Source organism: Thunnus thynnus, chromosome 3 (genome assembly GCF_963924715.1).
Source record: "Thunnus thynnus chromosome 3, fThuThy2.1, whole genome shotgun sequence".
Classification (NCBI taxonomy): domain Eukaryota; kingdom Metazoa; phylum Chordata; class Actinopteri; order Scombriformes; family Scombridae; genus Thunnus; species Thunnus thynnus.
Genome location: NC_089519.1, coordinates 7,164,588 through 7,232,051, shown reverse-complemented (window position 1 = coordinate 7,232,051; position 67,464 = coordinate 7,164,588). Strand labels below are relative to the sequence as shown.

The window sequence follows — 67,464 nt, the reverse complement described above, 5'->3', positions numbered from 1 at the left end:
AATAAAATAGAACAGTTAACTGAATATATATGAAAAATTCATATGATTAATAAAATGTGTTTCTTTGCCCACAAGTGTTAAAGGATGTACCGGGGCTCAAAAATGACACTGGAAGTAAATAAATAAATAAAGTAAACAAGTCTGAAGTTTTCCCAAAAATATGATAAATGAATGAAGAATATTACATTGTTTCTGTATTGATTGTTTTCTTTACATATTTACTGGCATTTCTGTGTAACTTTTCCCCTCATTTATTCATATAATTATTTCCTTATTTATTTATTCAACCTATATATTTCCACATTTCTTTATTTCATCATATGTTTACTTCTGGAACTGTTATAACCTGCCTGAATTTGAATGAGTTTGTGTGTGTGTGTGTGTGTGCGTGTGTGTGTGTGTGTGTGTGTTTGTGTGCTGAGGTCTCCTACAGCACATTGTCTAACCTATAACTGTAATTTAAGAGGACATGCTTCAGACAAAAAATACAGTTCAATATATTTATTGTCCATTGCGTTGCCGAGAGGGAACAGTGTGGCCCCATAGACCTCTGACAGTGGACACTGCTGCAATGCTGCAAGCCTCCTCCACCTGCAGCTGCTGATGTGCTGCTTTACACAATGAGTATCATCAGAAAGATGGTGGCGTGTACACCTACAGAGAATTATTGGCAGGAGGCTGCTTTCTTTGCCAGTCGAGCAGGGAGCTCTTTGCTGTGAGCATGCAACGACTTGATGATGGCTTTGTCCACAAATGGATCCTGTAACATGTAATATGACAGATCTCCAGCAGGCGCCTGCTGCAAAATTTCTTCGTCTTGGATCACAGCCTTGTGGACTTTCTTCATGTTCAAAGAGAAGCCTTCAGTTACCATGATACCAAGTCCCCACAATGTGACTGTGTAAACAGATTTATGTTTCCACTGGTACACACACACACACACACACACACACACACACACCTCAAAGAAACTTGTTTTGATGGACAGGGCTCAGTACCTGCTCTCAGTTCACATTCTGCTCTCCTTTATCATCTCTTGGGGTCATGACTTCTCCACCGCTAACAGCGTGCAGAAGTAAGTGATCACTAGACTATATGGCAGAGATATTACAGCTCTTTATTCAGTGAGATGGTTGATGAGGATGCTTTGCTCATGCAAGCAAGTAGACTCTTGACTGCATCAGTCACTGCAGGAGCTAAAAATGCGTTGGCACAGTGTGTCAAGCAAACCATATCCCACTTGCACCAGAATGTGGTGTGTCTGATTACAACATTAGCTGGTTTAGTAACAGCTTGATACCTCACCAGCTCATTTAAGCACATTTATGAACATCATCTACTTGTTAATTTTGTATTACTATCTGCAAACCACACAAACCAGAGCTTTGGTGCAGAATTTTTTTTATTTTAGAGGTAAATGGCATAAGTTTCTGTAAAACAAACGCTTCCTCCTCTTTGGAATCTACTACCTGTTGTTGTTTAAAACATTTGTATTTCTCTTTTCTTCTGGTTTCATGGCACCAGTTTTGACATTTTAGGCTTTATGGCCACTATGCCGATTGCAAAAAATCATCATGCAGGGTGCAGAGTGTCTCTTTTTCCCACCTTCTATGTGCTGTACACATGAGATTTGTCAAGACCCTGTGTACACTCACAATGAATGAAAAGAAAAGTATTTATTGATACAGTGAGAAGGAGAATGGACTCAGATCCGAATACATACTTCATTACAGCCAATAAGATTGATGCATCTGCCAACAACAGTGTTATAAATTTGGGGTGCAACAGGAAGAAAATTCTCCCAGGCCCACACATTACATTTCCTCTCCAAGGAATATATGAACGATCATAACTCACCCTCCCACTGACTGCTGGACAAACAGGGCAGCTGCAGAATGGCCCCCGCCTCTATATACAGGCAGAGTGTGTGTGTGGCCGTTAGTGTGCATCAGAATGAGTTCTCCTCTTATCAGCAGTGTTAAGATAAATATCAGACTTTGTGGTTTATGACCCGGGAGAATACTTCTTGACCTAGCCTCGCACACTGAGTGCTCTCCTGCCACCACATCAAAAACAACTGTCAAGGGCTTGCAGACAAATTGTGTCTATGTGGTGTAATTACCTGTCTTCTATTGTGACAAATTTAACTCAGCGTGTGTGTGTGTGTTCATGGGGGATTGACACTGAATTAGCGTGTCATAGGCGTGGGTGAGAGCATCAGGAAGGATTAGACGGATTGTAAGAAAGCACGGAAAAGATGTGTTTATGTCTATGCGGATGTGTTATATATGTGAATAAATGTCTGTAGTTGTGTAAAAGGACATTGAAGCCTGATGTATGAATGCAATGTGGCTTCAATTAGGTTTACGCTTTGAGTGTACCTGAAGTGATGTGTATCTGTGAAACCTCTCCTTCTTTCTCTGCTTCCCTTTCTCCTCTCTTTCCTCACATTTCCTTTATCTCTCTATTCCAGGTCATGGGTCATGGTGATTTGTTTTTGTAAGCTATGCATCAAAGGATGTGAGGTGTGTATGTTTTCGTTGTTGTGGGAAATGTGAACCTGCAGATTGTTGTTACATTGTCTCACTGGGCATTAAAGCAATAAAGGACAGAGCTATGAAACCATAGTTCTTAGAAATGTGAGGAGAGGGAAGGAAGTCATGCCAGCTGGAAAAAAGAAGCACAGATGCAACATCATTTGCATATATGACCGTGATGTGTCTCATTCATGTCTACTTTGTTTCAGATTCAACTGGTTTACATTCAAGGCAAACAGGATTCATTGGAACTTCATTAAAGATATAACTGGAAACGGCATGGCAACAGCTTGAAATAATGGTTTAAAAGCACCATTTAATTTCCCTGGAGGAGGCCTTGAATGTACACACACACACATTTTTATTCATAAACATGGGCTCACTATACACTATATTACAGTATTGGTACATATTGTTGTATGTCATCAGCATAGAATAGAAATTAAATGGATTGTTTTTCTCATGAATGGTGCCACTTACAGGTAGTACATCGGTGGAGAGCAAAATGAAGGGTTGGGATTTGGGGGGGTGATGGAAATCAAAGCTGCTGACAGAGGAGCAGCATTATGGTGAGGCTGATAATGACCATCTACTCATCAGTGTCTAATGATTTTAATTTTTCGAGAGTAATGAGCCACAAATTCTTTACAGTGTGAAGCCTAATAATGACACTGGATGAGGGCTGACGACAGAGTTTTGGGAGTTTCTGGCAACAGTATCAGAGATACAGTCCACTGTATTTTTCCCTTATGTCATTAGGTGTGGTGCCAAAATATATAAATATATAAAGACCAAATGAAACTGATCATAAACATAAAGATCTTCCTGAACCGCACCTTTAATGAGCAACTACAAATGTCAACAAAATAACTGTAACATCTTACAAAACCATACAATAGAAAGAGACAAAGAGGTGCGTTTTCTCACAGAAAAAACTTAATCCTAAAAGTAGCTCTTAAATAGCCAAAGTTAGGAGAAACTCAAAAAGAAAATAAAAATGACTTCAGTTTTTGATCTACTTCACAAAGTCAAAGAGAGACATCCAGATAACTGCCCTAAATCACTCAGCTGCTACTGGTATGAGCCTCATTGTATCAGTGTTTTGGAAAAAATGAACAATAATGAACTTCTAAAAGCATATTTTGGTGAGTTAGTGGTGACTTACACAACTCTCCACTATTTGAACACTTCAAAATTGCAGTTTTCAGCACTGATGAACTGAATTTCTTAGCCATCAGAATCATTCATCAAACCAGACAGTTCATTAAGTGCAAATTAGATAATCACCACTTTCATGGCTATGGCTGGATTACCCACTAAAATTGGTGCTGTAGAATGAAACCATTTTTTTGGTCAATTTTTATTTTAAACATGTAAAAATGAAAATAAAGAACAAAACAAGAATAACAAAATAAAATAAGTAACAAATCTATACAACAAACCCAATAAACACGTTCTGATAAACAACATATATTGAATATTACGTGTTTGAAAAGGAGTAGGATTAGTAGGAGTAGTATCTTCTTGAACTGATTTATGTTTGTATCACATCCAGACCATTCCACAAATTCCATGAAAGGATGAATTAGTTTGTCTTGCTCCTGTATATCAAACACTTTATTACACATTCACTGATACTCAACCAAGTTAGTGCTGGCATAAAATAAACTTACGAATCCAAAGTGCTGATTCATTTGTGGGTTCGACATGTATCATAACCCACACCTTTCCATCCAAGATCTCACCCAAACTCAAAATTTTTTCTTTCTTTCTCTCTCTCTGTCTGTCTTTCTTTCTTTCTTTCTTTCTTTCTTTTTGCCTATTCAGTTCAAATTGCTCCTCATATTTAGTACAAGTGGCTGGTTGCCGTCCATGCTTGTTTTGGTACAAAAACACGCAATAATTGGTGTTTATGCAAAAAATCCGTGCTATTTGGTGGTCATGGCAGTTAGTTAGTGCGGGGCGCTGGGGTGCCATCTCTGTTTCAATTTTCCAGAGAAAAAAGACTATTAAAACATGTTAAACATGAATTAATTATATTTGATGAAATAACCCTGCACCCCATACACTCTCATTTTTATTAGTAGCATATAGACACACGAGTTTCTGAGCAACGTCATCAGTGAGATTTTATGGGTGTCTGTCCTGTACAACAGTCAAATAGTAGGAATTAAATGCTAACATTACTTAATTGTTTTCATTCCAATGTTACTTGTGTGAGAGGAGCCTCTGGCTGATGGTTTGAGACACATTCAGCTACTTTTCACTACCTGTAAAGCTAACTTTGTGTGGTCTGTTTTAACGTTATCACTGCTACAAGCTGCCGTTTCTTACTAAAATATGTGTCAAATGATAGCTTTTTGTTTAAATATTGCATTGTGTGGGTTTGATGGTGTTCACATTCTAATATTTTTGATAATAAATCCACATAGAATTCAAATTCACTGACTTCTTGTTTTCTTTAATAGTATTGAATTGTCCATTTTTGCTGAGCTAAGAAGTGGTGCTTCAGTGCATCCCACTGGTGATACATGATTATAGCACACCTGTCAAATGTTTTTTTTACTAGTGCATCAGTTGGAAATACTACAAATGATGTGATGGATTAAGCAGTCTTTTGAATTCATATGCAACTGTGTTAGCAAAGATGTCACAAGACCCTCACCAACACTGACTGACGGACCTAACCCTAACCCTGAACTGGACAACAACACAAACCACAGCTTTTAATAGTACTATGAAGTTGAATCAATGCCTCTGATAATCTCAAAATATCAGAACATTATGGATTTCATCAGCTTTGTGTTTACTACCTAGCTATTGTACTGTATAGTAACATGTTTCTGATATTATATCTTTTGATATTATATCTTTTATAAAATGCAACAAATACTGAGTGAAAGATTCAAATCTGCAATTAATTAATACTTTAATACAATTTGTACTAACCTCATGAGTTGTTTTAAATTATAAAATAATGTATTTTACACTGCATCAGTGCCTGAACATCAGGACACCGTAAATACCTGTACAGTTAATTGGAATATTCCCATTTGCTGTTGTTTTCTATCTGTGTGCTGTATTCTGAAGGTGGAAGTTGTTTTGTTACAACTGTTCATGTGTGATGGGTTTTGAATGACACTCAAGTTTAAGAGTTTTTCATTCTTTTTTTTTTATAGACAACTATGAATTTGCATCTGGTGGATGGTTTTGATCAACAGCTGTTCATATTTCAAAATACAGTTATCATGTATAAACTAGCTATTTCCATTTAAAATCAATAGGCTAACAGAATCACAAAATATACATATACATAAAATAGGCTATTAAAATGATCAGCTCTATAACAGAGCATTGAAAGTGCTATATCAGTCTATTATCTACAATTATTTACAATTCTTATCATTTCAGGTATAAAACCATTATCTCACTCCCTCATAAATTCAATCACGCAACATTTACATTACAATATAATAATCATTCATCCTCTCTGTTTACGCGTGACGTATTACAACGTGAGCTGCCTGGTTGCCTTGACAACGGTAAACAATAATGCTGCTGATCAGCTGTTCGGGCTCTGGCTCTAACTGACGTTGTAAACAACTGAAAATAAACGTTATGAACCGTTATAAACTAGAACTGAAAATAAACGATATTAACTGTTATAAACATACTGAAAATAAACGTTACTAACCGTTATAAACAAACTGAAAATAAACGTTATTAGCTGCTAGAGGAAAACAAACAAAACAAAGAAAATACAAACCACAAAACACTATAACATTAAATCTTACACAATCTTACATATCAGTGCAGTCAGGCAAACCCCACATCCTTTCAACCCAAAGACAACCATCATTGTAACTGGCAAGCTAGCGCCAACCCGCTCCACCTAGCTAGCGCATATACACTAATAACCTACAGACACGCTACAATACATAAAGCAGTACAATAACAATAAAAACAACAATAAAACAATAAAAACAGTACATTAAATAGAAAAACCGAGAAACTGAATATACGCTTACATTACATTTACCCACCTGAAAGAACAAATTGACACTTTGTGAGTCGGCTGATCTTCAGTGGCTTTACTCTTAACGTTAACTGCCAACTATATACCCCCAGGTGGTCTCGTGCCTTTTCCATTCCAACTACCATTATGTGAAATTAAATGGGGGGCTAAAGTTTTATACATATAAAAAAATAACATATTTAAATCAGTGGCAATTTCCTATGCGCCACACATGCATAACTATGTGTGCTCCCTCTCACAGCCTACACATTTGTAGGCCTATGTATTATTACAGTACACACACAACCACATTCTCACGATTAGAGACAAAATTTAAAGAGGATTTGATCACAGTCAGTTGGGGAAATTAAAAATCAACACAGATCATATTGCAAGACTGTCTCCATTCTGTAATGTCATTATGAAGATCGGCAAATTCTATCTGCATAATATTTATAGGCCAATTAGCCAGATGTACGTTTACTCACTCAAAACATCACTACCTACTAATGTGTGATCAAGTCTATACACAGCAGGAATAAGGATAACGAGTTTTGCGGTGATTACTTTAATGAGGAAACTAACCTTTTTATAGAAATATTAGATGTAGAAATGTTGCTGTTATTCATGTGAAGTTGTTGCAGAAGTGTAACAAAATAGCTGTTGGGCTGGTAAGTGAATAAATGTTTAACTCACTTGTTATTCTTCATATAAAAGCATTGATTAAGAAAATCGATTCATGTGCAGCTCTGATGTTCCAAAACTTTAGTTTAAAGTAGCCTATATAGAAATGCTCCCTGAAAGTCAAACGCCCAGGCATCAGCCTGCCCTGAATGCTTAGCAACGTTTTTTTCTAACTTGCCAATGAACTAATGCTGGTTTGTTGTGCAGCTAAATCCGACTACATCCTTTCTGTAGTCTTGGTTGCTAAGGTTGTTGATAAGGTTTTTCTGTGTGTTGTTTGCGTCGTCCACTCTCATATTTCGACTCGAACATGTACAATTGTATTTGAGAAGTTGACATTTCGAGTAAAGAATGAGAAAAGGTAGTGAAATCCTACTATTATTGTTTGCTTCCAGAAGCCAGATATTCCAGTAGAGCCCCAGAATGTAAATATAGACCTGTAAATGTGCATGATACATCCCCTTAAAATCACTGTGTATCCATTATGGCTTGTACTCTACAAACATGCACATACATGTGACAGTGGACACATGTATGTTGGCATGTTTTCATGCCAAACACTATAATATGTTCGAAAATCATCCTTTAATGGGTCTGGTCTGAGTTATGCGCAGATGATAGCTGTGACAGCTGAAGGTCAGAGGCCACACGGATATTGAATTGCGTTTTTCATAAAGACCACCAGCAATATAATAGAGAGGAGGCAGAATGAGTGAGGCAGCGTAAAAAGACAATAATACCTAGAAGTAAGACCACTCAGCATCTAACCTGAGATCAGATTTCATTCGAGAATGCTGCACCAGTCCTCATAATAATGGACTGTCATTTACATCTTCAGGTCTGGGCAAAAATAAGATTCAGAAGTATCTAACAGAATCCTGTAGCTTTGTGCAATTGTCCTTCAAAAGCTGTGAGTCATGACAGCCTTGTAGAAATTAATTCCTGCTATAAGCAAAAAAGCCTCACCAGTCACACTTTTTCCTGAATGATGATTGTAGTGCTACATAAAAACATTTTTTTCAGACGTTGTTTTGACTAACTGAGTTTAGTAACCCTCTTTCAACCTCTCCATGAATATCTCTCCAATCATCCAAGTCTCACAGTTTACAGCCACTTTCCAATACATTATGCAGGAACATCGGCAGACAGTAATTACAACTGAGTCCAACCAAGCAGCTTGAGCTGTCACATGGTCAGACAGGTTTTAATGAAGAGGTGTGAAAACAAAGGTGAACACATCCAAAAATGTGCATTAGCATCACGTGTTGCATTGATAAACAGTGTGTATGCACAACTACTGTAAACTACAACATGTGACAGATGTTCAATGTACATTTTTCTTAATGACTGTTCACCTTTGCTTTCATTTTTAAATATTTCATAATATGGTTAAGTGTGGATTTGAATGAATGATTTCTTTTTTTATATTGGCATTCCTGAACTTCCACATATAACCTTGCTTCCTTTTATCTGTAGGCTGAATATCCTTTGATATTGAGGCACTATGGCATACAGCCATTTTGCAGAAGTGAAAGTCATGGGATAACAGAGGATACATAACAAACAGGGTCTCCGGTGCTGTTTTCCTCATGAGTCTCATTGCTTTATCAGCCTGTGGGCTTTTTAACACAGCTCTCACTTCGCTTTCATGCTTCAGCTGTCATATCAGCCTACAGACGAATATCTGACTTGGTGCCATAGTACTACGTGGGGAAATGCTTTTGGAAATGAAGCTTAAATTACTATCCTTGAATATAGAATCTTTACATTTTTTGTATGATTATAAAATAATAATAATGCAGATAAAGAGGCAGATGTACTGGAATGTGTGGAAAAGGGGTCAGTCAAAGCTCAAGTCTTAGGTGCACCTACAAAAATGTTATATCAAACATTTAGTGGGAGGAATGAGGGTTCTGGGTTGACTCAAAGGTTAAAAAAAAGGGAAAAAATGAGATGGTGTAACAGAGTAATAAATCCATGAAAAAAAAAAAAAACCTTACTGGCTTAGCCTGAAGTTAGAAGTATCTCCTATTTGGAAAATTAAGATTCAACACGTCTTGTATAATTTCCTGTTAATACAAACAACATTTCTTAAACACTGGATCCGTCCCAATGCCCACACTTGTGGCATTTGCAAACAGTCAAGTGGCTACTTGTGTGATGTATTTTGGGGCCATACTTTTGAGGTCTTGTTTTGTGGTTTGCAAACAGAACAAGGATACAAGTCTGTCTTTTATGCTAAAATAATAAAACAACAACAACAACAACAAAACCGTATACTAGGCTGAACATATACTAACCTCTGATTGGTGCATTTCAGCCATGAACGCTGGCTAAAATCAAAGCAAAATTCAAATTCAAATGCAAATGTTTTTGCTTATATTTTTTCATGTTTAGGTAGTACACTGTTGGTATTTGAAAATGAAAAACTCAGTTTCACAATTTTGTTATGATTGTGGCCGTAAATGGATAATTATTTGTTGATTGAATTTTAATTGAAATGTTGGTAGTAATGAGGCATTTTCTAACATTAAAATGATTATTTTTGCCATTTAAATTTTTCCCTAGATCATGCACGAACAAATAAAGATAAATGAAAGTTTGATTGAATTATTTCTTTTTAACATTTACAGTCCTGAACTTACTGCTGACAGCTTTTCAACTAAGTAGGAGGACTGATCACTGCAGCTTTGTTGCCAAAATGAATCTTCACAAAACATTAGGTAATACTTTGCTTGGTACTTGGCTAATCCCCTAAACTGTGTTGGTATTGGAACCATCCATTCTGCTTGCGTTACTGGTTTCCTCTGCTGGTTTGTTGTTTTCCTGAGTCTGCATATCTGTTGCAGAATGCAACCTGAGACTAACCTGTCAGTGACCTCTGATCCTCCTCCCACCTGTACATCTTTTTGTCCCATACAGACACTATGGTGCCTGTTCAACATGGAGCAAACTATTCATTTTTTCTCAAAATGCTGTGATATAGCTAAAATAAAAGCCTATGTTATTATCACTTCCTCTAAAATTCCTTTGGACTATGAGGAGGCCAACGCTTCCTACCATGAGTCAGAGAGGAAAAGTATTCAATGACTGATTCACATTCTGTTGGGAGCATCAGCTGGGAGCCGACCTGCATAAAGCTCACCACATTTACCAATACTCTTACTGGAAGTTATAAGACTGACATTGCAAAATAAGGCATTCAAATATAGTGGCATGATGGGCCAAATGACACCAATAAACATAATATACGATGCAGGTGGTTGAACGACAATTTCCTTGTCTGTTAAAGGCGACTTAACAGACAAGCTGCAGTTATTCTGTGCCTTTAAATGTGACTTGCGTCATTCTTTGGCATTTACAGAAAATAAGGACAACCTGAGCCCTTAAGATTGACGTGATGCAGCTTTGGAAAAAATTAACCTCTGCCTCGTCTCTTCAAGTTGCAACTTTGAGGGAGAACTTGTGATGGTTTTAAATTTCTGTGCTCTGGACTGATCCATTCAGCATTGGTTTGCTATGTACCTGGTTTGTGCTCAGTCACTGGGATTGTTTTGTATCCTGTTCTTGTTTTTTTTTTATGTGCTTTAACAATGATATTGACAAAAACACACTGTACTTTTTCAAATCTACACAGTTTGTACTTGTTATAGGCTGCAGCTGCTGAACATATTGTAGATCTGCATGGGATGTGGGTTTCACTACTCAAGTCTACAAACCTGGACACGCTATAAAAACTCAAACACACTCTAGATATATTAGTGTGAACATACGGATATGCACTACTTATAGTAGTAGCTACTAGCTATGGACAATAATTTCACATACATTTCTTCATTCTTATTTTCCTCTTTTGGGTCTCAGTTATTTTTCACATATTTTACAATAATGATATATGATCTGTTCTAGATATTTTTCCTTCTTGATTTTGACACTGACTCTTTTCAGTTGTGTTTTGAAATTTCCTACCGGAAGTCATCCTGTATATCCAGGTTGGTTTGACAGAAATCAGCAGCGCAGAGCAGCAACAGCGGAGCATTAAGCCTCATCCAGCCCGACGCACTTCAGTCCACTCTGCAACAGGAGCGAGATTTAATTAAGAAAACAGACAGAAACAAACAAAAAACAAAAGTGAGCCTAGATAGTAGGCTAACTGGGGGAGAAGAAGAGGAATTTATTGCCACAACTCCATTTTCTTTCTTTCTTTCTTTCCTTCTTTCTTTCTGTCTTTCTTTCTTTCTTTCTTTTTTCTTTCTTTCGCCTTTTTACTCTTTGCTTTCCTTTTTTCTTTCTTTCTTTCCATCCTATCTTTGGACACGGTTATGCGCCCGCGCTGTGCTCTCTGGACTGTACCTGCGGTGATGGGCCGGGCCGGGAGATGAGCAGCGGGTGGTGCGTGGGTGCCAGGGGCGCAAGAGGAGGTCTGCACGCTTAGGTAAAGTCTAATTTTTTTTGCTGTTTGGTCTATTCATCTGTTTATTCTGAGTCTGTCTTCTCTAAGCTTCAGAAGAGCAGGCTAGTGGTTGGCAGATACTTTCTAATAGAGCCTGAGTTGATTCTCTCTGTTTTATTCTGGAGGAGAGCGCAGCCTCAACTTTTTGGAGTTGTTTTTTTTTTTTTCAGGAGCTACTGCAGGTTGATGTTTCCAGCAAAGGCGCTTTATATGTAGTCTAAAATATTTATAGTCCTATTATGTAGGCTACCGTATCACATCTGTCTACATTTCAAGTCTTGTACGCTACTGTAGTCTGTGTCCTCTGCCCGTCCACAACACAGAGATTCCACTCACTTTTCAAGCGCCTGTGTATTATGACTTTTATGGTCAAATACTGTAATGCGTGCGTGCGTGCATGCGTGTGTGTGTGTGTGTGTGTGTGTGTGTGTGTGTGTGTGTTCGCGCGCGCTTCTCACCGCTGATGGCAGCTGAAGCGCGGGATGTTACGTGAGCTCGTGGCCGCCTTATCACGATGAAGGAATGCGAGAACTTAGTTCCAGTAAAACGTTGTGTTTCCTTTATCAGCAAACTTTCAGTGTTCTTCATTAATTATCTGCTTGTGTGCTGATCACACTTTGCGTGTTGATGAAGGACATATAGGCCTAAGTAATGGTTGATGATGCCAGCGATGATTAAACAGTGGATGAGGTGATATGTGATATATGGATCTATATGAATCGATTGTATTGTGGGTTATAGCTTGTTTGCTGATGCTGAATTAGAGGAATATGATCACTTGAATTTCTACATTTCTCCCTCTCATTGTTGTTCTTAATGAACCGATAAAGTCAGGTTGGAGTGACATGAAGTGCCTGCAGAAGGCTGTCAGTGGGCTACTAGATATGATGGATGTAAATATTTTGTTTCTACTGTGATTTCTGAATGACTATGTCGTGATCATGACACAGCAGGCGTTGTTTTCATGTGAAGGTGGAACAAAATTTTCCAAAACAAGATTTCCTTGTTTGTTGAACCCTAAATGTCTTACTGTCTTGTGATCACTGTGCACAGAGCGCCATACTAGGCTCAGTGATCATCTGTAATCTGCAGACATTCAGACAATCTCTGCCGTTTTTTTTGTTTGTTTGGTTTTTTTACTGCTCACATTTGACATCTGCAAAGAAGAGTTTTTTATAGCCTAATGCAGCTGCAAACAGGCTCCCTGTGCTGCCTTTAGGGGCCTTGAGTGTCCCTGTGGTCATCAGAAGTTAGTTTACAGTAGCCTGTAGTGACCAAATTAAACATAAATCAATGTAGCCTAATTTTCTTGTGACAAGTTCACAAAATGATTCTTTCATATTGCAGTGACTGTGAGAAGCAAAATCCAATTATGTCAAGATTGCAAAATTAATATTTTGTGACATGAACATTAAAACAATTGCACAAATGCAATTTATGGCTTATATGTGTTGCACTTCGACACTCTGCACATCACAGGCAGGTTTCTGTGAAGAAAGGTTAAGCTGGATTCTTGTCCTGGGTCAACTGAAAATTTTCTTCTGCTTTAAAAGTAGATGAGAGGAGCTGATGTGATTGGCCATTACTGAAGCTTGCCCCAAGTACAATCTAATAATTCCATACATCCTGTTTTCCAGATTGTGCTCTGTTGCACCAGGTTTGCACTTGTATTTCATACACACACACATGCTCTTGATCACCAAGTTTGTCCTCTTGATTGCACTCAGTTTCTGAATAACAGTGCCCTTTCTCCTCCTTGGTGTCTTTTTGTCCCCCTCTGTGTTTTCTTTCACTCTTCAAGAAGTAATATCCTAAGTTTACCTGCCTAAGGGTTCAGTAGTTTCCCCAGACATCAGACCAGCCTTTTGTAATGGTATGATGGCTGGAGATTTGATTTGCCTGGTCGGGATGGGCCGGCATACATACAGGGAACATTTACAAAGGACAGATATTGATTCACGTTGGTCTTAAAACATGGAAGCAGACGAAGTGAGCTAATGTCTTTTTTCCATTAACTTCTTCCTCCTGGCAGGACCCCTGTTGTCAAAAGCTGAGGTTTCACTGGCTTAACTTTTTCCAATCAATAAACCAACAAAGAAGGTTGTTGTGAAACAAGACAGGGCCAGCTTCATTCAGCAGGACTATGGATGGAGCCTGTGGGGGCCATTGTTGGAAGAACGTAATAGCTTTGCCCTTTGACTTTGAGTCCATTAATATATTGGACCCTCTTGTGGCTCAAGAAGATAGTCTCTGCAATATTTTCAGTTCACACATTCTACATTCTAGTAGACTTACGTCTAAGGCTGCAACAAACGATTATTTTCATTATCAGTTAACCTGTTGATTATTTTCTTGATTAATCGATTAGTTGTTTGGTCCATAAAATGTCTGAAAACAGTGAAAAATGTCAATCACTGTTTCCCAAAGTCCAAGGTGACCTCCTCAAAGGCTTGTTTTGTCCATAACAGTCCACAAGCCAAAGATATTCAGTTTACTGTCATATAAGGCTAAGGAAACCAGACAATTTCACACCTGAGAGGCTGGAATCAGAGAATTTGGACATTTTTTTCTTGAAAAATGACTCAAAACAATTCAATGATTATCAAAATAGATGGTTGATTAATTTAATAGTTGACAACTAATCAATTAATCAATGAAACGTTGCAGCTCTACCTATCCATGCTGTCTCTTATTATATTGACTCTATCACAGTTTCAAACAAAAGTCTTACAGGCAACATGCAGTGACAGATGATACACAACAAACTATTGGGACAGTTGCATTTTTTTTTAGCATTGATGCGTGACAGCTCTCCATAAAAGTAGCAGTTTTATCACATTTGCACATTCGCTACCTGGACTTCTTCTTCTGTCTGCATGACACCAAATTTCATGCTGATCCATACAGTAGTTGTAGAGACATTGTGAACATGGACGTCTGTGTAAAATTTTGTGCCAATCCATCCATTAAATATTGAAATATTTCACTGGATATTTGAGAACTTGGACCTGCTGGTGGCACTTAGATGAAAAGTTGAAGAATCATCAGTGAGTAATAAGGATTTATCCTCAGGAAAACCATGAGTGTTTGCACAAAATTTCATGGCAATCAATCAAATAGTTGGTGAAATATTTTTGTCTGATCCAAAGTGATTGACCACCCGACAGACCAACAGGCTGACACTGCCATCCCTGTAGCCATAAAAATAAACCATTAAGCAGCGTAATGCATGGACCTGAATTTCAATTTAATAGAGCCACTTAAAGGTACCCAGTGGAGTTTTTGACCACCACTAGTAGTGCTAGGGAGCAATGTTTTTACAAGTGGGTCCCTGTTTTGTTTGTATTGTGCAAATGCACAAGGATGCACTGGTGTGCACATGAACATCGGTTGGTTTCACATCCTGCTGCTGGTAGCGGTGACATGCCAACAAACATAGCAAATGGCAGTGAAAAAGACAGTTAATGATAGATAATTATTGTACATACAAAATGAACTTAATTCTGCAAAAATCCAAAATAATATTGTGGAAATAGTAGTTACCTGGATGTAACTCCAACGCTAATGGATGTAACGCCCTCTAATGGGCTTCCCCATTGGTTTACCCCCTTGAGGCTCCACCTCGGCACCTGAGAAAGATCTTTGCACTTACTGCCCAATCGGGGGGTAACAGCCTTGCAGCATCCTCCCCCTATAAAGCCCCAGCGCACTTGCGGTTCGTCTTCCTTTGAAACTCAGCAACAAACAACTGGGGCCAGCTGGGCTTGTGGTTAGATGGCTACTCACATACTCATAGAAATGGAGTTACAAATAGATAACTACTATTTCTATGTCGTATATGTTCTGCCCTCTAACGGGCTTCGCTATTGGTTATAACCTAAGCCATAGGCTGTTAGGGATGAGATGTACTCCCAGCTGGACTCGAACCAACATACAGCAGCAGTCCAACGGTCAAGCACCACCTGTCTTAGGGTCTCACACCGGACTGCAAAAAGGCCAGCAACAGCTGGCCGCTTATCAAACCTTAGTCTGCACTAGATGAGATCCTTCCAGACAGTGCACCAAACACTGAATGAGACACAGAACCAGCAGTCATATCCCTGAGATATGCGATGCCCCTGGTGGAGTGTGCCCTCAGACCCGCTGGGGGAGGTTGACCCACCACCTCATAACTTCTGCGGATCGCATCACAGATCTAGTGATCAAGTCCTTGCCCAGACCGAGGGGCTCCCTGAGCCCGACTGTTGTGGCAGACGAGCAGCGGACTTACTGAAAGCCACTGTGGACCTGTCACTGGACCTCTCCGTGGTGCAGTGACGCCAGCGAAGCCTCTGCTGCTGCTGCTGCTGCTGCTGGGGATAAAAATGTGAGCCCAGCTGCTCAGCCCGGTGGCATAGGCGAGTCACATGAGAAGCAGGACTTGCAAGTATACATGGTGAATTCGTCTGTGACACCTGATAGTGAACAAAGTTTGTAGGTCAAGGTGGAGCCTTAAGGGGGTAAACCAATAGCGAAGCCTGTTAGAGGGCAGAGCACGTACAACGTGAAAGTATTACTACTGAAATACATAACTTACGAGAGTATATTGTACATTTTAATAAGCAACATAAATTAACATGGTAAACTTAAGTAATTAAAATAACCCAAAAAGCTATGTGTACAGTGACAGTACAGTGGTTACAATAGCAGACAAACATGGATGTAAACATTTTAAAAAATCATCTTTGCAAATGTTTTCTGAAAAGGGAATTGCACTCAACATGTTTGTTAGACATTGAGGAAACATAGTCCGTTTTGGTGAGTAACAATGACACAGTGCATTTTGGTGAGTAACAATGAGTGTAAATATAACTTTCATTTGTTTACCAGAAAAAAAAAAACTCCACAGGACATTAACTTCAGGAGTGTTTGTCAGCATATGACAGGAAGAAAATCTGGACCCAAACTCTTTCCTAGCAGCACAATTCTGATTAAACTGTCAGTAATGTCTGAGGTTGGATTTCTGATGGTGCACCACAAACAGCCAGTCTATCACAAGCACAGAGCACTATTTAGTCACAGGGATGAGTAGAGAATAACATTTGATCAACGCTTTTATAAATGTATCAACGTTAATGGAAGCCAGGAAATAGTTTATAACAGAGATCTTGATGTTGAACTGTAGATATTAATTAAAACTTGAACTGCTTCCCCCCCTCTTTGAATAAATCAACAGATGTTTGAATAGTAACACCATCAGAGGTTGGAAGGTGTTTTCTTTTGTTGCAGTTCTTTTGTGCCTGGATGAACTCCAGTCTCTCCTTAGCAGATCATTTCCACAGGAAGAATGATGTAAACACTGACATTTCAGCGCTCTGTTGAACTGCCAGTTAGTACTTTCACCGTGTTTTTATCAACGTCATCACGCAGGGAAAATACAGGCTTGGTATTTCATTGTACTACATGTATAACAAATGAAATAAAGCCTCATACAACAAAGGCACTCATCAACATCTCTTATGTATTCATGCAAACACAGTAGATTGAGTGAAACCTTCACTACCAGAGCACTCCCCGCCACACATTATACTCTCTCCCAGGGAACCAGAGCACACTAAATAAAAGATAATACTGCGAGGAACTGTCCTCACCTGAGCCAAAGAACATTCATCAGTCAAAATCCAATCTACAATCTACAACAGAGAACATATTTAATGCTGATAGGATGGTTTGTGTGTCTTGCGGGAACTTTAAAGTTTCTGACTGTTGTTAACATGCTCAGAATGAGAGGGAGGTTTATATAAAAAAAAACACTCTTGCATTTTTCATGTATATTTTCTTTTGCCGACTCCTCTATTTGATCTCTCTGTTATTTATTCATTAGGGTGGGTTGAGGTGCAGGGTGAATGATTATGCAAGGAGCCTCACAAACAGCCATTGTTTATTTAATCAACATTGGCCCAGGTTTCTCACGCATGCTGTGCTCACACACACACACACACACACACAAACATGCACACACACACACATACACACACACACACGCACACACAAAGAGAGCACATTACAAGCTGATTGCCCCTGCCTGGTTAAACAGACATTTTATCTATCAGCAAAAATCACATTAATTAATCTCCCCAGTCTGATGCTGATGTCATCAACATCACATTATTTAATCTCCCCAGTCTGATGCTGACGTCATCAATGTGAGACACCCCTGTGGCTAATTAATCCAGGATATGGCCGCAGGGCAGGGGCACGTGAGAGCTTACAGATGTTTTAAATTGCTGAGCTTCTACTACAGATACAGGAGAGTTAATGGTTAGGCAGGCTCTGTCCTCATGTGCTCATGTAAGTAAAATAGAAAGTGCAACATTTTCACAGGTATTGTCATAGTGGTCAGTAATATGCAGCACACACAAGGGATCACACACAAGCTGATAAAATGATTATTACTGTGTATTATAACATCTGTGTTTGGGCACAAAAACACGTACTATATACTGATTTTCATACTACAGTTTGTACAGTATTTTTCAGTTAGTACAAGAAATTAATTATTAATGAACTTTATGATTTTATACTAACAGGAAATGATGTGAAATATGAGCCAATGAACAATCAAATGGAAACTTTGCTGTGCCCATTCACTAAAATACTTGTTCTAATCAGGATTTGAGTATGTAGTGTGCTCACATTGGGAACGTGACAAAATTAAGTCAACTCAAAATACTACAATAAAAAAATTGCTTGATTTTTGTGCTGGTGATGGACACTATTGCACTATGCACAAAGGAAATGAAGGTACAACACCAGAGAGAGCTCAAAAACACACAACACACAAACTCACTTTAAAAACACACAAGCAAATGAAGGCAACGTCTTTAACACTAAGACAAAACACAGACATGTGTTTTAGAAAATGCAAATGAGTAAAACAAATATATACACAGTCATAGCATAAAGAAACACAATGCAAATACAGAAAACCAAAGCAAATACAGCCATGCTAGCGGTTCTGTGACACTGTATTTTGGGTGTAGCGGTGCTTTGAAGCTAAATGCTAACATGCCCACAATGACAATTCTCACACAATTATGTTAAATAAGTCAAATGTTGACAACACAAAAGGAGTTTAATACAGTAGGAGTATTAAAAACTGAGAGTAGGCCTAACTTGTGTAAGGCTAACGCTAACTGTATAATCAAGGTCTGCAATAATATCAGGATCACACAGTCAGAATGTTCAAACTAAAATGAACAACATCACTGATGAGTGGTCAACATATTCATCCGTTTTCAGTGTCCCCCGTCGTGTTCTGTTGGACTTGTTCTGTATTTGTGGTTTGACAAAGCTTGTTAACTCGTACCTGTTAATAGCACTTAAACACACAGTAATTTGAAATTTCATTGAGCTTTTATGCATGTTCATGCATGTGCTTGCCATGCTGTTGTGTCTGTGTGTGTGTTCAGTGGTGACTATCTGGACGGATCTAATCTTCGTGCTGCTCTGTGAGTTCTCTGACTGACAGTGAAATTGAAAACCATGAATCAGGTCCGTTGCATTTATTACATGCCTGCGTCATCCTTCACTCCACCTCTCTGTCTTTCTCTCGCTCGACTTTCAGCATTTATGGCCTGCATCTGAATCTCTTATCTCATCCTATTCACCCATTAATGGTTATTATCCTTCCTTTTTACACCCTGTCTGATAAGGGAGTCAGTTAAACACACTCCCTTTGTTGTTCTGATGTATGTCTTTCTCCCTCCGCTTCCCTTTATTTCATCACCTCTTCACACAATACATTAACTATCTCTGTATCCTCCTCTACATCTCTCTCCCACTCCTCTGGAGTGCTCTTTCTCAAATCACCCCAATCCTAATCTCCCTATATTTTCTCACTGTCTTTCTTGAAATGTAAAATAGAAGCTCTTCTGCCCCATCCCACCCAGTGCATTTTGTGTGTGTGTGTGTGTGTGTGTGTGTGTGTGTGTGTGTGTGTGTGTGTTCATGACTGCATAAGCGTGGGTGTAATCTGCTCATCCATTCTCCCCAAGTCCCCACCCTCACCCTTGACTTTCATTTGACCCCACACTTGGAAGTTTCACGGTGGCACAAACTTCAGTTAAGGTATGTTTAGACAAATAAATATTCTCAATACCACTTAAAGACAAATGGTGCCTGATTAGCTTCATTGAGGAGAAGAATAAAAAATGTGTCAAGTGAAAAAAGAATGATAAAACTGAAAATGAACAGAGGAATAGATAAAGTGAGGATTGGAAAAGGTTTTTTATTGTTACATGTTCCAGTGAAGTGTACAAAGCAACGAGAGAGTGTAGTTACTGTAAATCCGTGTATATATACAACAGATCAGTAACCAGATCCCCCCCCTACCACCAACCTTTTGAAAGCGTGCTTCCTGAATTTTTTTGTGCCTGTGTGTCGGACTGGGACAGTGCAGACAGACAGATAGCGCTGACCTCACAGCACAAAACTGTGTGAATTTAACAAATAGTCAAATGTTCAGCAGTGGACACCAACTTATTCAAACCTCTGGAAACTACTTTGTGTTACTTTCAGTCAGACTTTGCATGGAGCTATTTTAAATTTGAGAATGAATCACTCTGTGTAATAATTTCTACTTTCATCCAGCAGCTCTGTGCTTTGCTTTCCCTGTCCACAGTCTTTTGTTATGCATATGCGTGCTTGTAAGAAGAAACCCGGTTACGAGTATAATGAAAATAATTGTTAGTCGCAGCTCTAGTTTCTTTTATCCCCTACCCTGATTATGGTAAACAGTTTTTTATGACCGAGAGTTTTATGACAGTTAAGACTAGAGAAAGCTGAATGCAAGCCAGTTACAGACAGGAAGCGCATATAACGCAGGCTTCAGGCAGGAAGAGAATAATATTAGAATCAGAGTGATGTATGCAATATAAATAAGTAATATAAATAAATATATTGACACAATTACAGTATATAGTCTGCCATGATATGCTCTGCAGTTAGTTAAAGTAATGTAATGAAATCTATAATGACCACACACAGTGACAGTCTATCAGTGAAGAAAAATGTGTAGCTGGTAGAGAGTGCAGCAGGGCAGTCTTCTAGAGGTAACCATAAATGACAATAAGTGGCAGTTGCATAAGCGATAACATGCGTAGGATTGATACAGTGGGGGTGAAGTGTTCAGGAGTTCAAGAGCCTGATGGCTCGGGGGAAGTCTTTTGTACTGTGCTGCTATACTCCAGTACGGTTTTCCGGATGATAAAAGAGTAAACGACCCACGGTTTCAGTTGGCTCGGCTCCTGAAGGATCCTCTGGCTTTTTTTACCCTGCTCCTCTTGGTGTAGAAGTCCCACATGGAAGGCAATAAGCTGCACAGCTTTGACCACATATCAAAATGCAGTCAGTCAGGATACTCTAGATTGTGCAACTATACAAGTTGCAGAGTATCCTCGAGTCCATGCTGAGACTCCTTAGCTGGCAGAGGAAGAAGAGTCATTATCTGCGATGTCAACGTGCTGAGGACACCGCAGGTCTTCACTGATGTGCACCCCAAAGAACCAGACACTGCTGACTCTCTCCACTGGTTCATGTGATATAGATGGGGCAATGTGGGCATCCTGCCTCCTCCTGTAGTTCACTACCAGCTCTGTAATCTTCTGGACATCCAGCTGGGGGGTTGTTGTCCTCGCAACATGATGACAGGACCTCCTCCATCCTGTATGCTGTCTCTGTACTATCTGTGATGCAGCCAATGACTGTGGTGTTGTCTGCAAACCTCACGATGTGGTTTGATCTTTTCTTGGCCATGTAGTGGTGGGTGAAAACGGAGTACAGGAGGGGACTCAGCACACAGTCTTGAGGAGAGCCTATGCTGAGGGACGGTGTAGCACTCCTTCTCAGTGAAGCAGTTTGTCAGCTAAAGATATCTTGAGTTATTTAAACTAAAATCTTCTGTTTCTTTTAAAATTTAAGTCTGGTAAAATAGACCAAAAAAAATACATTTAAGAAAAAGTAAAAGGATGTTATTTTGCTGAGTGTGCTGGTAGGGAGAGACAGGGGAAGTAGAAGATGTCTATTTGACATTTGGATCAGTCAAACAAGACATCAATACAGATGCGCTGTTACTGCTGTTTCCTGACATAGATGAATCCCAACTGACAAACTCACTGACACTTAATTACTGTACATAAATGGACAGTTAACACCGAATGATGAATTAATTCATTGCCGAATGCTAATTCAAACCCCACACAAACTCTCACACACACACCCACAACTGAAGAACTGAACTAGGAGGATATGTCCAGGCCTATCAGCGCTGAGATCACACTGGCAGACTGGTGATGTCCTTCTGAGCTTTACTGTATGAGGGTTTTGTCTGGTTTATATGTACATCCAGGCATTCTTTTAGTGCGTGTGTGTATGTGTGTGTGTGTGTGTGTGTGTGTGTGTGTGTGTGTGTGTGTGCTGATATGTGGAAGACAGAAGTGCTTGCGGAGAGAGTATTTATAATTAGACGGTGAACATTTACCCTCTAGGATATCACTTACCCCTCCATGTCTTTCATCGTCTCCCAACTAATGTTTTAGTCATGCTGCCCGTCTGTCGTCATGACTCCTGTTGTTGAGACAACCATTATCCCAGCTCTCCAGGGGATGGCTGAAGTTTGTCCTGATGTTCGTCCCCTCTGTTGCAAACTTCACTTCACGCAGAAATCGAAAATGAACTGACGTTGGCAGTGATGAATGAATAGTGTATATACAATATATTAAACAGTTGTATTTTTAACACACTTCAAAAAGGCTGAGCTCACTTTAAGCACATCCAGCTGTTTTCAGTAGAACAGGGGATTCAGAAAAGTAATCAGGGACATTGTGGCAAAATCATTTAAATCTATTATTTACTTTTAATTGGATGCATTCTACTGAGTAGCAAACTACAGTAGACGCGACTTGCAATCTTTCTTTAGTATCTCATAAAGAAACTTTAAAAAATAATCTGTGACACTAACACTAAACAGAAATAGGAGCCTGAATAGTTATATCACCAAATCATCTCAACATATGACCCTCTCCTGCCAACCTTTAATGAAGAAATTTGGATTCTTGAAGCACAATAATGTCAAATAGCCAATATCATTTGCTTCTGAATGACATGGGTAAGATATACTAGATATACCAGAGCTGTGCCATATGTGTGTGACAGACAGAAATCATGTGACATCATAAGTCACAGATGTCAGTTTTTCCTCAAGCTAAAAGAGTTTTTTTCTGAAAAGTAGAGGACTACTTCTACATTTGAGAAAAAATAATCTACCATGTGTTTCTGGATGCATAAATACATGTCAGGAAAGGATATGTGTCAGGAACCATTATTGGTCAGTCCTTATTTTGATGAAATAATTTCAGCTTGCTGTTTGCAGTCTCTGTAAGCCAGGCTGAGCCTCACCTACATTTGATCAGGCATAATCACATTGCCAGATAGAGTAAATATTTTCACCAATCTCTTATCTCTCTATCGATTTGATTAAAGAAGACACAGGTTATTTCATCCAACCAGTCGTTAGAACAGCTGAGATTTATTAAGTAGAGTTTGACAGTGAGAGAAGACAGCAAGGAGAGTATGTGGCAGGATCAGACAGTAGTGGACTGTAAAGCCATGAAAACATGGCTGACTGAACAACCAATAGGATTAATGGAGTTAATTGTCTATAGCTCTAATTTTATTCATAATAAGATGAAATTGAACTGCAGCTACTTTCATCACCATTTTCAAACTGAGGTGAAAACAAAAGCTTAAATCAATGACATACAATAGAGGCCACTCAATTATTATAATTACCATAATTCATATTTCAAAAATTGTATGCAACATAGTTTAAGTGCAAAAGCCCACAAATACACATCACTACAATACACCAGAAGCTTCCAAACTTGTATTTTGAATGACTGTTGCTGTCTATTTCTTTGTGATTTGTGCAAAACACCATAGTCTAACATCTCTATTAGTTGTAGCTGATTGTCAGTTATAGTCTTACCTAAGTTATTTGACTCAAAATTCATATTAAAATAAGCAGAAGTGGTTCTCAGCTGTTTAGACTCAACAAAAATGTTCTTCTTTGGGAAGTTGAGACAGACCCTCAAAACAGGATCTGAGCTTGTTTACTAATCCTGAAAACCATCACTGTTGCTTACTGTGGCCACACAAGAACAGGCAATTGGAAAAAGGAAGAGACTATATAAGTTAGAGGAAGTGGAATGAATATATATTTGGTATCTATTCAGAGATAAAATGTAAAGAGGTTATGAATAACAGGGAGGAATACTGTGGTACACATGTCTGAAAACATCTGAATGTTTCAGTATTAGAGCCCGAGAGCCTCTCACAGATTTAATACGCCCTTTAAAAGTTTAGAAGTATCTAGTGAACACCTAAAATATAAAGTCAATGTCCTTGCTATTAAAAGCAGGACAGAACTGAGCAGATTCAACTCACATCCCTGCTGTTTTCTTTATGTATGATTAAAGAAAAGTAAAGCTCATGGTCCACAATGTGCATTCAAGGACAGAAACACACAAAGCAACAAAGATGTTGATTCATGAATAACTACAAGGCATCTGATTACAAACCATAATCACACCTGAATCCTATTGTGAATTACTCATGTCAGTTTTACCACCTCGGTTGCATGCTTAAAAACAATCTCAGCCTTAGCAGCACAATCGACCATTGTCATGATCATCAGTGCGTAGAGAGCCTGCCGAGCCCTGATCAATACGCTGCGGATCTAAAGCATGCCCGATTAAGAGGCTGATGCAGATCTCCATCGGCCCTCTGTGTGTTTAATCTCAAAGAAACCCAACCAAACCATCCATCCACCTCTACTGTCACTACAACCAACACACCCATTATCACTTTGTGAGTACTAAAGACATTCATCCCACAGCTTTAATGTCCTATTAAATCTAGTCAACACTGTCTTCATTCAAGGTACAAAAATATATAATGACTTCACAAACTTTGGATTTTTTGTTGTCGTTGTTGTTGTGATTGTTTTTACTCATCCTTGTGTACCAGCCTAATAAGCTATTGTTAAAATAATATTTGTTTGTTATAAGGCACAATGTATAAATGTAAATAGTAAGTTTAATCAAAAATCTGTAATTTCATTTCATTCATTAGTAAAGAATAATTTCAAGTGCCCTGGTGCAACACCTGCAGGCAGACAATTTATGTTAATTAGTTCATGCATGGTGGAGCTGTGAAGGCGCACAATTTCTAATCATGTCCTTTGGAAATAATTTTGTTCTCCCATTAAATTAACAATAACTAAAACCTAACAATACATGTGTGTCATCATACAAGGACTGGTGTGGATAATTTGAAGGCTACAGCTGGACACGTCTGAGCCACTTTGTCTCTACATGAACAAAGCACAGTATGATTATCATTATTAATAGTTTTTTCAAAATCCAGCTCCCTGACCAGCTCACACTTTTATAACCCAGTCTCTTTGGTCTGTGCAAAATATTTAAAAGCAGGAGTAGACTGCAGCAACTGAAAAACAACACAGCAACAACACAGCATAGACCACATGGTCAGCAATCAAGCTGTGAAGATTAGCAATCATCCAACTCCAAAATCATTCTGAAACCCTGTGAGAAAACTGAAAACACCTCTTGAAACTCTTATCATTTTATCGTCTGTCATGTCGATCACCAGGTAAATAGTACAAACAGGGTTTATGCTACAGAGTCATTTCTGAAGAATGTGAACTTGCAAATGTTTGATTGGCCAATGCCAGCTCCTTGCTCCTAGACGGAAGAGATGTCAAAACAATGGCCTCATTGAAATGAATGAGGAGGCTGTGTTTTGTCATGCAGCTCGGTTGACTTCTGTTTGCACTTAGCTTTACTGTGGAAGTGGTATCATTGAGTTGTCCCTCTCCACCAAAAAAAACCAAACAATAATTTTTGTTTTTTGTATTCAAAATAAAAGTTTAAAAAAAATCAGTGTCACCTCCCTCTCTCTTCTTACTATAAACAAAAACAAAACAAAGAACAAATGCACAAAAGAACATGTATTTAAGGAAGGTAACTCCTCGGAGGCAAATTAACTGGGCTAAATTGGGCTACAAACAAGAGGTTGAATACAAACTGAGCAATAACAGTTTAGGCTCAGCCTGGGACAGTGTCAGGATCATGGTTGGGTTGGGATAAAGTAAGAAAAGGGTGGCTTTAGAAGACCTTTCATCAGATCTGGCTTTGGCTCAGGAGTTTAATATGTTTTATTCAAGATCTGATGTGCATGATTTTAGCAACTAAACTGCTGTTTTAAAACACAACCTACTAAATTCTAGTAAGGCTGTCCCTTCCTTTTCTGTACACACTGTTGTGAATACTTTCAAACATTGTAAAGCCAGAACGAGCCCTGGCCCTGATAACATTGGTAGCTGTATGCTGTTTCACTGTGTTGATCCAATAGGCCCTATTTTTAATTGTATTTTTAATATGTCATTCTGTCAGCAAAGGGTCCCTGAACTATGGAAACAATCTATAATCTACAAAAGTTCCCATTGCAAAAAATAGCCATCTCAAGACTCTGAATGGCTACAGGCCTGTAGCCTTGACCTCACTAATTATGAAGTCATTTGAAAAGTTGGTTAAAAAGGAACTTCTGGAGCATCATCTCGACTCATTATGGTCTGCATGTCAAACCAACAGGGGGCTTCAGAATGCAACTATAACTCTGCTCAACTTCATCAATAAGCAATTAGAGGGTAGTAAGAACCCTGCCAGACTGTTGTTTGTGGACTTCCCATCAGCTTTTAAAGTAATGGATGGAGCCATCGTGATGTCACCCATTGGTTTGTGGACTCACGTTTTGAAACTTTGAGTTTGGCATTTTGACTGTTGCCATCTTGGATTTTTGAAGCAAGAAGTGATGAGAAGTGACCATATTTGGACCAGAGGGTGGAGCTGACCCTAATGCTAGCTGCTAGCTTGGTTAGCACGGTGCATGTGCAGTCTATGGTTAACTGTGATAATGCAAATGTTAATGTTTTCGCTAGCGAAAAACTGGCTTAAATGAAATTAGTGGAAAAACTGAGGGTTTTTAGTATAACCAAACGCTGAACAAGACTTTTTAAAATTAACTTTCATGAACTGAAAACACACTGAAATAGCGATGGCTACAGCTACACATATGCTCTGTGAATCTGGGGTTACTCCATGTTTACATTACCTAATCAACATTGTCGCTGTGGTAGCAACTTGTCAATCACAAGGTAGCCATGCCCATAATTTACAAAATGAACATCATGCTGTTTTGAAGAAGATGTGAAACTAGTGATTGAGACCATAAACTCATTAGGAAAGTTTTTATTGAGGTAATATATCAAGTGAAAAGTAGGGTAATTTTCTCATAGACTTCCACACAAATGGACTTCTTTTTGGAGCCAGTGGAGCTGCCCCCTGATGCAGTCCCAGTGTTATGGGTGGGCCCTGGGGGGCCAGGCCCATCCATCCAGGAATTTGGTCCTCCAGGAGAAATAAGCATCAACGCCGTTTTAATGCACAGTCCTACTGGGGCTCACGCCCCGGGCCCAATGATATGAAAGGGCCCATGAGGCTTGGGAAAAAAATAAAATAAAATTGACAGGGAGGAAAAAAATCCCGCCTTGTTTGTACGTTTTTTTGTCCATTTGTGGTGTCTGGATTTAAAGCGAAGTGAGACATCACCTTATGTTTAGTATCTCTGATGCTCCTAAGTGGAAACCAGAGGTGCAGTGTTTGTTTTGTTGTCAACAACAGTTGTCACACTTACACCTTTAGTTTCACTCTTTTTTTATCTTTCTGTCTCTTGCTGTTTCTAAGAAGCTTGTTTAACGCTCCGAGCTTCAGTTTGCACAAGTTACTGTTATTCAAAGTTTTTGTCGGTGTGACGCCACAGTGGGAAGTTAAAGTGGCGAGCTGAGGTTAGCATGCAGGCTGGTGTTTCGGATTAACCAGAGACCGTGTTATGTGGTGACTTTCAGGGGAATGTGTTGTGGTTATCGTGGTGACGGCAGCTGTTGAAAACAAGAACAGAAGATGTAGGTGTCCTCCTAAAAGTCTTATGTTATCCTTTGTTCAACACAGTCTGGTCCTTTTTGTATTAATGTTACATTATGTAAATTAGATGGTGTTGCCAACGAAAAGTATTCACATTTCCTCACTTATTTTCCTGAAATTAATCTTTTTAAATGGCTTACTTGAAATGAAACACGAATATGTGTATAGATTTTAGACGTCATCACCCCAATCCTGTCGGTACTAAAATCAATGGTCAGGATATAGAAATCCTTGAGTCATACAAATACTTGGGCATTATAATTGATAATAAGCTGAGCTTTGATTGTAACACCAATGTGTTGTGTAAAAAATAACAGCAGAGCCTTTTCTGTATGAGGAAGCTGGTTAAATGACTCTGTTTTACAGATCTTTCATTGAGTTGATTTTTACTTTTTCTTTTATCCGTTGGGTACCCCCCCCCCCCCCCCCCCATAGAGTTTCAGACCATGCCTTCAGGTTCTCACTTCAAATACCCACCAAAAACCAAAACCATCAGATACAAACACTCCTTCATACCCTCAGCTATTTCACTGCTAAACACCAATAGAAATAGGTAATATCGGTCTAACCACCCAACTATGTTTGGTAAATATTATGTACTCTGTTTTTACATGTACTCTATGCTTTTTACTTTTATTATATGTTGTATTTCATTGCCTTGGTGTTTTTGATCTTGTGTTATTTCTGTTTCTACTGCTGCACAACCTATTGCCCCTCTGGAGACAAATAAAGTTCTACTTGACTAATGGATTTTCCTTCATATTTTCTTGCTTCTTAACCATGCAACAGAAACAGCCCGAGGCTGGTTGGATAGATGGACAAGGCGTCATGCTGATATCTTAATGAACCCGCTCGTTTCAGCTCTTATGTTCTGACGCTCCCGATGTTTGGACTGACATCTATTACAGGGCGCCAACAGGTTCCTGCAGGAACTCCGCGCTTTGTTCTTTAAGCGTTACTTTTTAATGCGCAGAAGGAGGGACAGCGCTGTCATTCACACCTGTCAGTAACACACTCTCTCTCTTCCATTTCCTTTACCTCACTCACACACACACTCACACCAGCAAACGTTTGTGATTGTTAGGTGTTGGGACTGGTTTGATCCACCCTGATTGGTGTTGTTGACAGGAGCAATACTCCTGCTGAGTCTTGTCTTCACGTATCAATGCTCTGCTCTGCATGCACACACACAAACACACTCATACACACGCAAAGTCCTGCTGTCTTCATCTCAGATGTTTAAGGCAGTTCTATATTGGCAATTTACACAACTTACACTCTTGTCTACAGCACACACACTCATGCAGACACACTCACACTGAGCCTGTTGAGTGTAAATATTTGTGTGTAGCAGCAGGTTTGTCATACCTTCTGACTCTCTGCAGAGCAGGCTCGACCCCATTAATAATGGACAGTGGGATGAAGCTTGGACAGGAGAGAGAGCGAGCTGTAGAGGGGATTATGGAAGGAACGGCAGGATTGAACATACCAGCTCTGACACTCAGGTTACATGGATTTTGACTCTATACGGATGACAATCTGCGATCACGTGGGTGTACATGCCGACATTTGAGAGGAAAATCCTTCGCTCCTGAACACTGATGCAGAGGCACAGAAAGAGAGCTCTTACTTGACTGTTCGCTAAGGCCCGCCCCCCTTGGTTACTGTTGCTATACCTGTCAAGCTTTCCTAACACTGCACATGTACAGTGATGATGATAATGCTGGCAAATTTACCACTTGAAATCCTTAGTAATGTTTTAAACAATGGGCCTTTGATTCCAGACAGAAGTAGACAAAAATGGAGATTTGATTTCCAAAATGACAACTGTCGGAAGCTGAATTTATCATGAATTTATGATGGAGACATACAGTACTCTGCATAAGTTCTAGACACTAAAAGTAAAGTGAAGATGCTTTCAAAAATAATCTCTGGAACATTTTTTATTATCAGTTAACTTCATACAAAGTGCAGTAAACAGAACAATCTTAAATGAAATCAAGATTTGGTGTGAGCATGCTTTGCCTTTAAATCAGCACCAGTTCTCCTTGGTATACATATGGACACAGTTTTTCAAGGTACTTGGCAGGTAGATTGTTAGAAGCATTTTGGAGAACTTGCCACAGTTATGTGGATTCAGACTGTTTCAGCTGCTTCTGTCTCTTCATGTGACCCCAGACTGACTCCATGATAATGATTTCAGGGCTCTGTGGGGGCCATAACATCTGTTGCAGGACTCCTTGTTCTTCTTGTTGGTGAAGATAGCTCTTTAGACTTGTATGGTTGTATGGCGTCATTGTCGTGTTGCAGAATAAGTTTGGGACCAATCAGACGCTTCTCTGATGTTATTACATAATGGATAAGAATCTAAACATCTTGTGCCTAAAACGTTTGCACAGTACTGTGTATAATATCATGCTAAATGACTGAAGCTAAAGCTGTATGTCTCAGGCAAAAGTTCAGTATCCTCACCAGATAATGATCCATGTAGACGACATGGAATGTACTTATTGCAGGGTAACTAGTCAGATCTCATATTATAGTACCGTGTGATGAGGTAAAAATGGGAGATCACACTGATATTTTCATTCTAACATATCTGGACAAAACATACTTGGAAAAGCAACACTGAGGTTATATTTATGCTTTATTGTTTGTATGTTTAAACACATTTGGAGGTTGAGGACTAAACCAGGTGTTTGGCAAACATAATTCTATCTTGTGTGTTGAATTTGGATGATACTGCTGGTGTGTAAATGTTCTCAAATCCAATAAAGAGCAGGACAGAGCTGCTAACATTTTGCCACATTCCTGTACTGTAGCATCTGGGGCTGGCTTGCAACCACACAATATAAAGTAGTAAACACTAGCTAATTATCATGCTCCTTGACCTTAACGGACAGCAGGTTACTACTGTGAATGTAAGCTAGTTAGCTGAAAATGCAAATGATTGCAGTTTACACGAAAGTAGATTAACACACAGTTTAATCCATCCCTTACCTTTTGGTCTTGTGTGTTTGTTTTTTCTTTGTATACACAGGATAATCCTTACCATAGCCTCATAAACACAGCTTCAACTGTCAACAGTTGTTTTTCCATTTGTTCAGATGATAGCGTGCAGTGTGAGCACTGGTTTACAAAAGGCATATAACCAGTGCCTGGCTGTCCACTTGGGTTCTCATTTCCTCTGGGGTTTTTCTACATCTTTCTGCCATCCAGCTCTCCATCTGCAGTCCAATCTCTACATATATACTGCTCTGTGTGTGCTGCCCCATATTCTATTACAATGCTGATAAGTCACTGCACAGATTCTATACGCTTGATAAGTAGCGGGTTTGTGTGTGTGTGTGTATGTGTGTGTGTGTGTGTGTGTGCAGGGTTGTTAATTTATGTGTTGCATGCATGATTTGGTGACATCGTATTATCAAACACCTCATGTTATCTGCTCCGAGAGCCTCTATGTACATTTGACTGATCTGGCCAGCGGGTGGAAAGACGTTGGTTTGAATTTCTAATTTACTTGTCTCAGTCAGATGAGCCACTATGTTTGAAATGGAAATGAGATCATTTATTATAGAAACAGGACCTCATTCATTCAGAGTGTCTTTCAATGCATTTGAAGCCTGGGTACATTTCTTTTGTTTCATCACTAAATCTTTGCTTATTATAAACAACATGTAAAAGTGGTTTGGTCTTGCTCCCTTTATATTACCTTAGGATAGAAGACAACAATGGGTGCTCTAAAGCTATTGAATGTGATGTTACAAAGTTAAAGGATAAGGCTGGCAATCTATATCTATATCTTATTGTCAACAAATCCCAAGTGCAGAGCCAAACCAACAATGAACTGATCACACTTACAAGTATTGTGTGTGTGTATCCAAAGCCTGATATATCATATTCCTCAGTGCCACAGACCTCCGTTGTTGTCCAAAAAAATACGTCAATGAGCCACACAGCTGCGTTGGGTGACATGTTAATTTGCTTCAGAAGAAAGTGATTACGGTTTTATATTGATAACACATGTGCTTTCCCTGCAATGACAAGTCAAAATATCTTCTGGGAAAGAGCCGGAGTCCATTAGTACATTAACTCAGCCAACTCCCAGCACAGTTCCGGCCAACTTCAACCTGAGCAGAGCACTAATCAGCCAGAATAATTGAAAACACCTGTGTGGATGTGCAAGACCTTTAATTGTTTTAAGATTTGATTGCTCCTTATCCTGGGAAGGCCTGAAACTACACCGCCACTTCATTGAGCAGGGCCACCTGGTTGTTGTGATTCTGCCAGCCTTCAAATCTGGGAAGATTATTTGTCTGTGAGGGTTGATGCTGTGGTGTCCTCATTGACAGCCTTAGAATAACATGAAGGCCATTTCTTTTGAATTATATTTCATCCACGTAAACTAGCCTATTTAAGCTAATAAAAATTCTCTTCACCCTACACTTGAAAATGAAATTAGCACCCTTGAAAATCCTTTGCTTCAGTCATTAGAAATGACATTACTCTCCCTTTGGTTTTGGGAGGAATTCCACTTCAGCTGTTTCTCTACTAACTGCTCGATCCTCCCATTCTGCTCAGGAGTGGTATTACGTATTGGAACAGTCTTTTTTTTATTTATTGCCTGTAGATGCCATTGTTCATTTTTCAGAAAGATGACTGCACATGTTCATCTTTGGCTCTTTAAAAGACCCGTGATTATAGACAGATTTCAGGAGCATATTAATGAAAACTGGATACGTGTTTCAACCATTTTGGAAAAATTTGGATTCACAAACAGTAGTTGAGATTTTGACATACTTTTACCTCTTAATAAATGTGATTATCTGTAATATGATTTAAGGGGAGTAAGACTGCAACCAAACAAACTCTGCTATGTTATGAGCCAGGCCCTTCAGGATGCATATGCATGCACACTCACAGAGAGAAAGATTAAGCTTGGTGTCCTTAGCTGCCTCTGGCACATATGGGTCTATTTAGCTTTAACAGAATTATCTAATTATGTTTCTTCACTAGATCCAAAATGTATCTTATCTGACAGAGAAAAATGGACCTGAATCGTTTACTTGCCTCACTTTTCATACTTACAGATACAATCCTTCAGAGGGAATTGTGAAAAGAGAGAAATAGGCTCACTATCATCTTTTTAATGGGTTTAGAATTAATTACAGCAATACACTCAACATGTTTAGTGGATGATGAAATAGACTTTCATAGATCAGCATGTTTTTTAATACTTAAAGATTAATACTGTAGGGAAAATGTTATGTACTGTGAATGGAAATCAACTGTTGAATGAATCCTTCCAAAAGTGCCACATTTGTAAGCAGCATGTAAATCAGTTATTTCTATTCAAAAGAGGTGATGAAAACAATACATACTTTCCTTCCTTCACTACTTTTAAGTTGCTGATGCAGCTATACAGAAGTATTTGATATTAGAAGATAACTAAATCTCTGGGTGTCCATCATTAATCAGATTACTCATGTCTCAGAGGAAAACTTGCAATCAAAATCAGGCTCTCTGTAAGAAATGCTTTTCTTAAATGGGCACATATTTGCTATTAAGTTACTATTACTAAAAGTCACTGATACATAATCTGTCTGGTTTAAGTTGCAACACAGAGCAGTTTTGTTTAACTGTTGCAATAAGAATGTGCTAAAGCAGGAAACACAATTTGGGCAGATAACTGTCAGTCCCCTGTCCCGTCAGTCAGTCTAAAGGTCACCACAGATTTCTTGCAGTATTCCTGTAGGATTTGAGGATTCAGTCAAGCTTCTGAGCTGCTTTGTTCATATCAGATATATATTGAGAGGTTTGTGGAGTTTATAGATATGATCTAAGAGTGAAGACCTCAGACAGCCAGTAAGAGTGAAGTGAGGCAGCAAGACAAGAATGATTGTTTGACAACTCCTGTCCGTCAGATGTGTGCGGTTAGGGAAGACTAGGTCTCTTTGGATACACATTTAACTCATGTCTTTTTGTTTGTGTATCCAGTGCTTTGAGACAAAACTATCAAGAGGAAATGCCATGTTTGCATGCAATGGTTTTGACCTCTCAACATAAACTTTAAATAATACCATGGAAATTACATTTAGATACATATTAAAGTGATTCTTAAATATGTTGACAAGCTTTCAGATGTGGAATATTAAATTTTTTAATAATAAACTTTTCATAAAAAAGTTACAAAATACTTTCCAATGAACAGAATGTAAAAACTACAGAGCCCCTAAAGTCCCAAAAGGTGGTATTTTTTTAATCTTGTGTGCACAATATATTATCTTATGCATACAAGATGATTATCATGTGGGAACAGGTTAATATCTGTACAGTAAAGGCATGATAGGCCTCTGCTTTGAAGACCACGGGGGCAAGTTGCAGTTATAGCTTTTAATAGTTTGTTGATTTCTCAAGTATGTTAGAAACATGGCAGCATTTATTGCTTTATTTGAATAGTCAATTTGCTATATTTTAAAGTCCCAAAAGGTGGTATTTTTTAATCTTGTGCACACAAGTTAATATCATGTGGGAAAAAGATAGTATCTTGTGCGCACAAGATAAAAAAATACCACCTTTTGGGACTTAAGGGGCTCCGTAAAAAACAAAGAACAAAAGTAAAAACAAGTAATAACAAGAAACTGATTTGTGAAAATGGAGTGATTAAACACAGGGACAATGAAATACTGTTAAAAATTGCTAAAAACATAAAATGATAAGAACAGTTAGATAAAACTAGACAAAACAGGAAATGACTGACATTATTTTCACTAATGGTTCCCGAATATTAACATGCTCACAAAATCATCCATTGAAGATTTTTAATCCCGTAAAGAGAAGCCCAGTTATCTGATCTCATTCACTGCTGTCATGGTAACGTTGCCGAAGGTACTCACACCCACCTCTGCCAATACAATTATATTCCAAGGCTAAGTTTGTTTTCACTTTGTCATTTCACAATGGACATGAGATTTTTTTTCATTTCTGTCACATCTGTCACACAGCCATGGTTACTGAGGCAGAGAATGATGTGGAGCTCTGAAGCTCTGATTGTCCAACTGCTTTTCCTTGAGTGCAGAATCGTGATCTGTTTTGTGTAGAGCACTGCTTTTTTCCAGCCACAGGGCTTCACAAAGAGCATTTGGTTTTCAGTTAGTGTAGATAATGTCCTTATTATGTCAAAACTGTGTCCTAATAAAGCATAGTCCATTTTAGGCTGTTTACTGTACATTACATGCCAGTTGGTTTTGAGATTGTTTACTGGAAGATGCAGGTTGCATTGTCTATTTTATGACTGATGTGGGCTGATCTTCAAATAGATTTCCTTCTTGTTAGCTTTCAAATCACATCTTACCACCTCAATTTCTGGAACTCAAAGAAATTGCACAGAGTTGAAATGGCAACATCAAATCAAAGTGACTCAAAATAACTTCTAAATTACAGTTTCCCCAGATTTCCCAAATGTATGTCAGGAATTTATATAAAACAGCGTGAATGAAATCTTGTGGTACAGACTTTGCAGAATTTGTTTGTTGTTGCTGTAATTACGTAATCACACTTTTCCAAATGTTTACTCAGTGTTCTTCAGTTTCTGACTGATGGTCAGAAGAATCGGATGGTTGTGTGTCTGCCCCCGAGCCACCCATCTAGCGCGTGTTTTCATGTGCCGTGGTGACTATGTGGGCACCATGATTGTCTTTATACATTCCTTGAAACACGCATGCATGCATGTATGCGGGTGAACACATGCAGAGATGACACACTGAGACTGAACAGTTATAGGAACATGACTGAAAAGATTTCAAACTTTTCTTCCTTAAATGCAGCAGCTTGTTGTTTTTACGTCAGCATTTGTGCATTATCAAGTACATAAAAACAGCTCCCGATCATTCATGTGTTAAGCTGGTTACTGTGGTGTATCAGGCTGCCCAACACCAATTTGTGTCCCTCATGTTTGCGGCTGTCACAGGTGTGACGATGTGTGTCGGGAGGTGTTTAGCAGATGCGCCCTCAGCAAATGCCTGACAGACAGGTGGGAGGGTTAGTTTAGATATGATACACACTAACACACTCACTTGTGACATTTCTCCCCACAGGGATAGGGCTGTGGGAGACACCATGGATCAGCCCTGGTTCACCTGTCCTTTTGTCCTTTTGCATATCCATCTGGTGATCAGAGGTGGAAGAAGTACTCAGATTATTTACTTAAGTAAAAGTACCAATACAGCAAAGTAAAAATACTCCATTACAAGTAAAAGTCCTGCATGAAAAATCCAACTTAAGTAAAAGTACACAAGTATTAGCAACAAAATGTACTTAAAGTATTGCAGTAAAAGTAGTAGTTTGGTCCCTCTGACCGCTATATTATTATATATGACATCATTAGATTATTAATACTGAAGCATCAGTGTTAGAGCAGCATGTTACTGTTGTAGCTGCTGGAGGTGGAGCTAGTTTGAACTACTTGACATGAGATGATTAATGGGAGAGGAAAGAAGAAAAAACAATACACAAATCTGTTTTCAGTTTTTGGACTTTTTTCCTAATCTTTGATTTTTGGTGAAATTTTGGATCATTTGAACATTTATTGAAATGAAAGCATGTGAGAAGTTTAGAGGGAAAAATCACTATTTGGTGGAGCTGTTAACAACTCATAGACATCTGAAATGTGACCCGGACTACACACTGCTTTTTGTAAGACGTCAAAAGCCAAAAAGTTTGGAAACCACTGGTTTCATCTTCAACAATGTGTTGTACTTTAAAAGCTTGTTATATTATCCATTATATCAAATCTTCATCTGGAAAGTAACTAAAGCTGTCAAATAAATGTAGTGGATTAGAAAGTACAATATTTCCCTCTGAAATGTAGTGGAGAGGAAGTATAAAGTAGCATCAAATGGAAAAACTCATGTAAAGTACAAATATTTAAAAATTGTACTTTAGTACAGTACTTGAGTGCATGTACTTTCCACCACTGCTGGTGATTGTGTATATATGTCAACTACTGGTGTTATGTAATGCATTACTAAGTCACAGTAGTGAAAGTAACGCTCTGTTACTTTGTCATTCTGGGGTTTGGTTTGGCACAGGAGCTGGAGACGTGGGAAGGCAGCGAAATATGGTAACTCCAAAGTTGTCTTGTTTACTTGTGATGTCTTCTTAAGCCTAGAATGTGTCTTGGCTTTCTAAAGTTAGCTGCTGGTCAGCCTTCATTCAGGAATCAGCTTGTTTTCAGAGTTGCAGAGACCGTGCAGTTTCACAATGAGGACAGGACTTCTGGAGTCAATAAATACCTCCAGACTGTAGGCTGGCTGCTTGGTAAACCAAAATGTCTGGTTTCCTATTTTTGTGTGTATTTAATACAGAAGATATGATGTGTAAATGTGGAGGCTTTAAAGTTGTTGGAAGGCACTTTTGACGGAACTGGGGTAAGGAATGAAAGTAACTTGTGTAACAAATAATTTTTTGTGATGTGTAATTATTCAGTTAATGTTATTATTTTTTCCATAAGTAATTAGTAATGGATCACATTTTTCAAGTAACTTGCTTAACACTGTCCACAACTATAGCTCAGATGCTGCTGAATAGCCACATTTTTGGGAAACATTCTTATTTGCTGTCTTGCCATATATTCAATGATTGATACTACTCCCATGTCTGTACAATATATTTATGTCTGTAAATATGAAGCTGGGGGGATACAGCTTGCCTGCCTCTGTCCGATGGTGACAAAATACACCTTGCAGCACCTGTAAAGATCGCTAATCTATGGGGTGTCATGTGCAGGATAATTTCTTGACCAGGTGAAGTGATTCCCTGGAGTCTTGTCATCACACTGTGGTTGCCAAGAAACCAGTGAAAACTGCTCCAAGCCAGGACATAGTTCAAGACATAGCCCCACATACAACAGATGAGACATAATATGTTAATTAGAGGTGCTGGTAGGCAGATTTTGTCACCTTTGGACAGAGCCAAGATAACTGTTTCTTTGTTCGTTGTTTATGCTAAGCTAAGCTAACTGGCTGCTGGCTGTAGCTTTAACTAATTGGACAAAGGGGGCACCACTTTGAGTATTTGTATGCATGCATCTGCAGTTCAGTAAATCTACAGTAAGTTACATGATGTAATATATTTTCTACTTATTAACTCATTTTATTGTGTAAATTGTGTGTGTTTGTGCTGGCAGGGGAGCATGGTGTCATTTGTTTCCATAGGAGAGGGGTTGTGTGTGGGAGCAATGTGAGGCTGAAGGAGGATATATGGCAAGCAGGATATCTGTGGTATAAGTGAAGCATTTTTATGGAGGAGTCCAGGGAGCGCATGGCTGAGGATTTAGGGTCTGGCTCTTGGCATTCTCCACGGGACACTGAGAATGGTATGTACTGGCCAAGCCTTCTTCCCACGTGCTCTCCCTCTCTCTATCTCCCTTTCTCTCCTTCGTTCACACGCAACTTTTACAACGCTCATCTGGACACCGTTGAATACACTGGACACTTGCCCTCAGATGCAGCGTTGCCATGATTTCATCGGATTAGACAGAAATACCACCTTATTCTGAATTTAGTGATCAGCTCAAAGCTACTCACACCATCTGCCAGTGGCTCAGCAGTAAGCAAACTGCTTTCCAACCCAGATGTCTCCTAGGTGGAAGTGATGGTGGTTGGAGAATGATATTTTCATTAGTGCTAGGAGCCAAACTATCTCCACTATTTTAATATGAGAACCATGAAGAAGAAAGCTGACACTGCCATGTTTTCTACATGCAGTGAAGAATGAAAAACACTTTATCTCAGGCTTAGATGGGGCTGTAGTATTAATGGGACATCATCAATGGACACATTCAAGACAAAGGGAAAGTGTGTCCAAACTTTTGACTGGTACTGTATGTATTTGTATACATGTAGAAAAACAATATTTTATGTAATGTGTAATATGTCTGTCAGATCCTGATCTGCTATATCTGCGTGTTTCCCATTGCGCCGTCTTCCCACATGAGCCAAATTAGACAGGAAACAAGATGGCGAGACAATTCTCCCTTGAGAAGGAAAAAGACACAATAAGTAAGGGAACAGGGAAGGAGAAGACTCTGTGAAAGCTTTGGCTGATGACAGTTTTCTTCTGAGTGGTCAGAGAGTTATAGAAGAGTGGCGAAAGGACAAGGATAAACTCCGATGAAGGGAGAAAAGACAGAGAGATAGATGAAAAGAGCAAAAGGTGGCTCTTGCTCTGTTTGTGAAGCGTAACATCTGCTGAGGGAGCAGATTCTGGATCACCTCCATCACCCACCTCGGTTAATCATAACACTGTCTCACACGCTTGCATGCATGCACACACAAACAAACACACCCGCACACACACCATTGTGATTGTCACTAGCCAAGTACACCTGATGGTTCGCCAACAATGAACTGTCCATGAAGAGGACAGCAACCAGAAAAGAGTTCTGCATGAGGGAAAGGACATATTTCATATTTGTGCATATAAACTTGCTGTGTGCGGATCAATTTACCAGAATTACCAAAAGAAAAAAAAACACACATTTTGTCATTTACCTCTAGTGGTATTTAGCCATTCAGGTTTTTTTGTCCAGGCTTTAGACATTCATTTTTAAAATTTCTGCTGCCAATACAAAATTCCATTCACCCCAACAAAATGGAGGTGAATAGAATTTAGCTTTTGGTGCGCTAAGCTCTGACAAATTTACCACAAAATACTTGCAGCGGTATGTCTTTTCAGAAACAGTCTCTGTCTTACAGTAAGCAGATAATCCACACTGTCATTCAGTCACATTTATGGCAGTAAATTGACCACTTACAGCATAGAGCTCTTAAAGAATCCAAGCAGCCACGAGGCTTCAGCTGAGAGAGCTAAGCTAATCCCTCTCATAAACATAAATCAACAATACAAAAACATCACATAAGTGGGAGGTTGGGGTGGTGGAGGGGGGTGTGGCAGCAAACAGTGCTGGCATAAGAATAGTCAGCAGAGCAACAGTGATGAGTGTCTGGTTAAAATGTCCATGTCCATGAATATGATTGGACTTTACTGGCCACACAGCTTTGAATGATCCAATGATTGTGGAGCATATTGAGAACAGTTGATGCCAATGAGCCAATACTTCAGTGGGCTGCCTGAAAACTTTGCTTCATTAATTGGGACCAAATCTTTTGCAGAAACATATTCCATGAAAAGTGTTGGTGGATTCTTGGTGGATTAGGTTTATTATTTCCAAACTGCCAAATGTAATGTTCCAGTTCTTTGAGCAACACATATTAATCACCTCCACTTTGTTGGGGTGCAGGCAGAAATCTCAGAGACAGATATCTTGAAACCTGGGAGCATAAAACCAAAACAAAATCTCTAGCTAGCTAGATATAGCATCCCTGGCTGAATGATGATGTAAGTCTTTAACTGAGTGTTTTGAATTACTATTTATATTACTATTTATATTCCAATCAATCAAGAATCTTTTTAACTTAACTTAATGACAATATATTCTACTTAATGAACTAATTAGGGATTTAAATTAAATCCCTCACATTTGATTGGATCGCTTGAAGGTGGGCATTGTGGAGCAGTAGACAAGTGTCGGCCACACACCTCCTTCACAAGCATTATTGAGAGGAAGAGAACAAGGAAGAAATTAATAAATTAGACATCATCTGAGCTCCTTTGGAAATGTAAACAAAGTTCAGGGTTACCCAGTCGTTCCAAATCACATTTGATTGTATACATGTATGTAAACATTTCCAAGTTTGAGTCATCAAAAATATTTGAATGTCTTACAGGAAGAGAAAAGAGAGAGACTTAAATGAATGAATCTTTTAGCATTTATTTGGCAAATCACATGGGAACACAGGATTAGAACATGAAAAATGTATTTTAGTATTTTGATATGTCCTTATGAAAACCTCTATTAAATGAGTAAACATGAAAAACAACAATTTCCCAACAATTACCACACTAAAGGCCATTTAAGGTATAAGGACTTTTTATGTAATTTTTATGAACCAACCCTCTGAAATTTGAATTATTTCCTCACAACATGTAGTTTGAAATGGGCAGAAAGAAAGCAAGACAGACAGAAATAAAGAGGAAAAAAGTTATGCGGAGGAATGATATCGGAGCTTAAGAGCAGTTGGCTGTTAGTCTCCATGTGGGACACAGCAACTCACCAAGCCAGAAACAATATAATTACAGCACTGTTTAGCTCCATTACAGCCACCGCACTCCTGTCTCTGTTACCACCTACATACTCCTCATACTCTGCCTAATTGCCCACTCCTCATCACACAGAGACGGCTTATTGATTTAAACAACATAATTAGGAGGTGCTGGTGGTGGGTAATGCAATTATTCAATAACATTATGCCACAAATACAAATGCACAGTGCAGCAGACAGCATGACCTTAATGATAATGGAGATCAGTCTGTTTTCCTGATAGACATCATTATTGGTCGTTTGATCGTTTGAGATCAGTGCCCTTGATGTTTGATAAGGAGTTTTTCTCAGATTTTCAAATGATCATCTGTCACACACTTCTCTCTCTACTTCCCTCTGCTTCTCTTCTGCTCATTTTCCCCCAGGACAAGCATGTATGTTGTGCACTTAAGTGGAAATGTGTAGGAGGAGAGAGGCCTGGTCTTACTTCAGACACATGGATGCAGACTGAGAAAGAAAATGAAAGAGCAAGACACACACTGTCTTTGAGGACGAAAACCGTGAATGAAAGAGACAGATAATAGAACATAGGGTAGCAATGATTCAAACAAAAGGATAAAGAGCAGTATTGTTATCAGTAATGTTGTTTTGTTCATCAGTTAATAGAGGAGAGCAGGTTGTGGCCTCTTCTGTCGATAATTTGTGTTATGAGCAAAGAGTGTAAAATACAGTCAATGATTATCTTTTTCACATCTACCTTGTTCATCCCCAAAGAGAGAAGGGGACATGTGTTTGCGTGAGTGTGTAAGAAAGAACGAGATGAATGAACAATGCAAGTTATAGCTTAATTTATGGCTGTTTAAGCAAATATCCCTTGAGACACCAAACACAAATACAGAGAGAGAGAGAGAGAGAGAGAGAGAGAGAGAGAGAGGGGTATGTGTGAGCGCTGGTCATGCGTTTAGATTTACATGCGGCCTCAGATGAGCAGCACATCATTCAAGAATATTCCAAAGGAAAAGCCATGACTCACACAGGCTGATTGTGCTTATACAAATCAGTGAGCATGGTTATGCAGATATTTGCTTGCTTTCCACCTCTTGCTTTGTCTTGCTCCTAATAAAATACACAAATACAGCTCATATGATTATCGGACATGGACGCTGAGCTTTTTCCATTGAATTTTCATGCAAAATAGGTCAAGCACAGCTACGTACAATAAGGATGCATCGACTCTGTGACAGCAGAAGTTCAAAGAAAGGTTTCACTGAGTGAATTTACATAAAATTACAATAAATTTAATAAAGGCATTACTTGTAATGATGATCATGTTAGGGTGTCATCAAGGCATGTGAAAGTTATTCATTATTCAGGCCAGAGACTGAAAAGAACCAGAACTGAAGATACATATTGTAGCATCACTGTTGTGTGAAAAACTAACACCAGTTTAGAGGATCTTTATGTTTTTACTTCTACCACTGGATTATTTGGCTCTGGATTTATTATAAAAACCTGTAGCAACCCCAATGGAAAAACTCAAAACTGCTCTGTCATCAAGCAAGGTAGATGACATTTTGGAGATACAAAGATTACATCCAATGTGATACATTTCACCCAAAAGCAGCGATTACTGCAAAACATTTGGATAAGGATTTGAATACTAGCCTTAAAACTGAGGTTAACTACCTGGATACAGAGATTTACACAAGCTGGAAAATGCATTAAGATATCGTCATTTCACAGCATGCTGCTGCTGCTGCTGCGTGTGTGTGTGTGTGTGTGTGTGTGTGTGTGTGTGTGTGTTTGTCTGTGTGTCTGTGTGTGTATGGTCTGTCATAGGCCACTTTTGGGGACAAAAGCCATGTCCCCAATTGGGAAAAAGCTGATTTTTGGGTTAGGGTTAGGCAAAGAGTGGTTATGGTTAGGGTTAGAATAAGTCTCCAGGAAATGAATGTAAGTCTATGTAATGTCCCCAAAAGTGACCATGATCTGATGTGTGTGTGTGTGATTGTGTGTGTAATGTAAAACTTATCTGTAAGGTCGATAAGACTATCAGTTTGAGACAATCCTGCAACTATGTGCTGTCCTGTGTTCAGTATTGTGGTTAAATAAAAACAGACACACAGGCGCCAGTAGCCCAATGGCACACATGTGCACATGAACACACACACACACACACACACACACACACATATGCACACGCACATGCACATGCATATGCACAAGCACACTATGCTCTTCATATGCCCAGTTACCCATGTAAGTCAAGTAAATCCCTATATGTGACTGTGCATTTCACTAGCAAGGACCACACCATCAACGAGATGCGTTTGGATGATTTATTGAGGAAAATAATTAATGTGCATAGTTCTTTCAGTTACTGACTGTGTTGTGGGGAAGCTTACGGGGAATCCGCCGCAGCACCTGGGCAACAGCGGACCCCTCAGGACCCTATGAAGGAGAGGAAGAATCATGAAGAAACAGGAAGAGAGAAACAGGGTGAGAGGGAGGGGCACAGAATATGAGATTGGAAGAAGCAGAGAGGGTTAGGTGGTATTTATAGGAATGCTGGTAGTGGCGTAATTGAGGTGTGGTCCTGCTCCTGAAACTTCGCTGAATAGCTTCAATTCAATATCAAGGACCACACCATCAACGAGATGCGTTTGGATGATTTATTGAGGAAAACAATTAATGTGCATAGTTCTTTCAGTTGCTGACTGCTTTGTGGGGAAGCTTACGGGGAATCCGCCGCAGCACCCGGGCAACAGCGGACCCCCAAAAACCTCCAGTTACTTAAGATAAGGTTGAGCCAATCTGAGATCTTTGAGATTTTGATGGGTGTAACGATGATATGTTTGGGAGGAAAGACGGCCCATGAATTGTATGAAGACAGTAAGAGGAAGGCGGCGAGGATTTTTAGCTCACTCTTGGTGTAAAAGTTCTATGAGGAGTGAAATTAAATGAGAATGGTTGGAGACCGGGCCCAGCTGTCCGTTAGGAGATTAGAGAAGAAGTTTATGCCACTCGGGTAAACATGGATGGTATGTGTTTTGAGGGCCATCACGGAAGGGCGTAGGTAATGAAACTGTCACGGTAACGAGATCGAACGATGGGTAGGTTATGCTGTATATGTTGTGAAGCAATGACGCTGGATAGATCTCATGAACAACTGGAGACATTTTAGAGAATTTCCTGCAACTGTGTGATTTCGGTTGGCCATTTGGAGGGGAATCATCATCTACCACGGAAACCCCCAAAAACGGAAAACAGAAAGGACAGCACCTTTATAGAGCTGGTGTTGTCTGGGTGTTTCTGCTGTGGTTGCTGGGAGTGGGCAGCAGGGGGCGCTGACAACCTGGTGCGGGACGCCCCGATTAAAGCTGGCTGCAGAGGTTGCTGGAAGTGGGCGGCAGGGGGTGCTGGCATCCCGGTGCCAGGTTCCCCTGATAAGGCAACGACAGACGTTACCAACGTGACGTGTGATTTTAGTAGCTTGCAACCTGATGCATGTAACAGCAGACGGTACTCAAATGGCATTAGATGAGTTGTATTAGTAACTTGCTGTTGTGGTTTGTAGTGTGGACCCAAATGCAGACACAGACTAGAGTGATGTTAATGGAAGTAAGGCTTTATTGCCAGGGAAATGGGTGGAAGTTGAGGTAGATGGAGTAGGGATGAAGCAGGCTGAGGCCGAGGACTGGAGGGCTGAGAGGAGTGAGGGAGAATGGCAAGGGCAGGCAGGAGGGAGTAGGAGAGTAGGAGAGTAGGAGAGTAGGAGGGCTGGAGGGCTGGAGGGCTGGAGGGCTGGGGGGCTGGGGGGCTGGGGGGCTGGAGGGCGAGTAATGGTCCAGGGGCACACTTGGGCAGAAACAATGATCTGGCAATGAGTGGATGAAGAGCCAGGGTAGATATACTGCAAGCTGATGAAATGATGAGAGGCAGGTGAGCAGACTGGGAGAGGTGATGAACTGATTGCAACCAGGAGTGTGGCGCTGGGAGCCAGGAGAGCCACGCCCAGGCCAACACACACACACAATATAAACAGAGAAAGACAGACAGGGGAGCACTGGAAACACAGGGAAGGTGGAAAAAAAACAGGGAAACACTAGGGAATCTTCAGGTACCATACACTTGCAACAACAGACATTAATGAGGTGACATTTGATTTAGTATTAGTAACTTGCAACCCGGTGTACATAACAATATATGTTACTTATATAATGTTAGAGTAGCTGTAGTATTTGGCAATCCGGTGCACGTAACAGCAGACGTTACTGAAGTGATGTTTGATTTAGTTGTATTATTAACTTGCAACCCAGTGCACGTAATGATAGATGTTACTGATATGACGTTAAAGTAGTTATAATAGTATTTGGCAACCCGGTGCTCGTAACAGCAGATGTTACTGAAGTGACGTTAGAATAGTTGTATTTGTAGCTTGCAACCTGATGCATGTAACAGCAGACGTTACTGAAATGGCATTAGATTAGTTGTATTGATAACTTGCAACGACAGATGTTACCAAAATGATGTTTGATTTAGTATTAGTGACTTGCAACCCGGTGCACATAACGATATATGTTACTGATATAATGTTAGAGTAGTTGTAGTATTTGGCAATCTGGTGCATGTAACAGCAGACGTTACCAAAGTGACGTTTGATTTAGTTGTATTATTATTAACTTGCAACCCAGTGCACGTAACGATAGATGTTACAGATATGATGTTATAGTAGTTATAGTAGTATTTGGCAACCCGTGCATGTAACAGCAGACCATACTGAAAGGACGTTAGATTATGTTGTAGTGGTAACTTGCGACCCGGTGCATGTAATGATGGATGTTACTGATATAATGTTAGAGTAGTTGTAGTATTTGGCGACCCGGTGCACGTAATAGCAGACGTTACTAAAGTGACGTTAGATTAATTGCATGGTAATTAACCACCTGATACACATAACGATGGACCTTACTGAAGTGACATAAATTAGCAACTGGCTAACTGGTGCCAGTAATTACGAATGTTATTAAGTGACATTATAGTTTGATTAGTAACTTGCAACCCAGTGCAAGTGACGACAGACGTTACTGAAACAACGTTTGAATAGTTATTATTATTGCAATCCAGTGTACATGGCGATAGAATTTACTGAAGTTACGATAGATCAGTTGTATTAGTAAAAGGCAAGCCAGTCTGGTAACTATGTTGGAACTTGAGGCTTCTAGAAAAGCATTGGCGATGTTTGCTGCACAGGGGGAAATACGACCTGGCCCCCAGCAGGGGGTGCTGACGATGCAGGCTGTGGCCATGGAGGCAGCGGCGGGTCTGTGAGGTCACGCTTACCGACTCTGACGGTGCTTGGTTCTGGCGATGAATCCGGAAGCGCGGGAGGATTGGTCATGGGATTGGTGATTGTTGTTGACACTGGTCCCCACCGAGGGGTGCTGACGATGCAGGCTGTGGCCGTGGAGGCAGCAGTGGGTCTGTGACGTCGCTCTTGCCGACTCTGGTGATGAATCCGGAAGTGCAGGAGGTTTGGTGATTGTTGTTGACGCTGAGTAGAGATGAAACAGTCTGACTTTATTGTCTTTGAAGGGAATGCCTACCCTTACAGGAATAGTTGGACGCAGGCAACAGTTCAGTCTCTGATGTCGGGCTCTGTTTGTGGATTTAAAAACAGCTTAATCGAGAGGAGGGCGCACCATGGTTTCACCGTGATGAGTAGTGACCCAGACTGTAGGCAGCTGATGAGAAGTTGAAGCCGTCTGCTCCTGTGGCTATGACTGTCACGTCCACGGTTTTCGGCTCTAAATTTTTAGATCGATGTAAAACCAAAGTTAACTTCATGTAAGACATGAGTGTGACATCAGTGTGTGAGTTGAATGAGAGATCAGAATCGAGCCATACACCAAGATGTTTAATATTATCAACTTTATGTAGAGGAGTACCATTATTACAGGTTATTACAAATCAGGAGTGGATTTGAGTTTCTGTCTGGTACAAAAGATCATAATATAATATATACTTTGTTTTATTGAGCAATAGTTTATTACATGAAAGCCAGGCTTGTAAGATGTTGAAATCAGACTGAAGAGAAGCTTGAATTTGTGGTAGATCAGGTTTGATGTATATATGACAGTGTCAGCATAAAGTTGAACACAACAGTTACTGAAAATCGATGGTAAATTGTTTACATAAATAGTGAAGAGAAGTGGTCCTAATGTTGAACCCTGGGGCACTCCTCTTTGTTGAATCAACAGATCAGATTTATTCCCATATAAGACATTGTTTACTGTTATGAAGGTATGAACCACAGACCTGCATTTTCAGAAAGTCTGATAGCATGGAGTTTATCTAAAAGTAGATAGCGATCCACAAAATCAATTGCTTTTGTTAAAAGATTGCCTCTGTGGGTTCACCATTATCTGCAGCAGAGAAAACATCATTGGTGAATTGAAGTAGGTCAGTAGTAGTGGAGTCGTTGAGCCTGAAGCCAGATTGAAATGATGATAAAATATTGTTGATACTGAGACAATGTGTTAGTTGATTATGAATGAATTTTTCGAAGACTTTAGCAATAGAGCAAATAATGAATATAGGTCTATGAGTGTTGAGATCAAGTACATGGCCTCCTTAATGGAGTGGAGTGATGCATGCACATATCCAGATAGCTGGTAACTCACATGTGGACAAAGAAAGGTTGAATAAATCAGTAAGTGGATACATAAGAATATGGGAAGCTAGTTTAATAAACCTGTTTTCTTTTCCATCACGTCCAGCACCACAGTTCATTTAATTCATTAATGGCATTCTGAACTTCAGTTCACCTCACTGCAGTTGTTTTTCCTCAAAGAAAAAGAACGGCAGTAAGGTGAAATATTACTAAAAATCCAGTCAGGTAAGAATCAGGTAAAACAGACAGAGGAGAAATGCTGATTAAATGCTTGAGCAATAGATAAAGAGTCATGTTGCATTGTATTGGAAACTCTTATTTGATTAATAGGATGTTTTTCTGATGTATTAATAATGGTTTTGATTTTGAATTTCTTTACTTACAGTAAAACATTCTTTATAGTCATTACATGTTGGATTGCAGATTTGTGTCTTGCTCATATTTCTCAGCTGCCTGTATACTTCCCAATCAGCATTGCACCTCTTGTCTGACGGACTGTTGTCCCTCTGCCCAAAGAGACTAATAAATTCGAAGGAGACCTTTCAACTTACTGGGTTGATTTCTATCTTATGAATGTGAGCTTGACAACATCTCAATATGGTTTGGCCGATTCAATCACATCCCAATCGCATTGTGTTCTGAGTGCATTTACGCTGCATTAACATGTTTTTCCTCATCCACCTAAAATATCCAGACACAGATCACATTTTAAAGCCAGGTGTAATTAGGATAGTTGAATGGAGTCCTGACTTTTTAATGGTTCTTTAGTTGAAATACATTGTGTTACCTTATCTTTTCATGGGATTTGCTGAGAATAAGAAAAATATAGAATATCACCACACTTATCCTTTGAAACATGATCTAACAGATTGAACAAAGCAAGACCTTTGGGTGCCAGAGGGACAGGACTGAAAGCACTTGTTGTTTGACCCATCGGATGCATTCTAGGGTACCTGATTCCATAGCTGCCATAATAAGGTAACATCCTCTGATTCATATTCATGTTTACATAATTCGCCAATAAATTCCTCAGCGGATTTCATCATAAATTTATTTTGTCGTGGAAGTTTACATGAAAATCTGCCTGCAGGAGTGTGTAAACTGTCTGTCTGTCCATCTGGTCTCTGTTGGTTTTGCTGCTCAGTCGATGAGAGCAGCATGTGGCCATAAACAGGAAGGTTATTATTACTGTAACAACACAAGATAAAAGGCCTGTCGCAGGAAGAAAACACAGCAGCATTTTCCCGAATTGTTGTTTGCTCTGTAGTCCTTTCAAAATGAAGGTGACCATCTGTGTGCTGTGATAACATGTCAGGCTATCAATGTTTGGCTTAGGTCTTTGTCAGGTACAGCAATGCAGCGTCATGGATACAAACACAAATACATACAGAAAACACACAAACACGGCTGGAGAGACTGGAACAGAATGGAATTTGAAACGTTTTAGCCAAAAATGTTTCCACGGTCAAGGTGTTTTTTGCAGAAACGTTTCAGATTTCGTTTTGTTCTCCAACTTCGTTGGTGAAGACTGGTCAACTGACACCCCAGGAAATGCACCTGCTGTGGAAATCAACACACATTCACACAAACACTTCAAGCCATTTTAAGGGGGTTTGTGTTATAGATCTCATTCACAGACTCTAAAAATGTAAGAGAGTAACCAAGGCGGGAGGCAGGGACCTAAAAATTTGCAGCTGTAAGCACAGACAAACATGCTGGTAGGAGTTGATTAATGTGAGGAAATCTCACCATCCTCTCCTCTGATCCACTTCCCACTACTGTCTTACCATGATTGATGCTTTTGTGTGGTGATTTTGAAATACATTCACAGATAAATGTGCAGTGCATTCATGTGTATTTATGCACAATACACAGTTTGTTTGCATTTTAGTCATTTTCAAGCAAATATGCCAAAAATTTTTGCTGATTTAATACTTTTCTTTGTAATGGAAAAGTAACACACACCAGGGGTTGTAGTGAGGTGTTGATCACTGGAAGTAGACTTGAGAGTAGGAAAGAAGTGTCTCACACTCTGGCTCCATATGCAAAACTGTACAATTAAATTTTACATTACAGTTCTTTGGTATAAGTATATTTAAAAATGTTAAAAATACATTTATTTTGAATAGATTTCTAATATATATACAGAAAAAGTTAACAACTTAATGTGAATATCCAATAAACAGAGGTACATTGCAGAAAACACTTCAAGTCATAATCTATATTTAATCTATATTTAATCCACGGGGTGACAGTATCCAATAGCGTTCCCTCCTGGAAAGTAAAGCATCCAACTAACCTCCTCCTGAGGGAGTGATACCTTCTCAATACCAATATATCTTAGAGAGGAAATGGAATGATTACATTCAACAAAATGTGTTACTACTGGATAATTCATGTTTTTGCATCTAATAGTGCTTCTATGTTCGGTAATATGAGTTTTCAAGTCTTTACAACATATGACTTATACCACAAGGGCAACTGATAAGATAAATTAGATTTAGTGTGACATGAAATAACTCCTTTTATAGGGATGTCTTTACCTGTATGAGGATGTTTAAAACTGTTGCAACAGTGAGTATGGTTACACTGACTACAACAACCACAGCGACGGTTGCACTTGGGGATCGAGGTGCTAGAGTAGCTTGGGCTGATACCGATTGAAGAGGAGGTAAATATGTGTGCACCAGATGTCTCTCAGGTTTTTACCTCTTTTACCTCTTTTATATACCATGAGAGGTCGTTCTTTGAATACACCACTGAGTTGAGAATCAGATTCAAGTATGTGCCAATGTTTCGTTATTATTTCCTTTATCTGTTCTGGACCCTTAGATGTTATAAACATACGGTCATTTGATTTCACTGTAGGTTTATTTTTAAGCGATCAGACCTAGATCTGTCTTTTATTTTAGTGGCAGCAACATTTATGACAGATTTCTTGTATCCTCTTTGTTGAATTTGTTTTTCATTTCACTCATATACCTGTCAAAATCATCAGTTTTCTAGCAAATTTGTTTTAATCTGCAAAACTGACTAAAAGGGAGACTATTTTTTAGCAGTGAGGGATGATCAGAGTCTGCCCTTAGTAAAGTATTTCTGGCAGTAGGTTTTCTGAACAGATCTATATACAAGTAATAATTCTCTCTCTGATCCATAAATTTAGAAAACTGATGCATTGATCCATAATAAATGACAGAAATTCAGAATATGAGTTGAAGTATGTAAAAAATGACTCTAGCTGGGTCTTGGACCCTTTGAACAAACAAAACACATCAGCCAAGTACCTCTTCCATAAGAATATATCTCCTTGAAGTCATGATGAGGGTAAATAAAACAAGCCTTTGTTGTTTGAAGGGAATTGGCTGTAAGGCTGTAAAGCTGTAAGGCTGAGCAGCGGTGCCATATCCAGCTCCTACAGTATAATACATCCGTAGAGAAACCTATGGAATAGAAGAGGAAACAGGATAAGATGAGGAGAAATGATGAGGGGAGTGAAAAAGGAGTGAAAAGCAGAAATGAGAGAGGAGAAAAATGTGTGATGAAGAGCCAGGAGGAGAGGAGTGGAGAATTGGTGGGAAGAAGACAGATGTGGAAGTCTGGATTTGAGAAGTGAGGAAGAGAGAAGAAAGGGAGGAGTGAAAGAGACAGTGAGGAAACAAATGAAGGAGAGAATAGAAAATGAAATGTGAAAACTTGTGGGGAAAACAGGTGAAGAGGAAGAGTGAGTAAAGGGGAGCAGAGGTGCCAGGAGCAGATGTAAGAGAATGCATTTAAAGTTTATGATTAGAAATCTTAATACTTTATTTTTGTTTTATATTTTCTTCTTTCAGTGGAGGACATTTCCAGGGATAAATGAGGGCAGTTGAAAGAGTGAGAGAAGTTAAGAAGAGGAGGAAAGGAGAACAGAGTGACCAGGAGTAGATCAAATAAAGTACATTAAGATAATAACATATGTTGTTTATCCTTCTATGCTATTTGCAAAATAAATCTAATATAATTTGTAAATGTTCTTCTGTTGGCCTAATATTCAATTCAGAGTATTGAAGACTACATTTACTTGGCATTGTTGGGGATCCTTGATTTGCTAATAGAGCAGCCCAGACTATTATGGCATGGATTCAAATGTAGCAGATTTGTCAGCTAAACATTCATCTGTAAACTCTACACCAGCATAGTATAACAAATCTTACACCAAATTCCTACCCTACCTATGTTATGTAACTTAAAAATAGTTAGCAATATTTGTATCAGACAATTTTTTGCCTCTTTTTAGTTGGCAGGAGTGAAAATTAGTCATCCTCAACATTTGTTGTGTTATGAAGTCAGACAACAATTAGATACAAAATAGGATGTAGACTCTACAGGATGATTTTTTTTTCCTGTGCAACTATAGTGGTTTTTCCTAATGATATATAGATTTTTAGGCATTCTATTATCTCAAATGGCTTCAAAAATAGTGTATATAGCTGCCATAAATGGGAAAAAAATGGTTTGGGCTAAGCACCGAATGTTTACAACATCTGTCTCTGCCCTGGTATTATGTTTACAACTCAGAACAGGGGGAATAATAACAAAACATTTGCATATACTTGAATCTCAACTCAGTGGTGTATTCAAAGAACAATTTCTCATGGTATATAAAAGAGGTAAAAACCTGAGAGACCACCTGGTACACTCATATTTACCTCCTCTTTAATCAGTACCAGCCAAAGCTACTTTTGCACCTCTATCCCCAAGGGCAACGGTCGCTGTGGTTGTTGTAGTCAGTGTAATTATACTTACTGTTGTAACAGTTTTAACATCTTCAAACGGGTAAAGAGATCTCTATAAAAGGAGTTTCATGTCACACTAAGTTGGTCATTTATCTTATAGCTTGCCCTTGTGGAAAGTCATATGTTGGAAAGACGAGTAGAGCACCGAAAACTTGTATTGCTGAACATAGAAGTGCTATTAGATGCAAAAACATGAAATATCCAGTAGCAGCACATTTTGTTGAATTTAATCATTCTATATCCTCTCTAAGATATATTGGTACTGAGAAGGTATCACTCACTCCAAGAGAAGATAAGTTGGATGTTTTATTTTCCAGGAGGGATTCTTGAAGAGGGCCGAAACGTCATCTAAATAAAATAGAAATGCATATGGAGCCAGAGTGTGAGACACATATTTCCTTCTCTTAATGCCTTTTTTTGTCATACATGATAGTAAATTGACTTTGAGTTATGAACTGACAAAATAAGACATTTATTCCATTTGTGTGGAAAACTCAAATGATGATTTGTGATGGTGATTTTCACTTCAGTTGAGGTATCCCATGAGCTTTTCTAATGGATAAGAAATTATTCAACCTTTTTAAATTTGTGGAGCTATGTGGTTTTCATTGTCATTTGTGTGCTGTTTTCTCCCTCTCTCTCTCTCTCTCTCTCTATCTATCTGTGTGTGTGTGTGAGCAAGAGGCTGTCAGTGTATCACTGAGAGTTGTTTTTTTTCTGTTCATTGATTCTCGATGTCTTTGTTGTTTCACTCCATCTCTCTTTCAGTTGCAGTTCAAACAACCCCCATCACACACACAAACACACACACATGTCTCCCCATTAACATGCTTCTCCATACCATGTTTGTAGGCCACACGGTGAGATAGGGCTGAGACCGCCTCATGTGTTGGGCCTCCTCTGTGTTCTGGTCCCCACCAACCCCCATCCTCCCAGCATCAGTGGGATGTCCCAGGTGTGTCTCCTCTTGGCCTTGCTCATGCTCTGCAGCTGCACAAAGGTATGACTCCTAAAATCTCTCACATCTTTCTCTCTTTCACAGACTGTCTTTGATCCTCTGACATCTTTCCCAAAAACCAAAAGATTGTCACTGACAGTCAACAAACCAAACCAAAAGCGGGATGGAGACTGACGTAAACAGTGTGTGTGGATTTTCACATTATAACATGAAACTTCAGGATGTTTGGTCCTCCCGCAGGTCTCCTCTACTAACTCCCTGGAGCTTCTGAAGGAGCAGTGGAGCAGCTACAGGAACCAGTGCCTGGACTACATCAACGCCACGCCCCCCGCCACAGGTGAGCCCCTCTCCTCGCAGCATGAGTTCATATCTGAACAAGATGCATGCAGCAGAATAAACCTACAGTAAGCTCTGAGCACAGGTTTCACAGATCACACTCTGCTCTCCGCTGCAGGGCTGGTGTGTAACAGGACCTTTGACCAGTATGCCTGCTGGCCTGATGGACTCCCAGGAACCACTGTCAATGTCTCTTGCCCATGGTTCCTGCCATGGTATCGTAAAGGTCTGTCTGTGAAAGTTTTTTGCATATAGTTTTGCATAATTATGCAACACATATTCACATTCACTGTAAGTTTAAAAACATAAGTGTTGAAAGTTCAGTGGTGGCCAGAATACAAAACAATTATAATGTGTGTAAAGATCCACTCCCAACCTTTTTTTTTTAAGTTTTCAACCACACCTCACAGTCTGACGAGTCATGACAGTACAATAAATATAATAAACATCATGAATAAAAAAAGGTCAGCACATATATTATCTGTCAATGTATTTTCACTTTTAAGTACAAATACAGTAATTCATAAAGTCAAAATAACCAACAAAAAAGAAAAGTCACTTAAAGGGGACGTCTCATGCAGAATTCAAGGTCTATATTTTTATTCTGGGGCTCTGCTGGAATATCTTTGCATGATTTACAGTAAAAGAAAAACTCCTTATTTATCTTATACTGGCCTTTTATGCAGCCCCTCAGTTCAGTATCTGTCTGAAACAGGCCGTTTTAGCTCCTGTCTGTTTAAGGCCCCCCTCCCGGTGAGCCCACTCTATTCTTATCGGCCAGCTTTCCATAAGCTGCCCATTGGCAGAGGCAACATAAACAGTAGTAGTCGGATTTCGCTTCTTTTTCTCGTTCTTTATGCAAAATATAAACATCCTAAATATATCCCTAGAAGTTTTAGCCCAAATTCAATATGAAATATGCAAGTAAATAACGTGAACAACCCATAGAACAACCTCAGCAACAACGGCTACCAACAGACGGCTGTTTGTGGGCATGTGTGAACAATCTGTTGTCATCATGAGGAAGAAGTAGAGGTAACGTTGCAAACGAAATAAACTCCTTCTCTCTGTTTTTCAATCATGTACTTACACCGTCCCGTCGTGTTGTTGGAAGAAGCCAGTTTTGGATCATAGAGAGATTTTCTCTGATGTTTAGCATTTTTCAGACTGTCTGTGTGGTCTTTTCATCGTCTAATAAACACAATTTTCTGTCTCACAGTATTTCTTCACTGCTCGGCAGATGACTGATATGTTTTGTTTTTTGAGATAAACAAGTCTTGTTTGGAATATATTTCCTCTCTGCCACTAAAACACGTGACATTCAGCAGCAGAAAAACTCCTGTGGTTTGAACTGACACTTCAAAAGGGACACTGTGGACAGACATTCATGGAAACATCTGCCATTGTGAATACATAAATTGTCTTGTCGTTGTGCTGTTGCTTTATTTATTTATTTTTTTAGAAATGTAACACTGGCATATTGAATTAATAAATGTATTAACTGTCAGAGCATTCTGTTGAATTTATCACATAACATAAAGAGCTCACCTCCTCTTCAGGGCACCTGCATGAGAAGTGTTGAATGACTGTTCAGTAGGCCCACTTGTTGCATTGAAGTATTGACGTCAGTTCATTTCAGAAACGCAAGGATGCAGCACCCATCCAGTGACAAGACATGAGCGTGAAACCTCAGATAGAAAGAGCTCTCTGAAGTGCCTTTATTCAAACAGAAAGTTCTTTTCACAGCTTGTCACATGTCCTTTCCTTTGAGTGGGATGAAAGAATATGACATCTATTGGATGAATGTTGTTTTGAGTAGAGTGTGCAGAGTTTTCCTTGGAACAGATGAAGCAATAATCGGACGTGAAGGCCAAAGATTAGTTAATTATCACTCTACTATCATCCTGCAAGTGGTGTAAAGACTTCACACTGTGTCTCTAGGAGCAGCGCATTTGTCCTGTGGAGCTTTCTTGCCATCAGTGTAGCTTGTAGCTCAGAAATTACAACAGTGTCAGTTCATGACATAAAGGGCCCAGGTTTGATCTGCAGCTCTTCCTGTGGAGAACATTTATTTTCACGTTCAGGTTTCCTCCAGGTGACCTTTGGAGACTCTGATTAGGTGTGAAAGTGGACTTGTTATCTCCTGAGGAGTGGTAGCCTGGCAGGGGTTTCTCTGCCCTCGTTAGAAACTATAGAGTTGATTTCCTGCAACACTTCTCAGTTTCAGCCTCTGTTTCACTAGCTTTCACCTGAAAGAATGCACTGCAGCACAGAGGGTCAGTCTGTCTTAGAAAGCTGCAAAGTCAGGTGAGACTTTGGCATCATATGATGGGAGTTTCACCCACCTGTGACCCTTAACAGGAATAAACCGAATAATGAATGAGTGAATGATGGTATCCAGCTTGAAGAGTACACTAAAATAAAATAGCATTGTCTCACTGCAATAAATGGTCCAGAATGAAAGTAGAGTTATAGGGTTTAATAACTTTTTGTCAACTGTTGTTACAAAGGTCATAAATGAACATTCATCTCAACAATTTTTCTTTGTTTCAGATACAGAATGTCACTTAAAGGATAGGTTCACAATTTTGAAGTTTGGAAGGAAGTAGGGCTGTGGAGTTTATCCACCATCACTCACACTGAAAGTGCATTATGAAGGGATTTCTTTGTGGCCAGCATGAACAGGAGGAATGATTACAATGAGAAAAACATGTTTCAGTGTTTAATGTTTACTGTTCTTTCAGGAGAAACTTGAAAAATTGTGAACCTATCCTCCTTTAATATTTAGTTATAAACTATCCATGCCATAATGGGACATTCAGTGCTCAGTGCATTCTGAATAATGTGGCATTCAATTATAAAATCTCATAATACATGTCTCTGTGTGAACAGTCCAGCAGGGTCTGGTCTACAGAGTCTGCGGTAAAGACGGTCGATGGGCACAAAAGAATACCAGCGAATGTGAGGACGACCCTGGGCAGGTGAGGTGTGTGTATACTGTACTGTGTGTTTGTGTGTGCATGTCTGTGCCAGAGATTGTGGGAGTCTGGCCTTCCACGTGTGTAAACTGTTTTCATGTTTGAAGCCGCATGGAGTAGCAGATGGTTGGATAATATTGTGACTGTACCTGACTTGACACTTTTACTTGACACAATCTGTAATGAGTCAGCGTGTGAAAATGACCCCCATCTGTCTAAATAAACATTTGGACCCTTTTAACATCTTTTGTGCCAAATCTAATCAACGGTGTGTTGTGTGTGTGTGTTGTGTGTGTGTGTGTGTGTGTGTGTGTGTGTGTGTGTGTGTGTGTATATAAAGGAAATGCGTGGATGTAACTGACTGTTTCTCCTGTTGGCTCTGCAGCAGCAGTATGGCCGCATCCTCAGTCAGTTTCGGATCATGTATACAGTGGGATACTCGCTCTCTCTGGGAGCTCTGCTACTGGCCCTGGCAATCCTCATCACCTTCAGGTAGGACATGTAAGGGAATGAATAGGAGGAATGGGTAAAAGAATGAAAGGAAAGAGGGAAGGAATGGATGCAAGTAAGGAGTGATGAACGATGAGAAAAAGGAAAGAGGCAACTGATTAAAGAAAGAAAGGAAGGAAGGGTGGAAGGCAGGAAGGAAAGGATGACACGGAATAAAAGAGCAGGAAAAAGAAAGCAATGAATGAAAGGAGAGAGAGATAAAACAAAGACAAGAAAGATCGAAGAAGGGAGCGAAGGAAGGACGGAGGAAAGGGAAGGAAAAAGGAAAGAAATGAAAGAATGAAGAGGGAAACAGACAATGGGAAAAAGGAAAAAGGGATCCAAGGAAAAAAGACAGAAAGAAAAAGAAAGAAAGAAAGAAAGGACTGCACTGAATGATGCAAAGGTGCATAAAAAGGAGGGAAAACTTTGTTTCCAATGATGGAAACAAAGTAAGGAAAAAAGATGGTGGGAGAAAGGAGGGAAGGAAAGGAAGGAAGGAAGGAGAAAGTGACGGAGTTCAATGGAAAAGAACAAAACTAGAAACAAATGAAGGGAGAACAACTGCTGCATGCAGAGTAGAGAACACAGCACATCAAAGTGAAAAGCCATCACACGCTCTGTCACTCTGCAACAGGAAGCTCCACTGTATGAGAAACAACATCCACATGAACCTGTTTGCCTCCTTCATCCTGAGAGCCGTATCCATCCTGGTTAAAGATGCCCTGCTGACCCTCACACTGGAGCACAGGAGCAGCAACACCCAGGCCTGGGTTAACATACCGGTTAGAGCAAACACACCACACCAACCTCATCTGCTATGAATACTCATATGCAGCTATTTTGCATGACAGCAAAATCTTGTGATAATAATATAATGTCGGTAATAACAGGCACAAATTTGCATGACATACAGAAACCATGCCATATAGTCTTGAATATCTGCATTTTTCTATGACAGAACATATGACAGAACCTCTTTTTGGACATCCCAGCCCATACATGTCATTTTTCAATTCTATAACCATCACTCATTATTAACAGCTTAATAAGGCACTGATCAGGAATTGATCGTGTGTGCTTAGACACATCAAAGCTGCATATAGCTGATATAAAGTGGGAGCTTTGACAAACATTGTTCTTGTTGTTTGGATCAAGTGGCATTCCCTGGAAAAATGAGGTGAATGACTGAAAAATGAATAATGAATGAGAATGTTTCTATTTGTAATGACAGTCACGTACTATATCATCAATAGTTTATAAAGAAAATACACAAAAATACTAAAAAAAAATTGTGAAACTGATATGTTTGATGTCAGAGGGGGAGAGGAAATCAACAATATTCACATAGTTTTCACGTTCGACTTGTTTCTTTCTTGCCAAACTGCTCTACATTTGCACTGGAGGGAAATGTATCTCATATAAAATGGCATTGCATCTGCATCGATCCACATTGAGTATAAGCAATAGGCAATTCAAATGTCCTGTGAATGTGATCGGTAGCTCTTATGTTGTGGTTCAACAGACAATGTGGTGAACAAATGGGAAAATATATGCGGATGCCAGAATCAAATATTGTTTTATTCTGTGTGTGTTGGACAGTGATCCTTGTCCTCTGACGTCAGACAAGATACGAGTATTGTGGTCTGATTTGGACTCTATTGAACTGAACTGCAGCAGACCATTTGACATTTATCTTTATCTTTTATATTTATTTGATCTCGGTGGAGTTTTGTCTCATTGTTTGTGTCCTTATCCTCGTCCTGTGATGTGTGTCAGGCTGTGACGTGGTGTCGTGGTGCCATGGTGATGATGCAGTACAGCGTAATGGCCAACAACTACTGGCTACTGGTGGAGGGCATCTACCTGCACAGCCTGCTGGTCATTACCGTGTTCAGCGAGAAGAAGTACTTCTACATTTACCTGGCCATCGGCTGGGGTAAGAACCAAAACTGAAATCTATCAATAATAACCTCACACCGCTGGCTTCATTAATCACGTAGATCTAAACTGTTCCTCACTGGTTATCAGTAATCAGCTGCTTCAGTGGCTATGTTTATCATCAAACCTCAACAGGAAGTCAGTCAGGTACCAGAATGGTTAACAGGTGGGTAAACAGACTAATGAATAAATACAGAGCAGCTGTGTAGACAGGTGACTGTTCTCAGGGTGAGTCAGGTGATTCATAGAGATGACAGATATCTCAGAGGGCATCTAGTGGGCAGGTGTGGCATGACAGGCTCTGAAATGACAACTCAAGGTGAATGCACGAGCAGGCACATCAAGACTTTTGTCCACTGACAAAACCACGGATTTGAAGATGATCAGATATTTGATTCATAATCATGAGACGGTGAAAATAAATATGGTTTGCCATATATGACCGTGAGCAACTAAAATTCACTGCGACAGGTTGTTCAGCTAAACCAGAATTAGAAAGTTAATTTAGGTACTGCAGATTTTATTATCATATCATATTATTTAAAATGTATGAATCCTCAGGGCACATTATTTTTTTAAAAACGTACAAAGCGCAGAGCTGTGGTTGATCGTAATTGTTTTAGGCCTGTTGTCTTGATATCACAATGTCACTTTTTTAACATCTCTAAATATATAATGCATTCAATCTGCTATTGTGAGATAACAATTTAAATATATAGTTATCTTGAAATCTCAAACATTGTTTTCCCATTATTATGGCTTATAAACCCCTACTTGTTTGGAGATAACAAACCATGGTCTTGCCACATTTCTAATTTGTCCCAAGTGTCTGTCTATCTTGATTTTATTCGCTGTAAATCGAGGTTGGACGCAGTTTTCTGTATTAGAGAGCTTTCAAGTCTTCATTGCGTAAGAAGAGAATATAATTAGATGTCTTGAGATAATGAGATTTTGATATTATGATTAAAAAAAACAATGTTTAATGATGCATCATGGGTAATGGTATAATAAAACAGTTTCATCATAATAATTTATTGTACACATCAGCTGAGTGCGCTAAATACGGAGCTTTAGAGGAGCAAATGGATTATGTGTGTTGTCATCAATTATGTGGTAAAATGACAACAGTCTTTCCATCTTTACTTTTTTTGTTAAAGGGAAAAAAATTTCAACCTGGACCCTATTTTCCCATTTTTTGTGTCTAAGTGACCAATGGGGTACATAACCGTTACCAGTACAGAAAGTATAGCTTAGTGTTATCTTAAAGATTTTCAAAGTTAGCTGAATACTTAGCTGATTTCAAAAATTGTTGTCCCCATTAGTCACTTAGACACAAAAAAGATGAAAAAATAGGGTCCAGGTTGAAAAATACCACAGTTTACCTTTAACTCATTAAAAGTCACATTTTACCTCTCTTATTCTCAGGTGCACCGCTCATATTCGTGTTGCCATGGATCACAGTGAAATACCTGTATGAGAATGAGGAGTAAGTTTGGTCCTTTTTTTTTTTTGCATCAAATGAAAGGCAGTAATATATATCTATCATATTTTATCTGTGACAGTGAGGAGAGAGGAGGCTTTAGTTTTTTTTATAGTGAAAAAAATCAGAATCACAATGACAACAGCAGTAAGTTATAGTGTGTGTGTGTGTGTGTGTGTGTGTGTGTGTGTGTGTGCAGGTGCTGGGAGAGGAATGTTAACATGGGATATTGGTGGATCATCCGTTCTCCTATACTGTTTGCTTATCTGGTAAGACTGTTTATCTTTCTGTCTGTCAGTGTGTCTGTCTCTTGGCCTCATGTTTTCTCTTAGAGAGTTTATAACTGATGGATGTGATGACGGATATTCAAGTCTTAAGTGTTCTGGTATGTGATCGAGCTACAGATGCACACACACACACAAAAAACCCACACACAAAGGCTGCAGGTAACACTCACCAACTGTGTCTTGACAGATGTTGCTGTGGGTAGATACCAAATGATCAAAAGTGTGTGTAACAGTATCTGGATTAGGCAGGTGTAAAATGTGCTGGAGGTACTATAGTGTTGGGAGAAAAAAATCAACTCACCTAACAATTGAGATTCTCATCTTCTGCTACTATGAATCATTTTACAAATTCCTAACATCACTCCTCGCACATTAATAACAATGTGATCTCTCCCTGCTAAGTACTCTATGTCAACAGAGTGCCACTCTGTAGTCAAGTGGAGCTTTTCATTATGATGTTATAAAGTAAAAATGATTTCAGAAGCGAAGGCAAGCACCGGACCAATTTCAGATCTCATGGAGAAGAGAGAGCATGTCATGGCTGATGATGTCAAGCTCTTACTGCCGTGCACTACATCAGGACTTAACTCATGATTTTAGTCTGATGCAATATGAAACATACAGTAACTGCTAACTGATCTCAGTCAGAGTCACTGTCTGACTTTTATGTACAGATCAAGCAGAAAAAAAGTGTTGAAAATGGGCACTTTATTTGAAAATTAAAGGGATAGTTTGAAATTTTGGGAAATATGCTCATTTGCTTTCTTGCAGAGAATTAGATGAGAAGACTGATACCACTCTCATGTCAGCACTGTTACCAGCCAAGAAATAGTCCAGCATATGATCTCTGTACAGATTATTATTCCCCTAACGATATAATAACATTTAAACACTGAGCTTTAGAGGTGTTGTTTGGCAGATTTTTTTTTCTACCTTTTGGACAGAGCCAGGCTAGCTGTCTCCCCCTGTTTTCAATCTTTACACTAAGCTAAGTTAATTGGCTCCTAGCTGTAGCTTCATATTTAGCATACAGATGTGAGATTGATCTGATCTGCTCATGTAACTCTTGGCAAGAAAGTGAATAAGTTCCCAAAATGTCAAACTAGTCCTCTAAGGTACAGAAGATCTAAAATGCCTAAATTAAAAAAAAAAGGTCAAACCACAAAATAAAGTGAAATACAATGCACACTGTTATTTGTATTTCCTTTATATGTATGTATTTACTGTGCAATAATTAAATGAAAAACATTTTAATGCCAATTATTTAGCCTTTTGTCTTTAATAACTGAATTAATTGCTTTTCATTGTGACATGGATTTTCCATGCCACATTAAAATAAAACCACAGCACAGAAAACAAAGTGAAGTGTTTCAGTGTTGTCCAGAAGAGAAATTTGTTGATATTGACAGTGTACATAAAAAGACAATACAAACAATGTTGTGTATTTTATTTCTCTAAGCATTTGAAATCCTCCGTACTAAAGTGACTGTAATCATCTTCAACATCTTCAGCAATAATGTGAGCCCAGAGTCAGCAGTTAATACACAGATACAAATGATAGAAGCCTTATTGAACTGAGAATTTCCAAATTAACTCATTTGTGACTTCAAGAAATCAAATCAAATAAATCATATAACTTCCAGAGAAGATTCCCACCCCTCATTGGAAGCTGGACATATATGGCTGAACTATCAATGATATACTCTCATTGCTGTTCTTGCACTTCCAGGCATGTACATCTGTTTTTTATGGTATGATAATCTGTAACACACACATACACACAAACACACACACACACACACACACACACGCACACACACACACACACATTCTGTCTCCCTCTGATTTCCCCCCACTGTCTCACATCTAGTATCATTCACGCAACACACACACAAACACACACAAGATAGAATAAGTTATGGAATTCCTCTTGTGTGTTTCCTGCCTCTTGTTCCCATAGAGACAAATAACATTATGGATGGACACACTTATGAACACACATTAACAGTAGCGACCTTTGTGACCTAATGTAAAAGCGTACGTGTACATGCACACACACACACAAAACCCGTACATTTCCTGGAATGTGTAAGTCAAATGTACTCTGTGGAAAAAACTCCTCTTTATTGGAATCGCTGAAATCATTTCTGTTCAGTTGTATAACAGAAGTAATGTTACATGTCATCCTGCAAAAATCCCAAACACAAGCCTGAAGTTCAACCATTGTTCACACTCACACACACATATTCACACCTAAATAAACTCTATTTGTGTGCACCTATACACACACACACACACACACATGCACACACATTCACATAAACACATCTGTCAAGACAAATATACACGTTACCAAACTTGGAGAGCTAATAACATGAGTGTTGTAATAATTAATGTTCTCTGTCATCAGCGAGGGTTCTGCACTAGATCACAATGTGTGTGTGTGTGTGTGTGTGTGTGTGTGTGTGTGTGTGTGTGTGTGTGTTTGTGGCCAGGAGGTCAAGTCTCACAGATCACAGAGAGACAAAATATAAGTCCAGTAATGGACATTTTAGGGAGTCTCTCCATCTCTCTCTCACCACACTCACAAACACAAAAAGTCAGAAATATTGTCATCAAAAAATCTGCAGAACATATTTTCCATATTTGTTTGCCTCCATTTAACTCTCCTTCTCTTCTCTTCCTGTTTCAGATTAATTTCTTCATATTCATACGAATTATCAAAATCCTGATGTCTAAACTCAGAGCTCACCAGATGAGATACACTGATTACAAGTTCAGGTGAGACAAGTGTTTTCTGTTTTCAGGGTATCTGCTGGAGCTGGTGCTCTATGGATTAATGTTTTTAGGAGTGGGTCCCTGTTTTGCACACATGCAAGGATGCAGATGCACATCCTGTCGATGGTTTTATGCTAATATACCGACTGAAATATGTAGCATGAAATATGTGTGGCAATATGTAGCACTGCGCCAATAAAGGTAAGAAAGAAGAAAACTGCTTGCAGGCAAACAGGAATGTAAACTCTGGCTCTGCAAATGTTTGGAAATACATTCAACACATATATTAATCCTCAAGGATACACAGAATGTGTTTTGGTGAGAAACAGTGAATGTAAACATGTAACATGTAGTTTAGAAAAAAAAACTCCACAGAGTAACTTTAACATTTTACCACCTTTAGTTTAGTTTGAACTAGTTTTTGTTCTGAAGACCATATTCATTTTTATCTACATCATAACTCAATAAAATAAGTACCACTGACCAACAGTGTGCAGGAATTTCTGGTTTCCTCTAATAAAAATAAAGAAGAAATATTCCCTGCATTTCCACATTCCTACTCTGATCCAGATTAGCGAAGTCCACTCTGACTCTTATCCCTCTGCTGGGGATCCACGCCATCCTCTTCACCTTCGTCATCGACGAGTCCGTCCCTAAAGGCTCCCTGCTGCGCCTCATTCGCCTCTTCTGTGACCTCCTTTTCAACTCCTTCCAGGTCTTTATGCCATATTTTTGTGAGGCATATCATTTCTAAGCCTGCAGTTTCTTCAGAATAACACTAGATATGCAACTGTATACTCTCATATGTTCAATCACCTTGCATTTGTGGCATTTTTAGAGCATTACTGTACTTTTTGGTAAATCTACCATAAATGCTCTACATCAAAGATTAACTTCTTCTAATTTACAGTGTTAAAATGTCTTCTTATATTCTTTTACTGTAAAATGTTTCATCACTTTTCATTTGGGAAAGAGTAACGTATGGACCTGGAGTAAACTAATGGACAAATAACACACATATTTCAGTGTGTCATGACTTTTTCAGTTTCACTTTTTCGAGTTCTACAAAGGCAATATTGCATGAATTTTTCATGATATTAAAAAGATAAAATAATTATATCCTTCAATGTAGAGAAAAAAAAAACTACTGAGAAACTTTTTGGTATCTGTCATGATGTAAATGCTAAAACCTTCTTTTTTAGGGCCTGCTCGTTGCCATCCTGTACTGCTTTGTCAACAAAGAGGTGAGACGGATGTGTTTTCGTGTTTAGCACCACCTTAATTTAATTTCTGCCATTGCTACAGTTCTTCCCCTTGGAGAAAAGATATATTATTCATCATCAGTGTTCCTGTTACCGGCCTTTATCAGTCCTTTCCTATCTCTAAAAGCTCCATCTTTGTTCAAGCTCCACTTTATTCTTTTGTCTACAAAGTGGAAACGACATCACCCGTCTGCTAATCTCTAAACTATTAAATGTAGTCTTTAGCAGGAGACATTCATCCAATAGAGTGCTTAGTGTCTTATCTAATCTTCATCACAATCTTCATGTGTCTCTCTCTGTTGCCGGCTATCTCTCCGCTATCCCTTCATCCTCCAGGTGCAGTCCGAAATGCTGAAAAAGTGGAAGAGATGGAAGCTGGGTAAGGACATTGATGAGGAGTACCGCCACACCCACAGCCAAACGCCACACATCAAGAGCGGCAGCATTGCCACTGGCAATCTGCCCGATCTCCATGACAACAATGCCAGTGACCCCAGCGGTGACTCGCCTCACCTCGACAAGGCTGACAGAGCTCCTTCCTGCTCCGCCGCACCCGAGGAGAACCGCCGATTAGTCGTCTCCTACAGCAACGGGACAGGGAAAGGCAGGCCCGCCAAGAGCAAACACACCTTACAGTTCTCTTTCTTGCCACATCGAGGCACCGCCAGTCATGCCAGCACTACCATCGAGGAAGTGTTTCTGGAAGGGAGGGCGCAGTGCAACACTTACCCTCTGGAAGGAGAGGAGACTAATGTCTGAGCGGCGGTGGAAGGATGACCTGCCCTGAGCCCTCATCACACAAACTTTCACTGAATGTGCTAGTCGCTGTTTCGGATCAGTGTTCATCATGCGCCAACAAGACAAGACTGATCAGGCTTTTCACTGCTGCACATTGTCGCAGGAAGTAAAGTATCAACCTGCGCCGCTGCAAATAAATATTTATTGGTTTTGGGACCTTGAGTGAAAAAGCACTTACTGACTTAAGACATCAGGAATGATTAAATAAATTAAAATGAAATTCTAGTGGTGTTCAGTGTGAGAGTGTGTGTGTGTGTGTGTTTGTGTGTGCGTGCGTGCATATGGAGGAATGCCATTTCAACACTGACTTTACTCACATCTTTTCATCTGTTCTGCTGGTGCCATTGGATTTCGACTTGTGTCGTGTGTCTGTTTGCTGCAATGGATGCTTGTGGTACTCTCCTACATAAACCTCTCAGTGTCGTTTATTTTTTTCTTATTTTTTATCAAACTGAATGTGGACCACAGCATGCATGCCTCTGACGCATTTCCTATCATTCAAATGCAGTCAGAAAAGCATTGAAACAATGAACACAGCAATGAAGACATCTTGTTCATGGAGATCAGGAGGGAGGCAGAACCGAGCGATTCCCTGTAGACTACTGACTCTTGTTGTGCTGACACAGCCTTGCAGAGGCACTTTGATCTTCAGAGAGACTGAACGCTGTGCTGTAATGTTTAAGTTATTGTGGTTTGAAATGACCAAGGCCAAACATAAAAATATTAATATATTGCAGGTTTTACATGAAATGTGTAAATTAGGCATTACATTCATTCCTCTTTTTTTCATGCCAACCCTCTTCCTCCTCCTCTTTAAGCAGAGTTTCCTGTCTGAATGTACATGAACAATGGAGACATATGGGTGGAACATTATTTAAATGTATAATGAGAAATATGTCCTCATTTGGATTTATCCAGCAAGGAGATTAAAATTAAACTCTTGATTTGCCTGCATGTAGACATTTAGAAAATTTGTACATGACACACTGTCAGTTAATTGGATGAAAATTTAACAAAAATGATCTTTGGTGTTTTACATAAACCAAAGTTGCTCTAGATCACAATGATCATACCACTCCAATCTGCTCCTGTCACTGTCCATGCAGCTGTACATTTATTCAGTCATACAGTGCTCTTCAGAAAGAACAGAGGCAGTTTTTTTACACAGTGCACAATATGTACTGACTAGAAAAGTCCTTTTATATGCCAGAGGGGTTTTCAATTGTAAGGAGACATAGATGCATTTCATAACATAATGTGTGTGGATTTATTGTTGAAAAGAGCACCACATGAGGGAATGAAGTAGTTATCATTCATTGCATTGTGAAAATGAGCAAATTGAAACAAGATTTGGTGGGGTTTTTTTTGTTTTGTTTTGTTTTTTATTTCACATTCACTTCAGACATGGATTGAATTGGACTGGATTGTGTGGTCAATAGATTCTAAACATGATAGATTTCAATCACACTGGAGCCAACAAGAGTTTTCACAAAGGGATTCCTAATGGACTTTTATGATCAAGGACAGAAATATATTCTGTTTTAAGTGTGAGAGAGTGCACTGTACACTGTAAATACTGATAAAACTGAATATCATAAAGACAAAGGCGGGTGGGTGAAGGGATATGTTGTTGTTCGGTGTTTTTGCTTGCAGCGCAGGTGACTCAAAAATGAAAATCAACTAATTATCTTGAGAAGAGAATCTGTTTCACAGAACATGACTGCACCTATGAAGTCCTGTCTCATAATTTAAAATGTTGC

General features: G+C 39.3%; 1 protein-coding gene across 1 annotated transcript; it reads left to right on the top strand.

Annotated features, from left to right (window-relative positions):
- The first annotated feature begins 11,244 nt into the window (after positions 1-11,244).
- On the top strand, positions 11,245-66,149 carry gcgrb (glucagon receptor b). The gene is made up of 14 exons (XM_067582936.1): positions 11,245-11,671; positions 53,250-53,397; positions 53,596-53,692; positions 53,810-53,917; positions 56,584-56,672; positions 57,055-57,161; positions 57,796-57,943; positions 58,938-59,097; positions 60,525-60,585; positions 60,779-60,848; positions 63,559-63,647; positions 64,215-64,359; positions 64,847-64,888; positions 65,243-66,149. The coding sequence occupies exons 2-14, from the start codon at positions 53,344-53,346 to the stop codon at positions 65,663-65,665; spliced, it is 1,593 nt and encodes a 530-aa protein (XP_067439037.1). The 5' UTR covers positions 11,245-11,671; positions 53,250-53,343; the 3' UTR covers positions 65,666-66,149.
- The last annotated feature ends 1,315 nt before the right edge of the window (positions 66,150-67,464 follow it).

Bases quoted from the DNA above. Each gene is read 5' to 3' on its own strand.
- gcgrb (XM_067582936.1), top strand. From the start codon at position 53,344: ATGTCCCAGGTGTGTCTCCTCTTGGCCTTGCTCATGCTCTGCAGCTGC. The intron at 53,693-53,809 runs GTGAGCCCCTCT...TCTCCGCTGCAG, and splicing joins CGCCACGCCCCCCGCCACAG to GGCTGGTGTGTAACAGGACC. The intron at 56,673-57,054 runs GTGAGGTGTGTG...TTGGCTCTGCAG, and splicing joins GTGAGGACGACCCTGGGCAG to CAGCAGTATGGCCGCATCCT.